Raw genomic sequence first — 72089 nt, 5'->3', positions numbered from 1 at the left:
CTTCAGATTGTCTGCTACCTGCTGATGAATAGAACGAAGATCTTTAGTCAAAGCATACAGATAATCTGTCAACAAAGGGTATGGCACTTCAGAAAAACATTTAGGCCTGGGCACTCCCCAAATATTGGCCGGTCGGCCGAATACCACCTCGTGGGGGGAGACGCCCATTTTCGCATTCACAGTGACTCTCGTTGAAAGCAAAGCTAAGGGAAGGGCGTCTGGCCAACGTAGACCTGTACTCTTACATATTTTGGCCATCTTTAGCTTGAGCGTGCCGTTAAACCGCTCCACAAGTCCTGCTGCCTGAGGGTGTAAGGCTGAATGAAACTTTTGAGAAATCTGTAAGCCTTTACATATTTGCTTCACTAGTTCTGCATTAAAGGACGTGCCATTATCACTCCAGATCACCCTAGGTAATCCGAAGTGAGAGAAATACTCCTTTATCAACATTTATGCGGTAGAAATGGCCGTACAGTCTTTCGTTGGATACGCCTCCACCCATCTACTAAAAGCGCATACGACTACAAGGACATACTTCAAGTTATTGACCCTTTCCATTTCGATGTAATCCATCTGAATCACTTCGAAAGGGAAAGAAGGGGGTGCAAAATTTCCAGTTGGGACAGGGGTACCCTTTCCAGGATTGTGTCTCAAACACACCATGCACTGACGAACCAAGTGAGTGGCCACTTTAGAGATATTCTTGTTGCTCCACACTGGGTCTAACAATTTACAGATACCCTTTGCACTAACATGAGCAGGCCCGTGCGCCATCGTTACCACTGGAAGAACATATGCATTCGGGAGTAACCATCGTCTCTTATCGGTCACATCTGTCCAACATTCATCCGCATCCAATCGTCCCTGCCCATCCTTCCATGCTCTCAATTCTTCTTCTGTCGCTTTGCCCTGTATGTTCTTGACACTCTGTACAGTGTCTGCAAACATATGAACATCTGGAACCCATCTAGCTGGTCCTGCCACAAACATCCGTGGTAATTTTTCTCTAGCACTTTCCTTTGCTGTCTCATCGGCGAAAGCATTGCCTCGTCCTACGTCATCCACTATTGTCTTGTGTGCGCTACACTTTATCACAGCCAATCGTTTGGGTAGTGTCAGTGCCGTTAGCAGTCGTAATATCAGTGGACCATGTTGTATGCGTTGTCCGTGAGAAGTCAGAAATCCCCGTTCTGCCCAAAGTCGCCCATAATTATGAGCCACGCCAAAGGCGTATTGGCTGTCAGTATAAATGTTCACGTCTAGCCCCTCACTCAATTCACAAGCTCTCAGTAAGGCAATAATCTCCGCAGCCTGGGCAGAATTGTAAGGTATCCTAGAAGTCTCCACCACCGTCTGTAATGTTGTTATTGCATATGCTGCCGTCGATGTACCGTCTGGTAATTTAAAACAGGACCCATCCACATACAACTCCCCGTCTGGTTCGTCCAAGGGCCTGTCTGTCAGATCCACCCTCCCCTTTGTCTCCTCTTCAGTCCTGAACAAACAATCATGTATGTCATCGCCTTTTGTATCTGTATCTGTATCTGTGGGGATAGGTAACAAGGTGGCAGGATTCAGTGTAGCACACCTTTTGATCGTAACATGGGGTGCAAAAAGAGTCATCTCATAACCCGTAAGACGAGCACTAGTTAAGTGCTGCGTCTGTGTCCTGTTCAGCAAAATGTCCACAGCATGCGGTACCATTACTGTGAGGTCTGATCCCAGTACGAGCCCTGCCGACTGTCTTATAGAGACCGCAGCAGCCGCCGTGGCTCTCAGACAGCTCGGCAGCGCTCTTGCCACATTATCGAGCATGGCAGAGAAGTAAGCACAAGGTCTCTGCTTCCCCCCAAAACACTGAGTTAAGACAGACAGCGCGCAACCTTCCGCCTCATGTACGTAAAGGACAAAAGGCTTCTGGTAATCAGGTGTCCCAAGAACTGGTGCAGAACATAAAGCCGTTTTTAGTGACTCAAACGCTTCTTGACATGCGGGGGTCCAGGGTAGGGGCTCGCGCACTTCCTTGGTAGTCAGATACAATAGGGGTTTTGTTAGTAACGCATAGTTAGGTATCCACTGGCGACAATACGATGTTATGCCCAAGAACGCGCGCACCTCTCGCTGCGTGTTAGGTACCTGCATGTTAGTGATCGCTTTTATGCGCTCTGGCGTCAATCTCCTCCCCACTTTCGAAAGGAGGTGACCGAGGTAGGTGACCTCCGTTCGACAGTATTGAAATTTCGGAAGGGACACTTTATGCCCCCTTTTAGCCAAATGGTGCAATAATTTCACAGTAGCATCCCGACAACCCTGCTCGTCGTCCGATGCTATTAGGATATCATCCACATACTGCAACATAACGTTGCCAGGTGGAAGCTCCAGTTCATCCAATTGTGCCTTTAGAGCCTGACTATATATGCTCGGGCTCTCAGTGTACCCCTGAGGAATTCTCTTGAAGCGGAAGCTTCGGCCAGCCAATGAGAATCCGAAGAGATAACGGCTTTCCTCATGTACTGGAATACTGAAGAAAGCATTTTTCAAGTCTAGGACAGAGAAATATTTGGCCGAAGGGGGTATCATGGTCAATATTGTAGTAATGTCCGAGACCACCGGGTACTGTGGCTCCACAACTCTATTTACGTGCCGCAAATCAATCACAAATCTATAAACATCAGGAGTATTATCAGTAGCTTCAGGTGACCGTCTTTTAAGGATAGGCAAAATAGGACTGTTACATATGTTCGAATCAGTCTCTTCCACTACTCCAGACCGTATTAAATCTTGTATTATTTGTAGCAGGGCCTTCTCTCCCTCCCTAGGAATCCTGTATTGTGGGACTCTGGGCAATTTCGCTCCCACCTTCACTCTGATTGTCACCGGGGCAATATCCATTTTACCTACATCTGTATCACTGACAGCCCACAAGCTGTCGGGTATGCCTTGGAATTCGGGTGGTAATGGGTCGTCTTTCGAAAAACACTGCAATGGGCGGGCAACATTCGGGCCCAGAGTAAGGTACACGCCATCCGGGGAACAATAAATGGTGGCGTGCAATCTTTTCAATAAATCTAAACCCAACAAATTTTCTCCACAATTTGATGTCAATAAAAACGGTGAATCAACAGTAAAAGGGCCAATCGTTAACGTGAGAGGTTTAGAAATGGGGCTAATCACCGGAGTTCCTGCGAAACCCACGGATATGTTATTCTTGCCAGACAGAGCAGCCCCTGGGACCCGAGAACGAGCCACTGAACTTTTCATTGCACCCGTACCCACTAGAAATTTTTGTTGAGACCCCATTAAGTCAGCTTCGACATAAGGTCCCCTCTGATCAACTTCCATAAGTACTGGTCCCAGGCTCTGTCCTACGCTGTCCTAGTTGTGGGAGAACCCTGTCAAATCGTCCACTGAGTAATCATCATTATAGTACTGACCACCGCCCCTCTGCAACTGTTGTCTGTCCGCCCCATTATCAAAGTAATTGCCTCCCGGTCTCCCGCCTCCTTCCGACCGCGCAGCCTGTCTCCCAAAATCACCACTACCTCGTCCTCGTCCTCTTCCTGGACCGCCGCCCGACTGAAGCAGTGGGCAATCTCGCCACCAATGCCCCTCCTGCTTACACTTTGCGCACTGATTCGGTCCCAGCCTTTCCCTACTCTCGCCTCTCCCAAAGCCGCCCCTCTGACTCGGCGCTGCACCCCTTCCTCTGCCTCTAGCCACTTGCTGCAGCAAAACTCTTGTCTTCAGATCCTTAGCCTTCTTCTCCTGCTTGTCCTTACTCTCATTTTCCCTGTGTTCATAATATTGCGCCATACTGAGTATTCCCGAAGGAGAGGACGTTGTCCACGTGCTCTCCGACGCTTGCAGTCTAGCTGAAATTTCAGGCAATAAGTTCGTGACAAACCTATTAACAAAAAGCCGCAATCCGCCATCTTGTGACACATCCTGCCCACTAAAATCCATAAACGTTTCCTCAAACCTCGTAAAGAAATCAGAGACCGCCTCATCCTTTTTCTGCTTACAAGCCGTTAACTTGTCCCAATCTACCTTTTTCGGGGGAATGAGAGAATGCATATACTTTATAATGCGCCCTGGCAAAGCTAATATCTCAGCCTTCGGCTTCTCCCCTGGCTTACGCTCCTTGTCCCAATCCTGCAACTCCTGCCACGTACCTCCTAACTCTTCCACGTGGTCAGTACCTTTCACTTGCCGCCACACATCAACCGGGACCAGAAGCCCGAAAAACAATTCAACATCAGCCAACGTCATCACAGTGGAAGACGCCGCTTCCGTAAGCTCTTTGTAATAGGCAGTCGGGTTTTTTCTAGAATCCGGTAATTGGGCCTTCAATGATAATACCTCACTTCTCTTCCATGGCGTATACACCCATTGCTACTGGAAATGTGCATCAATCCTGTTCCTAGTAACAGCCTTCGTTACTGGATCTAACAACTCGGGGACCTCGGGATGAAAAATAGGGTGCACCTCGCGCATTGGGTGGAGACCTGGGAAATGGGGTGTGCCGGCAGAGGGTAATTCATTCCTGTATTGCAATAGTGCACGCAAACTACTCATCACTTCTTTCACCCCTGTGTTCGTTCTATAGGCTCCAGCCTGTATATCTCGTAAAACCGCTGGAGCCACACCTCCATACCCCTGCTCCCAAAGCGGTATCAATACATTGGACATGTGCCACAAAGCGTGCTGCTGCATCAAAGGCTCAAAATCTTTCATGGTGGACCAAATATCTTCAAACGAATAAATGTTATTCCTGGCCCACTGACATGCCTGATTAGCCACCATACTCCTTTCATCTAAACCCACCGTAGAACGCGTGAGCAACTTCCGTACCTGCGAGAGTAATCCGCTACCTGCGCCTCGACTCGGCGTTAGCATCTCCTGACCGGGGGTAGTACTAGCTGAAACACTAGGGAGTGCCAAAGAAAATTGGGAGGGTGCGGGTGAGGTGGTCTGGAGTAAGGAAACGAGGGGTGTCGAGGGCGAGGACTGTTGGGGGGCACTGGTGAAGGACCCGGAACTCCACTAGCGGGGGCTGGAATTGGCAAGGAGGGATACAAGGGCTGTGGGGCATAAGGGGGAGGGGGTCGGGTATTCAAAATGTCTTCCATCTCGTCCGGGTCGTCCTCTCGCACCACATAACTTTTATTTTCTTTCAACCTACAAAGTCTATCTGAGCGCTCCATACGTAGCGCATTCTCATTTCCAACCTGCTCTCTCGCCTTCTGCGCCATAGTCTGGGTGGACTTTTTATACTCTTCTTTCTCCTCTCGCAGCTTGCGTTTCCTGGCCTCTTTCTGCCACACTCGCAAAGAGTCGAACATACTCTGACGACTACGCCTAGCAAACAGTTTGTCTTGCAAGTAGTCCAACTTAGCTTCATCGAAAGAACCCGTCAAAGGCCATTGTAAATCCACATTATCAGCAGTATACCGGTGCCACAAGGTACCAAACAAAATCGGGACCAGTCCATGTTTGACATACATATCAAAGCTCGGAGTCCCTTCAGGGGGTGCAGGTTGGCTCTCGGCCAGTCTAGTATCTGAGGGTCGACAACAGCATCCAAAACATCGTAACTTACTAAAACACGGCATCTTTACTTCGGTGTGAGAGAAAACACTTCACCACAGACCAGCTCGAGCTCGTTCATACACACATATAAACATATATTAGAAAACCACACACCCACATATACAATACCTCCAAACACGTGTTACCAAATGGGACAAGGCCCGTCGACCAAGTCCTGGGGAACCTGGACTCTACCGCAGACCGAACAGTACACTAACTGTTCTGAGGACGGGGAACAGATCCGTCACCCGTGCGGCACTATGGATCACTGCGCACTTTACCGCGGGAAACCCGGATCTCACCTCCACTGAACCACCACACTAGGAGTTCAGGGTAAGCACCAGAGTCTGCCCACAATGAGCCACGCCTTCACCACAGTACCACCCGGTCGGATCGCTACCAACAATTACATCTAAATACGTCCCCAACCTCGTCAAGTCTGTCAGAGCACCAACTCGTACTCTGAGTTCCCCGGAGCACACTAGCCCCAGGAGCACACCGGCTCCTCAAACCACTGGAGACACCCTAGTCTCCCGGAACACTCCCGTTCCTTAAACAATCACAGGTGGACCACTCACCTTCCGTAGGCGGCACCGACCTCTACCGTTCTCCACCTCCGGCTGCCAAGACCAACACGGTCAGCTTCAAGTTCCGCCTTCTGGACCCCGGCGTAAGATCCGAACGGGACCTCTCCCGATCAGCAGGGTGGGGCAGCGCTGCGAGAACCAAGCTCGGCATCAGATGGGTACCCGGGCCCACCGTGCCGACCAGCGGGTCCCCGGTCTTCTGCTACCCACTTACGGGTGAGAAAGATCCTTATCGCGGGGTCCCTATTCGGGCGCCATCTGATAAGCGTGGCTCAAATCCACCCGAGTGACTTACCGCACTCACCTATAGTCGCTATATAGGAAGTCAGCCGGACAGTGGAGAAGAATAAACAAAAGTCTTTATTAGGCCAAACAACACTCATATGGGAGGGCCCTGTCCGACCTCACTCCTAGGAGTGCGAACGAGAGGACTGACTCTCTGCATCACAGCAATACATTATAATGCAATACAGTAGCGAGGGGTACGCCCCTTGTGGAAAGTTACCGAGCCTCAGACCAGTGAACAATGCTCTCATAGAGCAGGCATCTGCACTTGCAAGGGATACATTATTATCTCTACTCAAGGCCATGGAGCTAGGCTTCAGCGTCTCGGGGTATGAGAACATTACTGATAAAGAGATTTGTTAGTTTCGGCCACAGTAAGCTGAGAAACGAAAACTGCTGTCTTAGTACATTTCTGTATTCCTGCGGGAGGGGCATATGAGCGAGCAGGGCCCGCAGGCACAGAGGGTTACACAAAATGGTGGCACACAGGCTAAGCTAAGAAACTAATATGATCACACGTACATTTGAACATAAGTAAAAAGCAAGAACAGTAATTCAGCATAGATGCATATACGAATTTCATTAGTTAGTCATATGATGCTAACTCGCACATCATCATAGGGTAATTAGGGCATCGAAAAGTGAATTCTATCACGGTGTTGAAAGCTCTGCTGAGAAGGCTACGGCAGCACTATTAAATTTCAGTGTGCCAAATATCAAGGCTGCATAGTTTTCAATCCACCTCAGGCCTCTTTAATCCATCACCAGACAGCCTCTTCCCCTTTATCTCACTCTTTTAAGTTCTTCTTTTGTGACAGTTTTTCTGTCTTCCTCTTTCTTTCCGATTTGTATTTTTTGTCTCCCTTGAGAAATGTCTGATCGGGTAAAATAAGTGCTGGTCTCCAAAAATGAGTGCCAGTTGCCCCCACGGGCAACCAGCATCTCAAATTAAGAGCTGCCTGTTTTTATCCAGTGCTTTGTTGTGTCATTCACATTTTTCTCCGGCCCACTGCACCATACTGCATTGTGTCAGCCAACTAAAGCGATTGGCTAACTTCATTGTGAGTGATGGCATTCTACACTTTCACAAGGAGCATATCCACCCACAAAGTATTTCTGAAAAGTCGATGCCGCACAGGAACTGGTGTGCATGCACAAAGGGGGGCACAAGTTGTGCTTCCCTGTATACATCCACACCGCGCAGAGGCACCAGGGGGCCCCCTCTGTTTCCTTTCCACCAGGGTTTACATGGAGTAAGAACCTACATGTGAACCCTAGAGGAGAGGAAACTCGTAATATGCTTGACGGGACCGCGGCGGTCCAACAAGCATATTGCAGCCTCCTGACCACAGCCAAGGAACGGGGGATCCTTGGGGACTTTGGCAGGGCTGTGGCAATCCAACAGCCCAACTCGTTATCGGGCGGCCTGGAGACTGCCACTGCTGTCAGTCTGTAGGTCCTCCGACTGCCAGATCCGTAATCGGGCCCTTACTGTTTAACAGTTTGGCGGTGCGGCAGTAGGACAGACCCGGTGCTGCACTGCCAAACTCATAATCCAGGCAGTGGTGTAGCATGGTGGGGGGCTGGGGGGGACAGCTCCCTAGCTCCTACCTGCAGTCTCGGGCGGGCATCATTCCCCCCACTCTAAAATCGGCCACCGATGTTCGGTAAACTCAACGGAGATCTCGCCAGCATCCCCCTCTTCACTCCGCCCGCCATGGAGCGGCAAACTCAGGGAACACCACAGGTGGCCAAACAGCTAGCTATGCCACTGAGTCCGGCCCTTAGAGTGTAGTAGGTATGCTGCAGCTAAGAGTGATAATCACTAAGAGCGCAGCAGGTGGGCAGTAGCCAGGAGTGATAATCATGAATTTACAGATAGGCTGTAGTCAGGGGTGATAATCACTAAGAACATAGTAGAAGGACTGCAGTTAGGAATGGTAAAAAGTTAGAGCCCAGCAGATTGAGTCTGGCGGTCCATGGCCTGCCAGTGGGGGTGCAGCGATGGCGGTCTCCCGACAGCCCTATTATGAGATGGGCAGTCGGACTGCCTCAGCCCTCCCACGGCTGCCATGGATCCCCGTTCTCTGGCGGTGTTGCGGCTGTGTAGAGGCATCTATATGCTTGATGGGACTGTAGCGGCCACGCCAAGCACATTAGGAGTTTTCTCTCCGCCAGAGTTTTCATGGAGGTACCTCCTCCATGAAAATCATGGCGGGGAAAAAATAAAGGAGGCCCTACAGGGCACTCTGTGGAGGCATACAGGGGGTACAACATATGCCCCCCTGTGCGCATGCACCCCAGTTCCTGCACCGCATGGACTTTCCAGCCCATGCCGTGCTGGCACTATTTTTGGCATTCCAATTGTGGTGCCTGTTTTTACAGGCACAGCAGTGGGAACGCCAAAGAAAGCCTGCCCGACAGGAGGAAACTCCAAAACTGGTGGGCGGCCGACCACCGCTTTGGCGGTCCGGCGGACCCGCCAAAGTCGTAATCAGGCCCTTAAAGTGCAGTAGGTGTGCTGCAGCTAGGAGAGATAATCACTAAGAGCCCAACACATTAGATGTAGTTAGAACTGATAATCTAAGAGTGCAGTAGGTCTGCTGCAGTGAGGAGTGACAATCCCTAAGAATGCCGTAGGTGTGCTGCAGCTAGGAGTGATAATCACTTAGAGCCTAGCTGATTGGCTGTAGTCATGAGTAGCAATCACTTACAGCCCTGTAGATTCAGGAGTGATAATTATTTAGAACAGTGAAACTCAAAGGGACGGCCCATGAACCACCTGCGGCCCTCCTGATCTTTACATGCGGCACACGGTGAACAGTAGCATTGAACTGCTGTTTAGTTGACAGAGCACAGTCAGTAAGATGTTAAATAAACAGGCAGACATTTATTTACAGGTTAACTGACATAAAAGAAAAGAAGGTGTTTTGCAACATTTAACTTTAAGAGCACCATCATTTTTAAAGGCATCATGCAACAAATGTGTAAAAGTATATTAGAGCCACTTCAACATAAAACAAGTCTTTTTCATTAACATTCAGAAACGTTTCACCTTAGTACATAAGATACATCAGTGCATTGAGGAGTATTTTTTTAAAGTAATAGTTAGTTTTCAAACATGAATGTAGAAACATTCATGCCTCCCCCCACCCTAACAGCAATGCCAATAGTCAAGTGAGAGGTAAGTCAGTTGTTCTGTGGGCAGCTCTCTGGGTGGCCTGAATTGTTAATATACCTGAACAACGTTATAGTTTATGAAATCAAACCGTTAAGAATGTTTTATACAGTGAACATCCTGCACACTTGTTTTTACGTGCTCTTATATGTCATAATGAAGAAATAGAGGCAAAGTGAAGTAAAACAATTGCCTGGAATCACACAGTGTGGTCAAAAGGGAACGCAGGATTGGTTCTAGATTTTCTGGTTTTGCATTGTGCGATTCTATTTTAACACTTGACTCAGCAAGGGTACCGCTAGCAAGCAGAGAAGGCTTGCCCCTAGGTGCGGAAGAGAGAAAGTGACTCATATACAAGTATTGCCAAATGTATGATTCTTATAGAAACTATGGGCTGAATGTAGAGGGCAGTAATGCATGAAACCATCAAAATACCTGCATGACTCACTGGCCACACAAAATACATACTTTGCTTCCCCTACACCCACTTTACACCCCCTCATGCTACATCCCATCAATGCGGCCCTCAATCACACCATAGGCCATTCTTTTTGGATCCTGGGTAAATGTTTGAGAGTACCCATGTTTTAGCATCAAGTCGATAGCCTATATCCAGGGGTGATAGTCCCCTAAAGCCCAGTACTAGCAATTCTCACATGCGGTTGTATATGAATGAACCCGGATATGCAAATCCCTAGAGTCCATTGGCATTTATCCCCTGGCGTTGTGAGTAGCTGCTTACCTGGTTGTCTGGAGGTAGAGAGGCAGAGGTCAGGCTCTAGTCCCTTTCCAGGCTAACAGGTAAGACCCTTAACCTGTCACCTTTTACATCGATGCCTGGGCTGGATACCCTGAAGGATCTGTCCGAGATGGAGGGAAAGACCTAGGGCCTTATTTAGAAGGAATTATCGCAGCACACTGCCGCAAGCTATTTGGCTGCTCTGCGAAGCAAAGGGATGCGTCATATCTGCAATAATATGACAGATCCGTTTGCTCTCCCCTGTGTTGGCGCACAATTAGCTGCCATGCGCAGACGCAGGAACCCTTGCACCATGGTGCAAGGGTGCCTTCCACAGGGGGATGATTGATTTTGTGCAGGAAAGGACATCTTCCTTCACAAAAACCATCACAAGAGGTGATTATCTCTTCCTATGTGTGCTGCAGAATGCAGCATGCGTAGAAAGAGGAAAGAAACTAGGAGAAATAAAAAAATGTCTCCTCGTTGCGCCTCCCTATGCCTCGCCTGGGGAGCAATAGCAGTCTGAGCATTTACAGGTTTACGATTTCTGGTAAATCTGGAAATGCGGCAGAAGCCATAGGTGTTGCGTGGGAACACCTACAGCAACACCCGTTGGCATGCTCCTTTCACGCAAAGTGCGGCGTGTAAAGGGGCCATATTTACAAGGACACGAAAAGCCATGTAAGATGGCTTTAAGTGTCCTTGCAAATATGGGGTAATTGTCATTCCATTGACATTGGAAGTCACAGCTGAGCGGTTGTGATTAAATCTGAAGGCGCCTCTCTTCTGTGGAAAGCACCCCTCAAGAGTGTATGGAGTGCCCTCTCTGCCTGTCCTGTGCTTCTGGTAAGATCTACATGTGTGTGTACTTACAGGCCATAAGGAACAAATATGAACCTCAGGAAGGTTATTGATAAGTTGGTTCCTCAGTGAATGGGACATGTGACAAACTCTACCTCTCCTGCTGCTTTTCCAGAGGCATGCTTCACATGTGACTGACTGCGTCCCTGTCCCGTTGATCTTTCGGTGAGAGTCTGGCATGTGACTAACTCTTTCCCAGCCCTTCTAGCATTTCAGCAGCACCAGTCTCACATATCCCTAAATCTGACAAGCAAGTGGTGACAGTTCTCTCACCGTTACCAAGTATTCGGACAAAATATCGAGTATAAAATATTGAGATGCAGAAATATTGAGGTTTTAATATTGTGATCCACAAATATCGTGATGCAGGAATATAGTTGACAAGTGGAGGTGAGAGGAACATTGGTAGCATTCTGGTATCCTAGGAGTGGGGCAGGAGCAGGACCACAACACCCACTATCCTTCGCATCCGGTGCCACCTCGCCATTTCTGTCCTCGGAGGCACTTTAAAACCAGTCAGGGCTCCCACAGTGCGGGACCCCATTTTGTTGTTGGAGTGGGGCAGGACCACAACACCCACCATCCTTCGCGGATTGTGCCTCCTTGCCATTTCTTCACCTGGAGGCGCTTTAAAAAAGAGTTGGGGCTCCTGCAGCTCGGGACCCCATTTTGTTGTTGCAGTGGGGCAGGAGCAGGGCCACTACACCCACCATCCTACGTGGCCGGTGGCACCTCTCCATTTCCGCACCCGGTCAGGTCTCCCACAGTGTCAGAGCCCTGACCAGGCCCCTCCCTAACGTCTGACTCCAAGAGCTCCTAGCTACTGGAACCCTCCTAAATGGGGAAGAAGAAGGTTACCGCGACAAATTCTGAAGGGTTAACTATGACAGCTCTTGACTATTTTCTGGCCTAAGCTACTACTGCCATTGCTAAGGAAATTGCACTAACTGAGCAAAGGCTTTCACTTGGCAGTGAAGGAACTTTGGACAATATTAACAAAGCGAGTGACACTATCCTTAGTTTATCTTCAGGGAATCTAGTCAGTAAAGGAGTCGGGGGAGGTGATTGTGTGTCCCATGGTGATTTAGTTCCCTATCCTATTCCCTCAGGTAGCGTTCTAACACCCTCAAAGCAAGATATACCTGGTAAAAGGAAAAGAGGCCCTGTTAAAGAACCCTTACTCAAGAAATCAAAGAGACCCAAAAAGACCTCATCTATTTCGACTAATCCTAATACTCTGTTAGAAATACAAGAGATTACACAGTCTCCGAAAAATTTAGATATTTTACTGGACAAGCTTATTTTAATTTTGCAACCTACAAGGCAATGGCTTGACTCTATTGAGTTAAAGATCCTAAATATAATGAAAAATGGCCTACTTGTTCTGAGAAATTTAGATGTAAATGCAAAACAAACGCTCACACGACAGAACGCATCTCTAAATGTACTAGCTACTGTATTTGAACCGGAATCTAGCATAATCAATCGGAAGAAACATGGGCCAAATACTACCAACAGTCAGTCTATTCCTGAGCCATTGCCTAGAGCATAGGGCACATATGTCCCAGCTGCAGCCCCAAATCGAAGTAATAATTGTTTAGGGACACAGGCCACACTGGAGGATAGTCATTGCATAACCCAAACATCAGTCGAAGGGACCGATGCTAGACCATCCTAGAAAATAAGAAACTCTCCTATCAGGGACCAATTGCCCTGCCCTATTTTTGAGCATATGAGGAGAGGTAACCGTCAGAGTTACATCTTCCACCAGCTGCCTGCCCGCTTGTCCTAATATTGGTTAATGCACCGGTCCTAAATTTGGCACAAGAAGAATCCTCTGCCCATCCGATAAACAAAGCAAGGCATTGGATTTCCAAGTATGACAGGATGGGGCCTTATATTCAAGATCATCTGATTATGGCTTGGAGAACACCATGGGTTGGCCAATCACCTACGAATTGTATTGGGGATTGTATTGCTCTTAATTTTGATAACGCTAAGGTGGTGGGAGAATTATTAGCACAACTTCCAGTAGCGCTACTGATGGAGCAGATTTCCTCTGCAGTCAGGCATTGTTTTATTTTTGTGCTTCAGACAGACTGCATTTAAATTGCCACGCACATTTTGGTGCAAGTTAAAAACATGGCACGTAAAATAAACATGAAAGTGAGGCCTATTTAGTCTGAAATGCTTCTGCTGAATTAACATGTGTTTTTGCAATGTAGAGAAAAGTGGCCTTTTTAGCTTTGAAGATTAATAGAATATGTTTCTCTCTTCCCAGCGCATCCCATGTAATCTAAATCCACTATTTCTGTCTAAAGAGACTTTGACTTGTTGCATATTTTGATAAATATTTTCAGTTAATAACATCTCTTTTTCTATGTTGCACATTGCACCTTTATTTTGCATGTTGTCATAAATAATAGAAAAGCTGCTTTACACTAGTAGCTTGGCTAGGTAAACATTTATACATGACATTAATATTATCTTTTTTGTTTGTTTTATTTTGGGGCCTACCATTAAATGGCTGCCTGTGAAACCATCAAAAGCTATGGCTTGCTTTGAATGAGAAGGGAGCATGCGCAGACTGTGGCAGCTTTCCTCATGCCAAGAAGTCAAGAACACCTTGAACTGTACATCCTTGTGATTCTGCCAAATTTACCAGTGTTAGTTAAAAGTGTCCATCTGACTGCGCTTTGGCAGGAAGGAAGGAAGACTATTGAAAATTTTCCCTAGCAATTGTTGCAAACTTATAAAATGTATTTATTATGTATGCTTCATTTGTTAAAAACTGGCATGGTCAGGTTTTTAGAATGCGTCAGGGTGATGAGAACTCATGCCACCATGACTAACCAATCAACATACAGGTTTTCCTGAAATGCAACATTTTGTGTAGTCTGCCAAAATTTTGTGTATAAAAACTGACAGGGGCTGGCTTTTTCTCAGCTCGGCTGGCTTCTAGGCTCATTAGGGGGGTGTGTGAGCTCTTGAAGAGAAGGAACAGATTAGGCCAGACAGCCTATGGGTTAGGTACGAGATCGTCACGGGTGCTGCAAGGGCGTCCGAGGAGTATCAGGGGGAGGTTTCTTGCTTCCACGTCATATCTTGGCCACATTCCTTTGAGGTCTCGTGAAGGGCGGGCTGTCTCCCTCCCTGCTTGCTCTTTAGACACAGACAGATGCAGAAGAACAGCTGATTAAATAGAATTAGATGCTAAACTTCAAGTTATGCTTAGACAAATTAATTAGGTCTGAAAAGATTTATTTGACTTATGCATTTATTTTTCTTAATGGGAGATTTTTGCAAACTATTTGATTTTTGATTAGCCTTGCAAGACTATATTTTTCTTAGAAACTCTTTGAGTCTTGAATGACATTTTGCGCCACATTCCTACATGTTATGACTATATGCAGACTGTAAAATGTTCTGTATTAATGCTATTTTTCCTGGTTTTCAAATTCTGTAACCTGATTGATATTTTATTAATGAATAAAGGGTCAGAGAAAATTAACTTTTTACTAGAAAATAAAACCCTTTAAATACTCAACAACTCTCTTTATTGGCTTAAAATAATAATTGCATTTTTGACTGTTCATGATTATTTAAAGTCTCCTGAAGGTATTACATGGTGTGAAGGGCCCAACACCTTTTGAGCGGTAAATTTAGAGGTAGCATGAGGGTTTTGCATTGAGAAATTACCAGAAGAAATTACCGCTCCATCAGTTTTTGGTAATCAGAGGATGGTCATTATTGATTAGTTTGGTGATTAATGATTATTGATTTCACCATCAACTACTCAACTAATGGATCATTGACCTTCAGAAGGGAAATAAAATAACTGCCCAAGTTAGATAAATGTCCAAGTCCTGATTCCTGACTCCAATGATCAGAACCTGAAGACTGGCAAAGCAGTACTGAAAGGTGATGCAAGAAGTGGTGTGAGTATCAATAGGGTTGTGAAATGTTATTATGCTAGCATGTTTTTTTTTAAGTGTTGAAAATAGTAAGGATTTTTACTGTTGGTGACATTTTGCTCATTTTGAATTGATGGTGTTATTGATTATATTGGTAATTTCATAGGACATAATTTTTGGTTATTGATTACATGTTTTAACTCTTTATGTTAAGTTAGTGTCTTGTTCTATGTTGTTTGAACACGCAGGTATGCACACCTGTGGAATCCCGGGAAGGAATAGCGGGTGGTAAATGGAAGCCACACTGCACTGAGGTTACTCATCTGTTGGAATAGCACTGAGAAGCTAGGTAGGGCTGGCAGTGTTAAATTAGGGACTATTTTCTGTGTGAGTGATTGTAGCAAAGAGTTCGCTGGTGAAACTTTGGTCTGATATCACCTAGAAAGGGTCACACTAAAGGAGTAGCAGGTTCTTCTGAGCTTGAGTGACAGCAAAAGGGTTCGCTGGTGAAACTTTGGACTAAGATATATCCTGAAGGATAAGTCCAAAGGAGTAGCAGGTTCTTCTGAGCTTGTGTGACAGGTAAGCGGAAGGGATTTACCTGTAGTATTTGAAGAGTAAACGGAAAGTCTTACTTTGTGAAGGGTAAGCGGGATGTGTTACTCGCAGTGAATATAAATCTATCCTTTATTTAGCACAACAGACAGAGTAGCGAATGTATTTATGTTGTTACTAACAGAGTTATTGATTAAGAGAAATATTGCAGTAAGATTTTGTGGAGGGTCAGTAGTAGGAGTAAAACTGACTGATATTGAGACTGACAGCTTTGGAAAAAAGACATTGCATTGAACTATTGCAAAAATGAAAATGTTTGAAGGTTTAAAGAAGCTGTTAGGAGGTAAAGTGAAAAATTCGTTTTTTATTGGTGATGCTCCTGAAGGAACACCTGTGCATTTTATGTCTACCAATTTGGGACAAAATACATGTATGTGGGTTCACCAATGGTACAAGATTACTGAAAAAGAGGGTGTTTTGAGGTTTCCAAAAGATGGTACTTTTGAATTGCAAATTATTGACAAATTAAGGGAAGTCTTATGTGAAATAAAGACACCATCTAAAGCTGCACAATTTGAGGCCTTAAGCATGTGGGAAAAGACAGCAAGAGAGAAAGCAAGCGAGGATAAAAAGGTAAAGCACCAAATGCAGGAGAAGAGAATTAATGATGATAAAGAGCTTCAAATAAATAATGATTCAGGGGATAAAATAATGGATGCATTGTTAACTGAGTGTCCACCACTTTATGTGGTTCCCATTAAAAATACTGAAAATAGTATACTAGTAAGCACTACAGTAGCTACTGCTTCTGTTGAGCAGAGAAAAACACAGATTGAGAAAACTGTGCAAACATTTTATATTGACCCATTACCTGTTGATTCAGCACTGACAGTGATACCTCCAGGTGTTACTGCTTCAAATGTGCCTGATTCAGTCCAAGAATTGCTAACTGCAGATACACAGATAATGCCTATAAAAATTATGACTGTCCCAATTAATATGGTCCCTACTGAAAAGGTTCAAAGAACTGCAGAAGGAGTGATTATGGCAGAGTTTATTTCAGAAACTCAGAATACACAGATTATTGAACAGAAATTACCCCAAGCACTGAAAGGTGAGGGAAACATGGTATTTACAACATCTGCAGCCCCAAATAAAATAAATGTAATTGAAAATGTTATTTTTCAAACCTGCTTAAAGGAAGCAGCAGTGATTAAAAATATTGAAAACATGGGAGAACATATTAACACAGGCACCGAAAAAGAGAGACAGCTTAGTGTTTTAAATTCAGCACTAGAACATGGAAAAAATAACAGTCCATGCTGTTTAAATCATGAAAATGTGAACCAGTGTCAGGAAAAAGAATTAAATTCCCTGAGTAAGGAAACAGTTGCATGTGCATTAACTACACATAATGGCCTGACAGATTTGGCTCAAAAATATGAAACTGATGTTTCAGGAAGTTTTCCACCTCAGAAACGTTTTAGGGTACATATGGATGATGAAGCAAATGAGAAAATATGTTCTTCAGAAATGCAATTGCACATTGCAGAAATAAAATATATTTTTAAATGCAATGGGTTTGAGAAATTAGGAGACAAATGGGCAAGAAAACATGAGAAGAAAAAGAAACCACCAGACCTTGCAAGGAGACTGGATAAGGAAAAGAAGCCACCAGATTTAGTTGAGAAAAATAATAAGCAGAATGAGGGAGAAACTTTTGCTTACTCATTGAGAGAAATGGTGGGAGAAGTGCATTTTCATATGCCACAGAATAAAAGTGAACTTGCAGCATTTCTGAACACAATGCCACAATTGAGAGACAGAATTATGCTGTGGTACCCAAATGTTGATGGATTTGTTGAGATTTTAAAAGAGCTGTGCATTAATTTGGAAATGTTCTTTTACATTGCCGTGCAGAATGAATTGTGGTTTGAATCTAAAGCTTTGCAAAGCTCAGGTGAGGAGACAATGAAAAGGGTTTGCATGAATGCACCATCATTTTCTGTTGTTATGGAGGAAAATATAGCAGTGATTATTTTCCTGAAGGGTGGAGTGCCAGCAAAGGATGTTGATTGGGTACAGATTAAAAGAACACAGGATGGAAGTAAAGTTGGTTTGGTTTGTGAAAATTCAGGTATGGATGTTGTACTGCTGGAAAATGTGTCCTTTTGCCATCTTTATGACAGATTTGACCATTGGAAGAAGAAATATACATTTAAACATGATGCACAAAAACATGGAGAAATGCAGATGCAAAATATGCAAGCTAAGCAAATGCAAATGTCAGTTCAGAAACAGGTACCTATGGCAGGAATTTTCCAAGCAAAGATGGTCCCACAAAATATGGAAAATGCTAAAATTAATTTAAATAAGATGTCCAGAGCAAATGTGAATTATTTCCAGAGGCAAAATCAGAACCCAGTCCAACAGGTTGCTGTGTTTGAAAATGAGAGTTTTAACACTCACAATTCTGAATTTACCAAGTCCATTGTGAAGGCAGTGGAAAGTCCAGATTTAAATGCAGGAGTTTTAAACAAAGAAATTACAAACCCAGTTTCAGAAAAATTTGCACCAAAATTAGGCCCATTTGAGGAAAATTGCAAAACTGTTGTCTGTGACTCAGGCCTAGCAGAAAAACAATTGTCTTGCAAATTAAGCAGCACAGATTTCTGTACCCCAGATAATGTTATTTTTCAGATTCCTGATGAGGATGTACATTTTAAAATGGCCCAACAAGAAACAGCTGTAGCATTATTTTCAGAAAAGTCAGTTGAAAAATTACCTTCTGATTTTGAAAAAAGAATAAACACAGAAATAAGAGAGTTCACAGAGAAGGATGCCAGATTAATAAAATGTGCAGAACATGTCTTATTAAAATTAGAACCAAATGACATGTATTCAAGAATACCATCAGTTGCAGGAATTTTACCAATAAAAGGATTTTTGATGGACTTGATTGGAAGTTTGTGTAACTTTCTGATCACAGGTTCACAGAAAATAAATGAAAAGAACAGAATAGTGCAGGAGATTAAAAGCATATTTTTTTCATGTTGTCCTGTGGTACCGAATCCAGCCAATATCTTTTTTCACATTCCAGGTGCTGAAGAATGGCTTACTTTTATTGATTTTTGCAAAGTCCATGTAACAGTTCCATTGCATGAGAATAGTCAGGAGTACTGTCAAAAAGCAGATGAATATCTGGGACACAAAATTGGAAAGGGAGATAGAAAGGTGTCACCAGAAAGGGTGGAAATGTTTTCCAAGAAAAATCCACCTCAAATTCAGAAAGAAGTCAGGACATTTTTGGGAGTGGTTAGCTGCTGTAGAGAGTGGTTACTAAACCTTTCCCTAGTGGCTAAGCCTTTACTGAGGCTGACACACAAAGGTGTGTCTGATCCGCTTCCATTGGACAACAATTACACAAAAACATTCCTAGAGTTGAAAAAGAAAGAATGTTGCGCCCCAGCACTAGGAATGAAAGTTTATTTAAAAGAAAATGCACCAATTTGCAGTGAGAGGGAGGGCTGCATTCTCTCATTGCCTATTCAAAAAGATGACTGTGTTCAAAGGTCTGTGATGTATTGCTCAATGACCTTTGACCCTAACGTCACAAAAATGTCAGCAAATGATTTGGTTTGTGATGATAACGAATATGAGTGTCTAAATATCATGAAAATATGCATAAAGCCAAAATCAGACTTAAATGATGAATGTCTGAGTCAGCCCAACAATGTCCATTTTGTAGATGGCCCATGTTTGAAAGGTGACACATCAAAAGCAGCTCATGCTGTGCTCCTTATGCATGATGTTGTCAAAGCTTCATGGCTTTTAGTAATTACCCCAGCCCAAAATTCGAAATTGATTGCCCTTACCATAACATGCAGTATATCTGCTCAAATGAGAGTCACTGTTGTCATGGGAGAGAGAAATGCTTATTCAGTTGCACAAATTTGTGTTCTGTTAGCATGTACATTCTATGGAATCTTCACAGGTGAATTAAAAGAGGCTCAAGAAAATGTTTTTGAAGCAGCACAACAGGGTTGTATCAGAACTGTTTTTGAGAAAAGTGATAACTGCAAAGTGGTAAAAGTCTTATTGCAAAGACTGATGCCCAGGTATAGATTGCCAGTTTCTCTGAAATCAGATCATAATGTGGTTTCAAAGATAATGAGTGCAGAACAACAGATTGGACAAGGAATGGATTGCAGCTATCTGCCTGAAGTGTCAAGCATAATAAAGCAACACAATGGCAGCACTGAGTTACCTTTTGCCAAAGACGGTGTCTCACCAACACCAAAGTGGCTTGAAAATGCATATGCAAATGCACTTGTGGAAAACACTGAGGAGAACACTAGCCATGGCTGTGTAGGTCAGATTGATGTACAGTGTGCAGTTTCTCACCAGATTGCAGCTGCTACACAAGATCTGCATAATGGATGGTGCAACGGCTTTGGTCTGAGAGATGAAGTGGTGAATCATCTGAATCTGATCAAAGTGAAGATAAGAGTGAAAGGCATTGGTTGAAAAAGTGCAAGAGATTGATGGTGCTCTGTCAGAGTTTCTCAGCACCTAAGTAGTCTAATTTGCATTGAAAAAGGTACAGAATGCCAATGAGCCATTCTGATGGCAAGCTGATGACAAAGAGCAAAGAAATGCTGACACTGTCCTGTTGAATTCCTTTTTTATTATTTTAGTTACTTATTTTAAAGAAGACTAACTGTTTCAAGAAGCTACTTACAGAACTCTGCACTAAAACATTTGAGCTTGGCTATATATGATCTGATTACAGATAGACTTGTGTTTGCCTTAGAAATAGATTTAAAATTGTTATATGCTCAGCTTTTGCAATTTAAAAAAAAAAAAGTCACTTGTGAAAATGAAATATGTGTGATTAATTATAAATCATTTTATTATGATTTGAATTATCAGAAGGGTGGATTGATGGAGCAGATTTCCTCTGCAGTCAGGCATTGTTTTATTTTTGTGCTTCAGACAGACTGCATTTAAATTGCCACGCACATTTTGGTGCAAGTTAAAAACATGGCACGTAAAATAAACATGAAAGTGAGGCCTATTTAGTCTGAAATGCTTCTGCTGAATTAACATGTGTTTTTGCAATGTAGAGAAAAGTGGCCTTTTTAGCTTTGAAGATTAATAGAATATGTTTCTCTCTTCCCAGCGCATCCCATGTAATCTAAATCCACTATTTCTGTCTAAAGAGACTTTGACTTGTTGCATATTTTGATAAATATTTTCAGTTAATAACATCTCTTTTTCTATGTTGCACATTGCACCTTTATTTTGCATGTTGTCATAAATAATAGAAAAGCTGCTTTACACTAGTAGCTTGGCTAGGTAAACATTTATACATGACATTAATATTATCTTTTTTGTTTGTTTTATTTTGGGGCCTACCATTAAATGGCTGCCTGTGAAACCATCAAAAGCTATGGCTTGCTTTGAATGAGAAGGGAGCATGCGCAGACTGTGGCAGCTTTCCTCATGCCAAGAAGTCAAGAACACCTTGAACTGTACATCCTTGTGATTCTGCCAAATTTACCAGTGTTAGTTAAAAGTGTCCATCTGACTGCGCTTTGGCAGGAAGGAAGGAAGACTATAGAAAATTTTCCCTAGCAATTGTTGCAAACTTATAAAATGTATTTATTATGTATGCTTCATTTGTTAAAAACTGGCATGGTCAGGTTTTTAGAATGCGTCAGGGTGATGAGAACTCATGCCACCATGACTAACCAATCAACATACAGGTTTTCCTGAAATGCAACATTTTGTGTAGTCTGCCAAAATTTTGTGTATAAAAACTGACAGGGGCTGGCTTTTTCTCAGCTCGGCTGGCTTCTAGGCTCATTAGGGGGGTGTGTGAGCTCTTGAAGAGAAGGAACAGATTAGGCCAGACAGCCTATGGGTTAGGTACGAGATCGTCACGGGTGCTGCAAGGGCGTCCGAGGAGTATCAGGGGGAGGTTTCTTGCTTCCACGTCATATCTTGGCCACATTCCTTTGAGGTCTCGTGAAGGGCGGGCTGTCTCCCTCCCTGCTTGCTCTTTAGACACAGACAGATGCAGAAGAACAGCTGATTAAATAGAATTAGATGCTAAACTTCAAGTTATGCTTAGACAAATTAATTAGGTCTGAAAAGATTTATTTGACTTATGCATTTATTTTTCTTAATGGGAGATTTTTGCAAACTATTTGATTTTTGATTAGCCTTGCAAGACTATATTTTTCTTAGAAACTCTTTGAGTCTTGAATGACATTTTGCGCCACATTCCTACATGTTATGACTATATGCAGACTGTAAAATGTTCTGTATTAATGCTATTTTTCCTGGTTTTCAAATTCTGTAACCTGATTGATATTTTATTAATGAATAAAGGGTCAGAGAAAATTAACTTTTTACTAGAAAATAAAACCCTTTAAATACTCAACAACTCTCTATATTGGCTTAAAATAATAATTGCATTTTTGACTGTTCATGATTATTTAAAGTCTCCTGAAGGTATTACATGGTGTGAAGGGCCCAACACCTTTTGAGCGGTAAATTTAGAGGTAGCATGAGGGTTTTGCATTGAGAAATTACCAGAAGAAATTACCACTCCATCACTACCACCAGGGTCTCGGATATATCCTGTCCTTCTTGGTTATTTTTACAGACCAGCTTAAAACTTGAAACACAGCATTATAGGACAGATATTGGTGCCGAGATTGATAGAAATCATTATTTCTTAAGAGAAAACTTGACAATCCCAACCATAAATAGATTTCTCCCACTAGGAAATCTGGACTACTGTGATTGACTTGTGACCCCCTTTCCCTCGCCTAGTCTAACTAGCTTACCAGGGCCTAATATAAAAAATGCAGATATCGATGATAATGGAGCAATCAGAAATGTAATTACTAAGGCCTCAGAGGCAGTGGGTTCTACTGGGGCACTAGAGCATGCATACTACAAGGGGACTGAGTTAGCTGTAATAGAGAGATCTGAGTTAAGGTACTCTTTTTATTGTGGAATATTGCAGGAATATAAAAATAAAAAGGATAATAATGAGTGGCTAAGAAAAATAATATATTTTCAGATGATATGTTTCCAAGGAATTGGAGCAGATCTATTTTAATGGCTAGCAGTCCTTTAATACCCCAGTTCTTCCATCTATACAAGGGAGAGTAAAGGGGGGTATTCTTACTATATTAGCAAATGCAACCACTCCTAAAGTTTTGACATTCTGGAATAATTCTCCTTACTTTCATATATTAATAATAAAACGGTATAACAACTGGGGTTTATTGTTAATAAATTATTAAAAAAATTATTTTGAGGATCCTGCATCAGTCACAGAGGGCCGAGATAAGATTATTGAAAACCTAATTCTTCGTCACCCGATTCCTTTACAAATTCTCTGGGCGAGCGACTTTAATACAAGAAAGTGCCCAAGAGATGAACCAAGACTGTGGGCTAGTGGACCAAAATGGTGATCAAATACCCCATTTTATGCACTCACCTTATGAAAGCTTGCTAAATTCCACCTTGATGACTTGGCAATTAGAACCTAGGAATGAGCAAACCTTAGATGCAACCCACACAGTTTCTATCCCACGATTTGCTCCTGTCTTTCAAAGATCAGATCACTGGTCTACGATTGATTATGTAATTACCTGTGATACGTTTAAAAACGGTATCACGAAAGTCAAAGTTAAAATGACAAAATTTAGTGACCATGGGATGCTTTCATGTAATATGGTTTGGAGGGTTGATGGTAAAAAGATCAGGAAATCTGCACCCAAACCCATTCCTGCAAGAAAAAAATGGGTATACAGTAAGGTGGGATAAAGTGGATAAGGTCTCTTTAATTACTAAGACCATAAATACCAATTACAATGATGTCCTGCTTTGCTTTTATCCCATGACAAATGACATGGAGGTTGTTGAATCATTTAAAAAGATCCTAGTAGAATTAAAACTACAAATTAACCCGCCCTAGGCCTACCCATATGGTTCGCAAATATCATTGGTTTGATAAAACCTGCTCTAAAACTTCAGCAAATTTACGCAAAGCTCTAAAAACTCAACCAAGAGAAAAAGATATTTTCCGAACCTTAAGGGCAAATTTTAAACTGGCTAGAGCAAATAGGTAGAAGCAATTGAAGGCGGAGGCATGGGATAATTTAAAGCAAGCTTCACTCCGAAATGATAGCAAAGCCTTTTGTTCTGTTATTAATTCCCCTTATGGCTGGAAAAGGAGGCACCAACCCTTGATGTGCACATAAGAGAAGACAACCTGGTAACCCATTTCAAAGCTATATTCCAAAAGGATAAACATCTTGCTCAGTTTGAGCCAGTCTGCCCTTTTAAGGAGATACATTTTATGCCCATTAATTTAGAAGAAATTGATCTTGCTCTTTCTCAGTCCTCATCTATGAAAGCATCAGGCCCAGATGGGACCCAGGTGGATGTTTTTTTTTGCGAATAGAGAATTATGGTCCCCCTACTGATAACTGTTTTTAATTCAATAGCCAAAAGAGGACTGCTACCTTCCTGGAAACATTCAATAATAATACCTGTTTATAAAAAGGGCTAACCATCCAATCACACTAATTATCGCCCTATATCACTGATAGACATCACAGCAAAACGTATGGGGTGGGTTCTATTGAACAGACTTGAGAACTGGGTAGACAAAACAAAACTTTTGGATAAAGTTCAGTATGGTTTCAGGAAGGGGGAGAACCCTCGATCAATTTCTGAACTTGAGCCTAATAGTGGCAAAATACATGATTGCAAAGAAAGGCTATCTTTACATGGCATTTATGGACCTGTCTACCGCTTTTGATTGTGTTGCACATAGAAAACTGTGGCCCATCATGAAGGCTATAGGGAGTATTGAAATCGATAATTGATTTCATAAGACAACCTTATACAGATGCAACAGCGACAGTTCGATATGGGATTGAAGTGGGGTGCACCAGATCTTTCATGATAGAGAAAGGAGTTAGACAGGGCAATGTACTGGCCCCTTTTTAATTTGCTCTTTATAGGAACTTTTTGAACTAGGCGCTGATGGGAAAGATCAAAGATAGTCCAAAATGACACAAAAATACCATTTCGATCTTAATAAATGAGGATGATGCTGTTTTATTGGCTCATACCCCATTTGCCCTCCAAATACTCATGGAACCATATACAGCCTTGATGGCCAATTAAGACCTGAAGGTTAATAAACTGAAATATTTTATAATGACCGTAGGTGGAACCCCAAAGAAGCTGCCCAGTTTATTTTAGATGGGAATAAGATTGAACAGGTAAATCATTTTAGCTATCTTGGTGTCCTTTTTTACTCTAAATTAATATGGAAAGAGATGATTCAAAATAGAACTAATCATCTAAGCAGGAATATGGCGGGATTTTTTTGATTTTCCCAAAAACTGGGAGCCAAACCCATTAAAGAAATGGCTAAAGTGTATCTTGCGAAAGCTAAACCGATATGTACATATAGGGCAGCAATTTGGGGTACAGCAGATGTGGGGGGATTACAAAAGATGGAAGACAAATTTGTGAAAAGACTACTGTCTCTCCCTGAAGCATGCTCAACTTTTATATCATACAAAGAATTAGATTTCCCTTTAATTTGTGATACTATTAAAATGGCTCTGCTTTTATTATGGCTATCAATTTGGAAATGTAAAACGGTTCTGTTAAACCAAATGCTTTTAAAAGATGTGATGAAGTTAGATTATGCTCTTAAAATAAATTCCATGGATATCATATGCTAGAGAATCCTTTATCTCGCTGGGTCTGGTGGATTTGTATGTTACTCCAACTTTGTGTGTTAGCTTTCCTAAAAGTAAGTGGAAAGAAATTTTCATGGCGAAATGTAAAAGGGACAGATGGGAGAGCCATATAGGGAAAAGTACAGTACTGATTTACCGAGCCTTACCGGAAGCACAGTATGGCTACTCATCATACATCCCTTTTGTAGAGAATACCCTACATCATTTTATTCTGACGAGATTTCGCTTGAACTATATATCACTTATGATGGGTTATCCTCTAAATGTATATTCATTATCCATCTCTCCCTCTGCCCCTGTGATGGAAAGTTGAAACAAACTAATCTGCACATATTATTATCTTGCTTTTTTTATGTCACAGAACAGAAGAAGTTTATTGCACCATTGGTGCAAAAATGTAACTTGCGATATTTTAAGGAGGCATTATTGGTTATTCAACACGTAGAAACCACATTTGTATGTTATACAATTGCCTGTTATTTATTGGCAGCTATAAAAACGTGAGGTGTCTTAAATACTTTAACAACCGAATAAGGGAATGAGCGCGATGGTTGCTTTAAAAAGACTGTGCATGTTTAGAACATTTTTAATGTCCCATATATAAGAAGTTGTCAAGAATATCGATTTTCTATGATATGTAATATTGATGTTAAAAATATCTGTTAATAATATCCTTTACAAAAAATGTTGTTAATATAATTTTTAATCATTTTTATGTATTTTAGTATATGTTTCAATTGTATATTATAAATTGATTGTATAATTATTGTTAATGCTTTTTAATATTTTTTTGTAAATTTGTATTTGTTTTTAAATGTAAAGTAAGTGTTTATTGTAATTCCTAGGGTCATAGCTGGTTGTGGGGTTTGTAGAGGTACAGGATGGGAAGTAAAGTAATTATAATTATTAAGAATTCATTTTTACATATCAATTATTTAATTGATAATTAATTATGTAAATTGTGTAGTTAAGATATTTTTAAGTTATATATCAGGTGTGGGTTGTTGAATTTGTAGGGGTTAAAGGTGGGAAGTTAAATAAATTAAATATAAATAATTGAAAGTTAGGAGTCCTAACTTTACTATTACTAAATTGAGAAAAATCCTAATTTTAAGACTTTCGGTATTCACAGAAGGCATTTAGGAGTCCTAAAGTTAGGAGGCCTAACTTTACTACTACTAAATTGAGAAAAATCCTAATTTTAAGACTTTCGATATTCACAGAAGGCATTTAGGAGTCCTAAAGTTAGTAGTCCTAACTTTACTCCTACTAAATTGAGAAAAATCATAAGTTTAGGACTTTGGTATTCACAGAAGGCATTTAGGAGTCCTAAAGTCAGGAGTCCTAACTTTACTGCTACTGAATTGAGAAAAATCCTAATTTTAAGACTTTCGGTATTCACAGAAGGCATTTAGGAGTCCTAAAGTTAGGAGTCCTAACTTCTGTGAATACCGAAATGAGTAAGTTCATTCTGTGAATACCAAAAGTAGTAAGTGCATTCTGTGAATGCCAAAAGTAGTAAGTTCATTCTGTGAATACCAAAAAGTAGTAAATGCAATCTGTGAATACCAAAACAGTAGTAAGTTTAGGATTGAGTCTTAAGTTCATTCTGTGAATCAGACCCATTTTTAGGAAAACGTGTTTGTATATATTGTTTACTTTTTATGTCAATGAAATTTGAAATATTTGAAATTTTTGCATTTGATTTGTTGCACTTTTATGTGTATATATATATATATATATATATATATATTATATATATAATCTGTATCATAAAGTTTGTGTTGTTGCTATTAATATATATATATATATATATATATATATATATATATATATATATATATATATATATATATATCCTCACAAATGTTCCCGTAGCAGAGGGAACTCCGTTGGTTGGTGCACGCGTTTGGAGACGGGGAGCGTGTCTCCTTCGTAATTCATGAACAAAGGCAAGAACGCGGCACTCTTCTTAAACACGATAGATTTATTTCAGGTCTCTTAGCATAGCATAGCTTAGTGCCTAATAATTGCCAAGTAAAGTGCATAAATAATGTCCCTATAGGTGAGAATCGATGGAAACTTCACCAGTTGTAATCACAGAATATGGGACAAATGTAAGGGACTTCTAATAGGGAACCTAACTAGAAGAACCAGAAATCAAAACACAGATACCAATAAGATCAGAAGCTGGCGAAGCCAAATATATCTACAAAAAGTGATGCATCTCCTCAATATTATTGAGCCTGTTAGGCCAACGGCTATCGAGCTCCAATATATATTTAGACTCCATTTTTCTGAGTTGAGACTCACGATCACCTCCTCGTCTAGATAATGGGACTGCCCCTATCACAAAATAACTTAGACAACTGAGATCTTTGTTGTGCACTCGTTTAAAGTGACGGGCGACAGGGTAAGCGGGGTCACTATGTAGAATAGCCCTGAGGTGCTGTAAAATTCGGGCGTGCACCTGGAGCTTAGTGCTTCCAACATATCTAAGCCGAGAGGGTTGAACGCAGACGAGGAGATGCATGTACATCTTTAAAAACTTTAATCACAGACTTTGATATAAATCTTGTGTGAAGGAATATTGTAAAGGCCTTAACGTTCAAATCATGGGGTCAAAGTGTGGGACATAGGGCACTCAGCCCGTCTAACAAATCATAACGTAAAACGTTATATGATTGCCAGGTGTTTATTGCGAAAGCACCACAAGGACCTTAAATTTAATTTAAATATGAACATATAATTTTATTTCATAAAAATATGTTATAATATTTCTTATATGAAATGTTACCCACACGCAACCCTTACACAAATGTACTTTTGTTTATTGTAAAACACACGTTTAATGGTAAAAACTACAAGGCCCACAATTCCTCATTTTTGATTAACTGAGTGAATAGTATAAATTGTGGAAAGTGAAAAGGGACTCTTGTAGAACACTGCCGTGACCAAGAACGTTAGTTCGAAACGCGTAGGAGTTTTTGCTAAGAGACCTGAAATAAATCTATCGTGTTTAAGAAGAGTGCCGCGTTCTTGCCTTTGTTCATGAATATATATATATATATATATATAACCTACAGGCGGTCGCCAGTAGGTAGTTATAGTTAGGACCAAGTTTCCATAGGAAGAGCATTTTTTGTTTTGCTTATAACTTTTGCGTTGTTTGATGAATCTTCATGAAATTTTCCAAACTAATTCTTTGTTCATATCGGCTCGTATATGTTGAAAGTTTAGGGGTCATTCGTCAAGGGGGGGCTGAGATAAAAGGGGGGTACCAAAACATGTTTTCTCCATGCAATTTCCATAGGAAACTTTAGACAAGGCTACAGGTCAACGGGTGAACGGAATTACTCCAAATTTGGCAGGGAGAAGGGTCTTGGTCTAGAAAGCACACTTTTGTTTATTTGGTATAAATCCGTTCAGTAGTTTTTCAGAAATATCGAGATTTACAGATATCGATATTTGGGAATTCTGCCATCTGATTGGCTGAGGCGTTACGAGCTTGCTGCTTATTGGTTGGGTTGCTGCGAGCGGTTGCAACTAGGAAGTGTTGGCTGCCATTTTGTGATTCTGTTGAAGCGAGTAAGGGGAAAAAAGGGCAAAAAAAGTAGGAAGGAGGAGGATAGGAGCACTGTAACCTCTGTGGGATGTTTAGGGTGTGCTATAGAGGGGGTGCGAAGCGAACTACTCGTACCTACCGGTCTGAAAGTGCTGGGCTATGGAAATTAAGTGAGGTATTGCCTAGAGTCTGATGCTTCTAAGGTGAGCTGCTGCGGGAGTTTGGGGAATTAAAGCGTGAGCCCAAACTGTGTGTCTTGTGGTGTGAAGTCATGTGCCCTGGCGCTGCAGCACACCTGTGGAAGTAGTGTCAGCATGTGTTTACACCTACTAGGATGAACTACTGACCCCTACTGGTCTGAAAGTCCTGGGGTACAGGTAATATGTGAGGTTTTGTCTAAAGTCTCATGCTGCTAAACTGAGGTGCTGCCAAACCTGGGGATGAAAGCGTGAGTCCAAACTGTGTGTCATATGCTGTGAAGTCATGTGCTCTGGCCGCTGTGCCACATCTGTCCAAGTAGTGTCAGCTTGTAGTTATACCTACTCGGAGGAGCTTTTGTTTCGAACTTTGTAACTTGTGTATGGTGCTTAGTGGGTGTTATACAGGGAGTGCAAAGGTAGATTTCTGCGTATCAAATCAATACGGTATTTGTGAAGGGCAAACTACTCACCCTTATGGGTCTGAAGGCCCTCGAGGCCGGCGTGGAAATTATGTGAGCTATTGCCCAGAGTCACATGGTGCTGAGCTGAGATGCTGCCGGCGTAGGGAATTAAATTGTGAGCCCTGTGCTTTGAACTCATGTTTTCTGGCCGCTGCGGCACACCTGTTCAAGTAGTGTCAGCATGTGTGCATACGTACTGAGAGAAACTTTTGTTTTAAACAGTGTGACCTCTGTAGGGTGATTGGGAGGTGCTACAGAGAGAATGTGAAGTTCAATTCTGCTGTTTCCAAACAATCCGGTATTTGTAAAGTGCAAACTTCCCACTCGTACAGGTTTGCAGGCGTTGGGGGCCGGCGTGGAAATTAAGTGAGCTATTGCACAGTCACATGGTGGTATCCTGAGCTGTCACTAGAGCCGGTGATCAAAGCAAGAGGTCTGTGCTGCAAAGTCGGATTGTCTGGTCGCTGCGCCACTGCTGTGTGGAGAATACATTTTGGTGAGGGTCCGGGAGTTGACGTTACCTGGCACTAAAATAGCGGGCCTGAGTTGTCAGTTATAGAGTGGCTCTAAAAAGAGCCCTTGTGTTTATTAGTTGGAGCTACATGTAGGTGTGGATGCACAACTTCAGGTTATTCAGAAAAGCTCTGTTTCCTTGATCTGTGATGAGATGCCCAGCACGTGGCACATTGGCGAGTTCACTGTGTGTTACGTTGCCAAACAGCTGCTCCTCCCTCTCACAAGCCCCCACACTTTTGTACAGTGCGCTGTTGTATCGCGTGCACTCTTACGGCACACTATTGTAATGCCTACACCATGACAGTGCCGTTTGGAGGTGGTGCATGCCATTTTACAACATCGACTTCAGCGGCCCTTGTGGCAGGCCACACCAGAACATAGAGACACACTTACTGCACTTCCTGTACACGGACATGTCGGAGACCCCCGTTCCTCTTGCCGGATAGGTACACCCCTGAGCTGACATGTGTACGCCGGACCAGCACACGCTGGTTGTGCATGCAGGAGGATACGTGCATAGCTACATGTCCAGGCTCACTGCCAACGCTGAGGTGACATCACACTGTGATGTTGCAGGGCCTGTGCCTATCATGCTAACACAATGACCACAGGTACACACTTGCTCAGATGCAGGGTTGGGGGTGTTGGTGGTCCTGGAGTTGTTGCGATGAGTGTTGTTGCCCTCATGGGTATTCCTGTATCATGCTCGTTGACTCTATGGCACCTTTGGGTGTTCTGGTGTAGCTCTTGGCTGTGTTCCCTTTCATGCTGCAGGTAGTCGTCCTGCTTAACACCAGCAGAAAGCAGGTGTAAAATCTCTGGTGCTAACGTGGCTTATCGTCAGAATTTGTTTCGCATTGCAGTTGGTGTGAAAGTTGTGATGTGATTTTTTTCCTGTGCAGAACAATATACAAACTGGGCAGTGGATCCCGTGAACATCCAGCACCTGGCGCACTATTCCCAATCAATATAAATACAATGAGATTTCTTAATTGATTTTGTGTGTACACTGTAAGTGCAGCCACTACCTCAGTGCAATTCAATACAGGATTTTAGTATTTAGAATAAATCGCAAAAGTGCACCTCGTGTCTTTTTGCATGGGAACGGCTAATCTGCATTTCATTATGAACACTTTAATGGAAGTAAAGTTGAGATAAACCTAACACAGTATTCAGAAATTGGTGCAAACTGCAGACATCGCCAGTATTCCCGCAATAAGTGTCCCAAACTTTAACACCATGGTGGACACCATCAAGTAACAGTAATAAGAACAAGAAAGGGTCACACAACAGTTAAGAAAACAACCAAAAACATTATAATTTTTTCCAACTTAATTTTTTTATGAACATATATGTAAATGATAAACTATTTTCAAAGTTAATTGTTTTATTAGCATATATATATATATATATATATATATATATATATATATATATATATATATATGAACGATGAACTAATAAACAACATTTAACAAAAATAATAGAAAACAATGCAGGAACACTCATGTGGGGACCATGGATGTGGACGACAGTACCTGGAAAACAAAGCACAAAATAAGGACGTGTGTAATACGCATATCGAAGGAGAGAGACACAGAAAAACAGAAGGAAAAAAAGCCAGAGAGAAAAAGAGAGGGAAGGAAAGAAAGGGAGAAGGAAGAGAAAGAGTTAGCGAGATAGAAGGAAAAGAAGGAAGAGAGAGAGAGTGAAGAGAGGGGAGTGAGAGAGAGAGAGCGAGAGAGAGAGAGAGAGAGAGAGAGAGAGAGAGAGAAACACTGCCGCCCCTGTCCATCCATGAGCAAATAATTACCCGGTGCCACCGGAGTGTGCAGCAGTGGACACTCCAAGTGCCCATCAAAACTCCACGCATATGTCCTTGAATCCTGAGTCATGAATGGCACCAGATCAGCTTATTCGCAGATCGTACAGATGTATCTGAGTCATGAATGGAGGAGACCACATCATCTTCTCCACGGCTCGGCAGATCTCACACATGTCGGTGAGTCCTGAGTCATCAATGGCGGAGACCACATCAGCTTCTCCGCGGCCCGGCAGATCTCACACGTGTCACTGAGTCCTGAGTCATTAATGGCAGAGACCATATCAGCTTTTGGTGCCGCTAAGCCTGTGGAACTCAAGTCCGTGCCACGTGGTGGTAGGCCCCTGATGGCCATATGAGCTTCGGGTGGCACTAACCCTGTGCATCTGAAGTCTACTCCAAGGGGATGGTAGGCCCCTGACGGCTATACAGATTAGGGTGCGACTACCCATCTGCGCAACTTTTCAAAGACTCTTTATGGTTAAGACCTGTGGAGCGTCCGCCATTTAGTCGGCACCGGCAATAAAGGATGTGACGTTGTCGATCTATTACATTTGCTTTGTCACATGGCCTGTGACGCCTCTGCCAGATGGGTGTGGTGTGTGTGCAAACCTGCCCTCAGGGAGTGGCCGTGAGGTGCTGAGAACTAGACCACTGACCTGCACACCAACAGCGAGTATGCCTGCGACAGGTAGCTATGTGGGGCCAACGTCGGAACATAATCGGAGTGGCGTGGCGCACGACGGAACAAGGCAGGGATAGCCACAATGAGTCGAGCGCCGCAGACGTCACTCTGCGAGCCTGGGTGCGAACTGTTAATAACTCACACTACATAAGTATTGAAAAATCATTTTGTGATTCAGTCCTTCAGCTGGCATCTGTCTGAGGCATTTGTGAAAACATATCAGAGTTCTTTCTTTGATAGATACCGCTTTGAGGCTGCCTCTCCCCACACCAGCAGGTAACGCACACTCTTCCCACATTACCATCATACCCCGAACAACCTTCTTGGGCCTGGAAGTGTCCCTGTGCAGTTGGACAAAGGAAAAATCTTAGTCATGTATAGATTTACATATAAAAAAATGTATTTAAAGAAAAGAATAACAAATAAGACTGAAGGGAGTCTGATGCTGTGGTCACTGCACGAGGTTGTGCTGACTGTCATTCAGGACTCAGGACACAGTTACAGATGTAGGATAGGCTTGTGTTAAAGAGGGTTTGTGGGACTACGTGTCGCCGGCCTTGCATATCGAAATATGCCTCACTGATCAAAAGGAGTGTGGTGCTGTGGTGGGTGCCACGGACTTGAGTCACTGCCATTCAGGATTCAAGACACAGTTACACATGTGGGATCAGCTTGTGTTAAAGAGAGTTAGTGGCACCACATGTCACCGCCGTTGCATATGGATATATGCCTGACTGATCAGAAGGAGTGTGGTGATGTGGTTGCTGCCACAGACTTGGGGTCACCGCCATTCAGGAATCAGGACACATGTGGGATCGGCTTGTGTTGAACAAAGTTAGTGGCAAGAGGTGTCACCGGCCTTGCATATGGAAATATGCCTCACTGATCGAAGGGAGTCCTGTTCTGTGGTTGCTGCCACGGACTTGGTGTCACTGCCATTCAGGACTTAGGACACAGTTACACATGTGGGATTGGCTTGTGTTAAACAGAGTTAGTGGCAGCATGTGTCGCCAGCCTTCCATATGAAATTATATGCCTCACTGATCAAAGGGGGTCTGGTGCTGTGGTTGGGTCACGGCCATTCAGGACTTGTGGGATCGTCTTGTGTTGAAGACAAGTTAAAGTTAGAAATTAGCATTTAAAAAACCTTTGAAATTCACAGAAAAAAACATAGGTTTCAGGGATGTTATAGTTAGTAGGTTATATTAGGGTGTGAGGAGGTGCATCAGATTGTCACTTGGAGGATGTCATCAGTGATGTCATTTGAGATGTCATCAGTGATCTCATCAGTGATGTCACTGACCATGTTATGAATGAATGATGTAATATGTGACGTTATCAGCAGTGCATTGTGGGGGCGTGAGTTATAGTTAGCTGAACTAACTATAACAGGGGAATTTCTATGGTTTTCTATGAGTGAAATGTCCAATCAACTATAACATCCCTGAAACCTATGGTTTTTTCAATGAATTTCACAGGTTTTTTAAATGCTAATTTCTAACTATAACGTGCCTGAAACCTATGGGTTTTTCTGTGAATATATATATAAAGGGCCTGATTACGATGTCGGGCAGATCGCCGTGGTCTCGGGACTGTCTGACCTCCGGTAGTCGGTTCCGACACAGTCATTACAACGCAATTGCACACAGGGTGCAGTCGCATACTCGCATTTTCCTATAGGAGCTTGTGCTGTGGCCGTAAACCTACTGAAGCACAAGTTCCCATGGCGAAATGGGAGCCTGTGTAAATCCCTACACCGTGGCAGGCACCTCCCGGTGCCAATCTGTGCAGGGATTTACTAGGGCGCACCATAGGTGCCCGCCAGCCGGAACCTGTGGAGACATGGAGCACTGCAGGCTTTTTACATCGGAAAGTCTGGCATGAAAAGCCTGTTAAAAACCAGCATCATAATCCCCACAGCGTAAACGCCATACATAGGGAAATATGAGAGGTCTCTGACTGGCCAACGGGCTCCTTGAGCCTGTCAGAAGCCAGTCGGTCCAATCGTCCGGTTTCAAATCTGGCAGCCTTTAGCATAATAAGGATGTTAGATTTGAAACCTATGATGTGACATCATAATAGGCTTCATAGGAGTACATTCATAAACATTATCAAAATATAAGTTAAAATGTATATTTTTTAAATAATTTTATATTATATATGTCTATATAAAGGTACACACTTTCATACATATGTGTGTGTATTTAAATTAGTAAACAATTATATATTTTTAAATATTATTTAAATATATTTAATTTACATTCTAATAATGCTATATGTTAAAATATTTAAGTTTTAATTATTTAAACTACATTTATAGTAAAAAATATATTTTTGTATATATTTTCAAAATATTTTTATACTTCCCATTATATGTATAGGAAAACGATATTTTTTTAGTGATCGATGTTTTTGACATGATTTTTGGTATCACAATATTTATCGTTTCAATATTGTGTCACAAAGGGCAACTGGAGGCTCACAAAAATACAGAAAGAAAGATTATTTCAGAGATTCTCAACCTAATTTATTTCTTTAAAATTGCAATTCATCCATTCCAACAAATCTTTTGAATGGTCAATTCTTAAATAACTATTTAATGTACTCCCATACAAGATAACAGGGCTGGAGCTGACATGGGTTAATGGGAGGGCCGTTCAACTAGAGGTCTCCCTGAGCGACCTCGAAGAATAAGTCATTATATGACTGTCACAGGGGCTAAGATGTAGGATAACAAGATCCATCCACCCAATGCAACACCATGCTAGGGAGTACCCTCTTCCTACCAACCACATCACCAACACTTCCTTGGATCAGTGGAATTTAGAACATGCCCTCCTCAGATAAACCTAAAACTGTAGACAAAAACTGTGCAACAACTGTAGACAAACGTCTGTGTACACGAAAGTAAAGCGCCGTGAGGCCAAAGAATTAATGAATAAGCAGCATAACATTCATTATTTAGGGGCCACTCCAATTCTAATATTTCATTCGGTGTACGACATACAAGATCAAAATGGATTCCTTTCAAATCTTGTTTTGGAACATCTCTTCACACTGCTTGTGTTACCCCATTGCATTCACTGCTCAATTACATATGGCACTATATGAAAACCATGGAACAAAACATAACACATATACACCTACAGCTACTGGTATTCTGAACCCCTCACCACCGCAGCAAAAAAGTGCATTAAAGGATACAGCAGAATTCACAGGATCATCAAATGTCAAAAGCAAATATTGGAGAATCCAGAATGTCTAGCTTTTTCATACTGAAACCTCCTGGTAATAGTTGGACGGCTGCCTGTTTGTGGTCCCTGCTCCCAACTCTGATAGAAAGAAAATCCCATAATGAGGCAACTTCGTGGGCTACAACTATATGGAAGCAGGAAGGAGGGCCCATTAGCTGACCAGACTGCATTAGAAGAGTTAAGATACACCCTCACAGAAGATTCACACGAAAAGGAGGCAGAAGATGAATTTTGCTTTGCAAGTGGTGAACATAAAAGGCAAGAAGGCATAATCTACCTCAGTAAATACTTTTGTTTGGACTACCATCGAATCTGAGATAATGTGTATTAGAAATGGAAGGATTTCTGTGCTGTTGTTGAAACAATGTAAAGTTTAAATGTGGCAGCAATATCAGTAAATGAAATAGTGGAGCAATTAAATATTGTTACCACAATGTTGACTTTATGTGCTAGGCTATTTGTCCCAAGCGTTATTTGTATTTCTGGATGTTTGAATAGAAACTGAACTTAAACGACACAGTGCGGTGGCTAAACATTGAAGGGTGTTGCTGGTTATAGGTGGCAAGGCGTAAATTCTGAAAAAATCAAGTGTCAATGTAAGCAAGCAAAACAGAGGTAAATGGGATACACCTCTCAGGTTCCTCTGTAAAAAAGGGAGGAAAGGAAATTTTGCAAGATTGTTATTTGTTATTCAAATGTTGGAGTAGAAGAGTGCATCATAAACATGTATGTTATTAATAGCGGCGGCCGCTGCAGCAGAGGGGAGGAGCGCCACCACCACCACCACCCACAGATAAAATGATAGTAAAATGGGTTTTAAACCCGTTTTAGTTTAATCCCCTGGACCTGCCCCCAGGACTATGGTGAGTTTTGGGCGCGGATCCAGGGGAATGACACTGTGGGGGGGGGGGTGTCATGTCGTGGCAGCAATAACGACTGACAAAGTATATATTTAGAAGAGCTTTATTTCTGCTTCTTGTCTTGACCCTGTCCCTACTCTAACTGCCCCTTTCCTGTCGTTGCCCCTCCTCGTCCCTCAACCCCGAAGCTCCTCCCATCACAACTACTAGACTGCATACAACATTACATCTCCCCCCTTGTTAACAAAGAAACAACGAAATTGGAGTTATTCCTAGTCCATTTCCTCAATTAGTCTTTTTGGCTTGAGTATGTCTCGTCGTGGTCTGAGACATGGCCCAGAGTCTATGGGCGCACTCTCCGGTGGCCTTTCACATCTCGGAATGGGACTGGATTGACTTAGTCCGCTACCATCACGTGGTGCCGCGTCCTTTTCAAGTGCTTCTTTCAGGCCTGGTGTGCACTTCTGAAAATGAGACACGTTTCGAGTAATCCTTCTTTGCCCGGTTTCGGCAGTGATCATGGTACCTTTCTGCTGAGTGATAGACAGGGGCTCATTCTTGAATCGACAGTCTGTCTTCCTGGTCTGCTCCTGTTTCACTAGTACCCAATGCCCGGTCTGGAGAGAGGGAGACTTTGCGCGCCTTTTTGCATCTGCATATGTCTTCATCCTGCTTTTCTCCGCTTGATCAGTTCTCGCTGTCTCTTGATGGGTGCGAGCTGGGGACACCGGTGCTAGAGCTCCTTCCCAACTCGGGATCCTTGTCCTGATAGGTCGCCCGAGCATGAGGGTGGCAGGACACTTCCCAGTGGTGCCATGTGGGGTGGTCCTGTATGCTCTTAGCACTTCATTTAGAGCTGTTTGCAAGTCCCTTTTCTCGAGCGTGGCCTGCTGGAAAGTTTTCTTGAGTGTGGCCATAAATCTTTCAATGGTGCCATTGGCTTGGGGTCACAACGGCGTAAACTTTCGGTGTCGAAAGTTTAGATGCTTCGCAAATTCATGGAACTCATGACTGCTGAACGGCGGACCATTGTCTGTTTTGAGTTCTTTGGGGACACCCCACGCAGCAAACACCTCATCCAGCACGGCAATTGTGCTGGACGCATTTGTGGAGGGTCCAAACCGAGCTATCGGGAATCTTGAATACTCATCGATGATGGCCACCACATACCGGCCTGATTGGAGGGGTCCATAGTAGTCCATGGCCAGTTCCTGCCATACCCCTTCTGGTAATGGAGTCATTTGAAGAGGAGCTGAAGGTTCTCCAGATCTTACCAGCTGACATTGAGGACAGTCTTTCAAGGGGAGCTCAACCATTTGATCTAGTTGCGGGAACCACACTCTCTCTCTCAAAGCTCTCTTGATGGCAACTACTCCACGATGGCCCTCATGTGCGAGGTTGATTACCCCTTGCCGTAGCTGTCTCGGAATTACGATCCGATGGTCCCTCAGTAGTGAAGGACTGGGTTCTTTGGACCCAGCGGTGCCAGGGCACAACACCTGAAACCTTCGTGGGTAACCTGCTCCGGCGTACAAGTCACAGAGACACGGGACACTTCCTTCGGCGTCAAAGAGTCAAGGTTTATTTACTGCAGGGAACACAGAAGTCACAGGAAGTACATCGAGTGTAGTTCGGGGAGACTGCTTCAAATTGTATTTGTGGATCGCTCCTTTTATACAGTTTCTACCCATAGGATAACATGATACACAATAGTTTACAACCTGGTTCCCACAAGTCGCTCTCAGAGGGGTCGCTTAGATCACTTTGAAACACACAAGATCCGGAACATAAGTGCGGAAACATTTGGCGGTTCCCAACTGTAAAAACCCATCTTCCCACCATTAGCAAATTCCAATCAGCAGTAAAGTAGATCGAAACAGGAACGAAGACAGGTGCAGAGGAAGACGGAGACAGTGGGGAGATCGGAAAGGGTGTAAAAAGGGGAGTGTCGAGAAGCACGAGATACAGGCATCAAAGGGACGTGCCTAATGAGATGCACAACTGAGACAATAAGCCCGTGCGGCAAGATGAGCCTCGAGCGGCGCCATCTGCCTTACAGTAGCATCCCCCTCGTCATAAAGACACTTTCAAAGAACATGTGTCTTCCGCAAATATCTTGGGAGTCCCAGGGTCGCGAAGCGGACAGCGTCCGTTCGCTGGCTACTTGAGGGCAAGAGACAAAATGGATGCCGTATCTAAGATGGAACCCGTGGGTACAGATGACAAACCCACATAACAAACGAACGGTTTAAGTTAGCACAGCGAAACTGCGCACACTTGCTAAACTCGTCATTTGCGGTTCATAGATACTAGACTCGACCATATTCGTGTGAGTCGAAAACACCACTTACAATTGTCACGGAACCTCAGACGCTCCTTTTGCCCTCATGTAGGCAAGCACTAGTCGGAATCATACTCGATATTCATCAGACCATCAAGATGTCGTTGTAGCATAGCTCTGTCCAACCGAGTCCCCTTGGTAACAGATGGTTGTCTCATACACGTTGTAGCACAGAGGCCACATAAGGCAGGACCACACTGCACACAAAGGCAACACGTGAACAGGAACACTACCACAACCCCGATGATCATCAGAATCTTCCAACCCCAAGTCGACACCAGGCCCCAAAACCAACCAAGTAGCGTCCAATCCCCTACATCCACGTGTATGGATTCGGAGATCTTGTGCAACTTCGAGATGACTTGATAGACAGTAGGAGCATTATCTGGAATGAAAATGCAACAGCTCGAATGGATCACTTTACATACCCCACCGCGATCTGCTAAGACAACATCTAAAACCATTCGGTTTTGTAATGTCATAAGTCTCTCCGCCTGAAGTTCTGTGGTGATATTACCAAGGGCACTGGCAGTAATGTTAGCTGTCGATTCTACCACTCGAGTCAAATGTCTCAGGTTCCTACTATTAACCATAGGTCCCCAAAACGGGAGGAAACCCTTGAAAAAGTCTCCTGCCTCTTGACCGGCAGTATCCTCTTCACTAATTACGCCTCGTACAACTCTAGTCTTATGATAATCGGCATCTACAGTAAACGTCGGAGGCAACAGATTTGCAACAAAACATGAGCCCATGAAGTCTGCGGGCAACCATGTGTATGCACGATCATGACAGATGAAGTACGTACCCTTGGCAGCCAGAAGCACAGGGATCGGGGACATTGACAGAACGTAACTTTCAGTGCAAGCACTTACTCCAAGTGAGGCTTGCGAGCCACGACCCACAAGACAAAGATTACCAGTGTGGGGTACGACCCATATTGGAGACGAGCTTTTAAGCTGCTTTTCATTAGTGAACGTACTATATTCCCCTTTATTCGGTGCCCTATAGGCTTGTACCTCTGCCTTAGGGATGAGATAAGCATCATGGATCTCATCTTCCAAATCCTGTATTATCATCGATACCACCCACTGCCATGAGGTAGGACCCGGTTTGGGGGAACGTTCTGGAGAGGGGTGGAAACCTAGTGCGCTTCGAAGCATTGTTTGGTATGCTCGAGCTGACCCTTGGGAACTATACGGTAACACCAGATATGGAATTCCCTTACCCGTAGTATGTGGCATCAACCCACACACCCAACAATTAGTAGTGTTAACCACTAACTGATGCTGATGGAGGAGCTGGATAAAGGAATTGTTGCGGAATTCTACACGTCTAGCCTGTTCGTGTTCTGGTAACATATGAAAGGAATGAGGAGAAGCAGTAGAAGTAATGTTAGGGTAAGGAGTAGGAGTAGGGGTAGGAGGCAAGAAGTAAGACATAGTGTAATACACCCCACCCGCCAAAAATGCGGAAGCAGTTAAAAACAGTACAAACAATTGGAATACAAAACATTTCGTACGACTAAGTTTCTGCAGTTTGACTCTATACGCCTGCGTTCCTTCCAAATCGTTCAGCTTTGAAAATGCCATTTCCCTATGACCGTCCGCAACGTTTCTTGACGCACTTCGTTCTGTGCAGCAATAGTCAATTCCCAGGAGTTCCTAGGAACCGACGGCCTTTAACCTAGCGTCAAGACCTACTGTCCAGAAGGAAGTACGCGCGCGGCCCTACGGCCCTCAATACACAATATGTATTTATTTAGCACAATAATTCAGCTGTGGAAGGAAAAAGATACAAGGAAGAAGCTTGATATATATATATATATACAAAACAATTTTCAATGATACGAATGTTCAAAGTTGATCATGGGAAACGAAGATATTGCAGTTATCAATTTCAGCAAAGCAAGCAAAAAAATTTATTTGTCCTTAGTATGAGAACGCAAAGAATATCGATGTTTCCCAGGACGTGTCTGCTCGTCAAACAAAGGATCTGTCGAAGAGACAGCGTCCTGTTGATCAGTTTGCTGATTTGGTCTTGAGTCTTTTGCTGACAATGTTCCAACAATGGCTTTCTGCTGCACTGAGTGTTCATCAACAAGTTGTGCGTCACTGAAAGGTACAAACGCCGGCAATGTCGCTGCTTCTGTTGACGCAATGCCTTTCCTCACCCACGGGTCTGCCGGCAAAGGAATAGGGACTCGCTTACAATGGGTAGCATGTACCCAGTTCTTCCGTCCCTCAAGACGAACGGCAGTCCTCGTGGCCAAAAGCACCTGGTGAGGTCCAACAAAGCGGGGGTCCAGATTCTTCTTGCGCGAAAAATTTCGGGTGACAACCCAATCACCAGGCTGGAGCTGGTGGCCTGGACCCTCCGTCTGCGTCGGCAAGGCGTCGTAAACCTGTTGATGAATTAACCTCAGTTTAGCAGTCAAGTCATGTAAGTAGTCAATCAACATCGGGTACTCAAGATCAACAAACATACCTGGCCTAGGAACCCCCCACACATTCGCAGGACGGCCGAACACTATTTCATAGGGACTAAGCCCTATTCGGGAGTGTACAGTCGCCCTAGTTGACAGTAATGCTAGAGGCAAAGCGTCAGGCCACGAAAGTCCAGTCGTAGCCTGGATCTTCGCTAATTTCAGTTTAAGGGTGCCATTGTACCCTTCAACCAATCCAGCTGACTGGGGATGATTGGCGCTATGGAATTTCTGATTAATTCCAAGGCCCTTACACACACTCCTCATCACACTTCCAACAAACTCACTTCCGTTATCTGACCACACGACTCTAGGCATTCCATACCGAGGAAAGTATTCCTTCAGTAGGATTTTCGCAGTAGACAAGGCAGTATTATCTTTGAGGGGATAGGCCTCGATCCATCGGGAGAATGCGCAAACCACAACCAAAACGTATTTCAGGTTATTGCATCGCTCCATATGGATGAAGTCCAATTGGATCACCTCAAAGGGATACGAAGGAGGAGCAAAACTGCCAGGGGGAGTTGGGGTTCCTTTGCCAGGATTGTACATTATACACACCATACAATTCTTCACCAAACGTTCAGCACACTTAGTAATTCCATCATTCTTCCACACATCAGCCAACAACTTGCAAATACCTTTCGCGCTAATATGTGCTAACCCATGTGCCATTTGCACAACGGCCAGTACATACGCATCAGGCAACATCCATCTTTTCTGATCTGACAAATCAATCCAGCAACCATTCACATCCAACCTTCCCGTACTTTCTTTCCACTTCATCTTTTCAGTGTCGGTGGCCTCATTCTGAATTGCTTTCACACTCTCTATAGTATTCTCACACATACTTGATTCTGTAGGCCACCTAACCGAATTCGTCACATACATTCGAGTGCTAAGGTTCCGGGCAGTCTCCTTAGCAATCTCATCTGCAAACGCATTACCACGACCAACATCATCCGTCACCTTACGATGCGCACTACATTTAACAATTGCAACTTGAGCAGGCAAAGTCAATGCATCCAAAAGATCGTTCACAAGCTGGCCATGCTGTATTTTCGTGCCATGTGACGTCAAGAAACCACGTTCTCGCCACAATCGTCCGAAACTATGCGCTACACCGAAAGCATACTGACTATCGGTGTACACATTCACACGTTTACCTTTTGCTAATACACATGCTCTAGTAAGAGCGATCAGCTCTGCAGCTTGGGCAGAATTCTGATTCAATCTCGCAGTCTCAACAACAGTATTCAATGTCACCACAGCATAAGCAGTAGTCACATCACCATTCGGCAATTTAAAACATGACCCATCCACATACAGGATGCCATCCGGGTCTTCCAATGGGGTGTTTTTAAGGTCCACACGACCTTTTGTTTCCTCCTCTGTCCGCAAGTAACAGTCATGTTCTGTTACTGCATCTGACTCTGCACTAATTGGTAACAAAGTTGCCGGATTTAGGACATTACAACGTTTTATCTGAATGTGGCTTGCCAAGAGCGTCAATTCGTACCCAGATAACCTCGCACTCGTCAAGTGCTGAGTTTTCGTACGGTTCAAAAGAGTATCGACTGCATGCGGAACCATCACCGTAAGCATATTATCCATGACCAATCCTGCTGATTGTCGGATGGAGACCGCAGCTGCCGCAGTTGCTCTCAAACAACTCGGCAATGCTCTAGCTACTGGGTCTAAGGTCGAGGAAAAATATGCACATGGACGTTGCTTACCACCAAAAGGTTGCGTTAAGACGCTTAAAGCACAACCTTCCCTCTCGTGAACATATAACGTGAACGGCTTGCTGTAATCAGGGGTACCTAACACAGGGGCCGAACACAATGAATCACGTAATTCAGAAAAACTTTTCTGACATTCTTCCGTCCATGGTAAAGGAGTCGAAACATCCTTGCACGTAAGAGCCACCAATGGTTTCGCTAGCAATGAAAAATTAGGAATCCACTGCCTGCAGTACGATGTGATACCTAGAAAGGCACGCACATCTCTTTGGGTTTGTGGCACAGCCATGCGCGCAATCGCTGCAATTCTCTCTGGGGTCAATCTCCTTCCCTCCTTTGACAATAAGTGACCTAGATAGGTTACTTCTTGACAACAATATTGGAGTTTAGAAGGTGACACCTTGTGATTTAACTCACAGAGATGTTGCAGCAACGACACTGTAGCAATTTTGCAAATGTCCTGAGTATCAGCAGCCACCAATAAGTCGTCGACGTATTGGATTAAAGCCGCACCAACCGGCAACCTAAACGCATCTAGTTGACCCTTCAAAGCTTGACTGTAAATCGATGGACTTTCACAGTAGCCCTGAGGAGCGCGTTTGAACCGGAAGCTACGTCCACCAAGAGAGAAACCGAAAAGGTCCCTGCTCTCTTCGGCAATCGGGATGCTGAAAAACGCATTTTTCAAATCAATCACCGAAAACCATGAAGCCGTAGCTGGAATCAGAGTCAGTAGCGCCGTAATGTCAGGCACAACAGGGAATTGAGGAACCACAATTTTATTCACCTCCCGTAAATCAATAACAAAACGATAAACAGGCGGTTTGGTAGGATCAGTACGTTTAAGAATGGGCAGTACAGGACTATTGCACACGTTTCCCCGAGTTTCTTCAATGACATCTTTCTCGATCAAATCATAGATGATCGCTAACAAAGCTCGTTCACCATCCAGGGAGATACGATATTGGGGAATACGTGGCAATCGCACATTCGATTTCAACCGAACAACATAAGGGGAGATATCAAGTAGGCCCACGTCGTTTGGACCCGTCGCCCACAAAGATGCAGGAAGAGAACTCAATTCCGGTGGAAGCTTATCGAGGGACAAGTACATGGGAGAGACTACCCTCTCTCCTAACGTAAGCTTTACACCCGCAGGAGAACAATACAAAGTCGCATACAAGCGTTTAAGCAAATCCAGACCCAAAAGATTTTCGCCACAACCAGTAGACAAAATCAATGGAGCTTCGAGCTCACGTGGCCCAATTTTAAGGGGCAAAGGGCGCGAAACTGGATTGCTAACGGGGGCGCCAGAGAATCCAACGGAAACATTTGTTAAGCCAGACAAAGGTGCGCCAGGGAGTTTCGAATGCATGATAGAACTTTTCGCTGCACCAGTGTCCAACAGAAAAGGCTCAACGACGCCCGATGTAGCAACTGCGACGTAAGGCCCTCTCTGATCAACCGGAACTGATACCACTCCCTCTCCTTGTCTTTGGCTGTCCTAGTAATTACTATCGTCAGTTCCCTGATCGACGTAATAATCGTCTACATTGTACTGCGCAGATCGTCCTCGCGATGATCCACGTTGGTCGAAACAATTATTAGAATTTGACGAGTTATCAGAACGGTCGTTCTGAGCACCACGACCTCTACCACGTGATGCGTGCTGTGCACCCCCACGACCTCCTCTAGACGAATTACCACCACTGCGGTCATTTAAAGCAGGACAATCAAATTTAATGTGTCCCTCCTGTCTACAATAAGCACATTGGTTGTACCCCAACGAAGATCTCTGAAAAGATGAATCATTACGCGGCTGCGATCGATTTGATTGCGACTGCGATCTATTCTGCTGAGGCGCATTCTGATTAGAACGCGGCGGATATGCTTGTTGTAACAACACTTTAGTTTTCAGCTCTTTCGTCTTTTTATCGGCACGGTCATTTTCCTCTTTTTCTCTATTTTCGTAATATTGTGCCGTAGCCAGAATCTGAGCTGAGGTAGAAACGGCCCACGCACTTTCTGAATTCTTCAATTTATTGCACAAGTCGGGCAATAAGTTCGATACAAATTTATCCACAAACAGCCTTTGTCCACCCTCAGTACCCATATCCTGCCCACTATGATCGACGAATGTTTCCTCGAACCTCGTAAAGAAGTCTGAAACACTCTCATCTTTCTTCTGCTTACAGGCTGACAATTTGTCCCAATTTACCCTCATAGCTGGCATAAGCGTTTTCATTAACGTAATGATTCGCTGGGGAAGAAGTTCAATCAACTGATCGGGTTTAGTAGCAGCCACTTGTCCAGCGTCTGCCGCTGTAATGGCAGCCCAATCACCACCTAATTCATTCGCATGATCTTGGTGACGAATCTTGGCCCATACCGGTTGCGGTACGACATTGCCAAACAACATGTCGATATCGGCCAGATTCATTATCGTAGCGTCTACGAGCTGCGATAATTCTTTGTAATACCCCGCAGGATTTTTGCGAGGATCAGGCAAAGTTTGTTTCACCTGAAGCACTTCCGATCGTTTCCAAGGGAGGTGTATCCACACTCTCTGGAAATGTGCTGGTATTGGAGCATTAGCATTGGTATTATCAGCGGGTACCCAAACTGGCGGAACTTCTCGCATAGGATATTGGCCAGACCCATCTCGTTGTTCAATGTCCTCAACGAACAATGCATGAGGAATAGGAGCGGGACGAAGAGATAGCAACCGTTCAATAGCACGTCGGACATTAGTATCGACTATCAGTCCAGTTGCGAACTGAAGCCGAAGTTCAGACAGGGCGGTCAGCACCTCGTCAGGCGCATTGTCCGCTATCTGATCATGTAAGAACTTGCACATTTCATCAAACACATATCTCTGAGTAGGTATGTTGAATTGATCAAACGTTTCGAGGACAACACGAGGTGGATTTCTAACAGGGTTTATCATCCAACCCATCGCCATATTGTATAGCGCAACACGTTCTCTATTACCAGGAAGCTGGCTACGTCTCTGTGGACCATCAGAACCAGCAGACCCAAAAACAGGTCCGAGCGACTGAAAGAAGTTTGTCGCAAGGGGAGAATCACGATTACGAGTAGAGGGAGAAGAGTAAGACACAGGACTAACAAGAGAAGGAGTAGAGACGTTAGCAGCAACAGGGGTTAACAACACAGGAGCAGTAGCGTGAGCAGTAGCGGGAACAGGAGTATGTGGAAGCGGAGGAGCAGTAGGAATAGAAAGAGGCAAAGGAGCAGGAACAGTCGGAAGAGCAAGTGCAGGTTGAGGAACTGGTGGAACAGGTACGGCAGGGACCACAGGAGCTGCGGTACCCTGTACGTACGGAGGTGGCGACTTCATAAGATAGGACATTAAAGAATCCTCAACTGCCTCTTCCTTCTTATCCGACTCCGTAGACAAAACAGGATAGCATTTGTCTATGGACATACGCTGTAATCTCTCAAACACTTCCTTATCCTTATCCTCCTTATCACGCTGAAACTGTTCAGCTTTCTTCACTATAGTAGCAACAGTATCTCGCTGACTACGTTTATTTTGTCTGATCTCTTTCTGTCGGGCTTCTTTGCGCCAGAACCGAAAGGCATCAAACATGGCCGGCCTAGATTTACGTTCGAACAACTTTATTTCCAAATTATCTAAGATCGACGCTTCGAAGCTACCGTGAGGTGGCCAACGAAGATCGCCGTCTTTCTTTGTATATTTGATCCAATAATCGTTAAAAGCAATCGGGCCTAGCCCATGTTTGCTATATAAGTCATATGTAGGAGTTCCAACCGGAGGTATCGGACACGAGTCCTCCAGCAGGGAATCCGCACCACAAGGTCTAAAGCAACTAAACAACGTACTGCGACCAGGCATCTTGCACACTAGCCGAGTTTCACAAACTTCAAGGGTTACGGGATTTACCAAGTCCCAGCAAAGAACTAAACCCTCGGTCTTTGGCGGCTGCAGTCGTCAAACAAATACAACAACAACAAAGTACGCTAGCAAAGTGTCACCGACAAAAACACTCACACAGCGTGTACAACAAAGACACCCGCTAAAGTGTCTACAACAAAAACACTCGCTAAAGTGTTTACAACAAAGACACTCGCTAAAGTGTCTACAACAAAGACACTCGCTAAAGTGTCTACAACCAAGAACTCTGGGAGCGACCCACAAATACTTAACTCAAAGATCAATGGCGTCCTCAGGAAGGCCCGTCAATCGTCTCGCTATACCAAGGTCTACGCCAGGCGCCAAAACAGGTCTACAGTCAGGGTAGCAGTCCGTCGCAGCCGTTAGGAGGCGGGAATCCTCGCGGGAAAAGTCTTCGGGCCACTTATTTCGACAACAGGATCGATGAAGCGGGGTGCACCTTCCCTCGGAGATTTCACACGAAGTTCCTCACGATCGTCAGGCTTGGACCGGTACCACTGATGCAGCCCCACGTTGGGCGCCAACTGAAGGACTGGGTTCTTTGGACCCAGCGGTGCCAGGGCACAACACCTGAAACCTTCGTGGGTAACCTGCTCCGGCGTACAAGTCACAGAGACACGGGACACTTCCTTCGGCGTCAAAGAGTCAAGGTTTATTTACTGCAGGGAACACAGAAGTCACAGGAAGTACATCGAGTGTAGTTCGGGGAGACTGCTTCAAATTGTATTTGTGGATCGCTCCTTTTATACAGTTTCTACCCATAGGATAACATGATACACAATAGTTTACAACCTGGTTCCCACAAGTCGCTCTCAGAGGGGTCGCTTAGATCACTTTGAAACACACAAGATCCGGAACATAAGTGCGGAAACATTTGGCGGTTCCCAACTGTAAAAACCCATCTTCCCACCATTAGCAAATTCCAATCAGCAGTAAAGTAGATCGAAACAGGAACGAAGACAGGTGCAGAGGAAGACGGAGACAGTGGGGAGATCGGAAAGGGTGTAAAAAGGGGAGTGTCGAGAAGCACGAGATACAGGCATCAAAGGGACGTGCCTAATGAGATGCACAACTGAGACAATAAGCCCGTGCGGCAAGATGAGCCTCGAGCGGCGCCATCTGCCTTACAGTAGCATCCCCCTCGTCATAAAGACACTTTCAAAGAACATGTGTCTTCCGCAAATATCTTGGGAGTCCCAGGGTCGCGAAGCGGACAGCGTCCGTTCGCTGGCTACTTGAGGGCAAGAGACAAAATGGATGCCGTATCTAAGATGGAACCCGTGGGTACAGATGACAAACCCACATAACAAACGAACGGTTTAAGTTAGCACAGCGAAACTGCGCACACTTGCTAAACTCGTCATTTGCGGTTCATAGATACTAGACTCGACCATATTCGTGTGAGTCGAAAACACCACTTACAATTGTCACGGAACCTCAGTAGGAGCCCCTCTGAGGTGGTTGACAGCTCGCCACTGACGTGTCAGAAGGCTTGCATTTCTTGGCGTATTTGAGGATCGCTTGCTTTGTCCCCACTCTCATGTCTCCAACGGTGCATGCGCAACCGGCGCATTACCTTTTGCAGGATATTGTCTTGCACCGTTGCATCTTTGATGGCGTCTATGGGGACTGCCGGTGGTCGGGCTACGTCTACCACGAAGTGGATATATTCCTCAGCTATCGAGGGACGTGACTCATGAGATGCCTGCGGGTATCTGGACATATAGTCCGCTGGATTCTCACCCTTCCCGGGTTTGTGAATGATGGTGAATGTGTACTCTTGCAGTCTCAGACCCCATCTTTCAATGCGGGGCGGCATCTTGGCTTTGGGGTTGCCAAAGATGGTGACCAGGGCCTGGTGGTCGGTGATCATGGTGAAGTGCTTGCCGAAGATAAACACATGAAAATGTTCCACAGGCCCACACTACCGCCAGGCTTTCCTTTTCGGGCTGGGAGTAGGCCTTTTCGGTGTCAGACAGGCTGCGGCTGGCATAAGCCACAATGTGGCGCTGTTCCGTGTCATTATCATATTGGGCTAGAATGGCTCCCAGACCCACAGGACTGGCATCTACTGTTATTTCTGTTTTCCGCTTGGTGTTGAAATAGGCCAAATTGTCTGCTGATTCTACTGCCTGTTTGATCTCTTGGAAGGCTCTCTCACACTGAGGGCTCCACTCGAATGGTTGTCCTTGTTTCGTGAGGGCACGAAGTGGATGGCTAATGGTTGCGTAGTCCTTGATGTACCTGGAGCAGTAGCTGGCCATTCCTAAGAATGATCGAATATCGCTGACATCTTGAGGACTTTTGGTGGTGTTGAGAGCGGTGACTTTCTCGGGGTCGGGCTTCATTCCTGCCCCTGAAAATACATGACCAAAGAACTTAAGAGTGGATTGGTGAAATTCACACTTGTCTTTGTTCAATGTTAAGTTCGCCTCCAGGAGAGCATGGCACACTCGATCTAGGGCTTGGTCATGTTCTTGGGTGTTGGAGCCATAAACCAGTATGTCATCACTGTAATTTAGTGAGTTTGGGATGTGCCTGATGGTTTGGCGTATGACTTCCTGGAATATTTCGGCTGCTGAGGAGATTCCGAAGTTTAGTCTTTTGTAGCGGAAGAGGCCCAGGTGGGTTGCAAACGTTGTGATGTATCTTGATTTCTTGTGCAACTCGAGCTGATGGTAACCCTTGTTGAGGTCTAGTTTTGAGAATACTCGGGTCCCATTTAGTGCCGCTATCATGTCGCTCAGGTGTGGCCCTGGATGTCTTTCTCGTTCTATGGCTGTGTTGGGAAGCCTCATGTCCACGCATAGCCTTACTTTCTCAGAGGTGTCTTTCTTGGGAACGATCACGACTGGTGATACCCATGGTGTAGGGCCATCTGTTTTTTTCTCAATGATATCTGCCTGGAGCAGTTCCTGAATCTCGTCCTCTACTGCTTGCTGGAGGTGGAACGGTACTCTCCTTGGGTGTTGAGCAATGGGGCGCACCTGATCATTTATGTGTAATCGAATTAGACACTTATTCATCTTGCCAAGCCCGCTGAACAGTTTTGGGAATTTTCGGACAATGTCTGGGTTATCATGCACTCGATATAGTATTTCTACTAGTCTAAGTTTCTCTGCTGTGGGCAGGCTGAGGAGGCAGTCAGCCTCTGGTCCTTCAATGACATGAATGTATGCCGGTACTGCCGTGGATTCATGTTTGAGTGTTGTTGCAAACTTGCCGAGACAGGGGAGTGGTTTTCTCGCCATCCAGGTGAACACCCTGACATATGCGGGGCTCAAGGCCGGCGGCGGCTTCATCTTCCTGTATTCAGTCACGGGCATGTAGTTTAGTGATGGCCCACTGTCAAGTACAAATTTGGTGGCATGAGTCCCCACTTTAATCTCTAACGGAGGGTATTTCTTTAATTGATCTGGGTCGGCTAGCATGCATATGTATTCATCCGTGTACGTTGTTTCTCTCGAGTTTGACCTCGACTCCCTCGACGATGACCTTCTGGTCCATTGGGATCTGTGGGATTCTTTGCTGGAGTGTGATGACCCGGACGACGACGGTGCTCGGTCTTGCACGGCTTTCGCGTAGTGTCGCTTTCCTTCCGGTCGGGATCTGGTTGTCTCACTCCTTTTCTCCTTGTTGAAGACTCCGCACATTACTTCAAAATGATTCATGGGCCCACATTTTCGACACTGTTGGCCCATCGCGGGACAGGAGTCTGTGTGTGGGAAATCATACCCACATCTATAACATTTCGAAGGACGTTCAGGTTTTATGTTGTAGTCCGTTTTCCTTCTCTTCTTCTGGATTCGTGTCGTCGGTGACTTTGATGACCACGTCGGAACGCTGGACGAGACCTTCTCTGGTGGTCACCTGATCTTCTCCGACTGCTGGAGCTTTGCGTCCAGTATGCCTGTTCCTTCCGATCGCCCCGGCCTGTCTCCATATTCTTGGCGTGTTCTTCCGCCTGGTCATATACTCTTGTCATCTCCTCAATTTCGTCGAGGTTATGACTCTTCCGTAATAGGCGCCTGCGAAGGGTCTCTGAATGACAGCCCTCAATGACTCTCAGTCGGATGGCATCTTCCGTTGAAAAGGAGTCAAAGTTGCAATACTGCGACAGGCGGCCCAGACGCGCGATGAACGTGTTCATCATTTCGTCTTTGTCCAGACTCGCTTGATGAAACACGTACCTTTCATAGTCCACATTTCTTTTGTGCACAAACTTTCTGTTGAGCGCATCGCGCACTTTATCATAGGTCCCTTTGATGACCTTCCCGATCTCTTTGCCGACCAAATTGCGGAGTGCAATTAGCTTGTCTCTGTCTCCTGTAACTTTCGACCCCTCTAGGTAGTCTTCAAAGTCTTCCAGCCATTCCTGCCATCGGGGTCCCATGCTTCCACCCGCCACCAAAGTCAGTGGTTCCGGGGAACGTAGATGTGAGATGATGGGTACGACCGGGGTAGCCGCAGCCGCTGCTGAATCACCTCCATTCCTGATGGGTTTCGGCGCCATGGCTGGATTGGCGTGTCAATGTCGCACTTTTACTTTGGCTAGTGTGTGTTCTTGTAATGTTCAATGCTTGTTTTCGCCTTTCAACGCTTGTTTGCTTTTGCACTTGCACTCGCCAATGCTTGTTTTTGTCTTTTCAATGCTTGTTTTTGTCTTATTCTGGGTTGCCTGAGTCCAAAAGGCCGCCCATTCACTTCACAGGGATGTCCTTTGCAATCGCCTGACTTCAAGATGGCCGCCCCCAGTCACCCACGAGGCTTGGGTTTCTAAACAGCATCGATCACACTCAGTCTCTTGGGCACTCACCGAGGGTCTCTTCTTCCAGCAGCAAGGATGTGGCAGCTTCGTTTTCCACTTCTAGGCCACTTTCCACCATTCAGGTAGGCCAGGGGCGAGCTCCAGCGTCTCGCGCTTGCCGCGTGCCGTTCCTCACGCATCGGGGGTGAGACCCGATGCCGGCGAATCTGGCGCTTTTATCCTGGCGCCTCCGCAGCCCTCACTTGCTTCTCGCTGCGCTCCTTACTCAGGCAGGTCACTTCAGAAAGGCTGGAGTGGGCTCCCAGTTCCTTCCTTCTGGGCTCAGTCTTCGAGATGCACTCCCGATTTTGGCGCGAAAATCGCATCGGACACCGGAGGGGCAGCGCTTTACTTTCCGCTGCTCCAAATTGATTCCACACGATCTCCTGGTCGTGGGACAACTCCTCCACCGCTGGCCTCGAACTGTACGCGGCAGCGACTTCAAGGCACAGACGTCGCGACAGCGATCCCGTCTTGCTGGTGCCCGGGACAGGGCAGTTCTTGTTCCTGTTCTTCAGCAGGACTGGCAGGTTGCTTGGATCCCACCCTCGTCGCCAGTTGTCATGTCGTGGCAGCAATAACGACTGACAAAGTATGTATTTAGAAGAGCTTTATTTCTGCTTCGTGTCTTGACCCTGTCCCTACTCTAACTGCCCCTTTCCTGTCGTTGCCCCTCCTCTTCCCTCAACCCCGAAACTCCTCCCATCCCAACTACTAGACTGCATACAACATTACAGGGTGGTTGTGCACTCCCCTCACTACGCATGAGGGTTTGGCCAGAACTCTTAGGACGGCCAAACCCTCATGCGCAGTAAAGCTTTCTCCAGCCCCAGCTGCATTGCTGGGGCTGGAGAAAGCAGGCAGAGACTTCCAGTCTGTCTGGGAGCGCAAGTTGCTGGGGCTCCGGCCAATCCCAATGTTGCTTTAGCATCAGGATTGGCAGCTATGCTTTCTGGGAGCCTGTCCCAGAAGCAGGAAGAGCGTGATGCAGTGGGAGACGGCGGCGTTGGCATGAAGGTAAGTTTTCTTTGTAATTTTTTGTGTCTCCCTTGAGCCCTACCCACCTCCCTCCTCCAGCCGGGCCTGCCCTCCCACTTTGGCAGACTGCTACTGGTTATTAGGGAATTCTGTTAGTTTACTTTGCTGCAGTCACCAGTACTGTGAATGAAATGCAGACGAACAGAAGTGCTTTTCTTGCACAGGTAACACGTAATGTGAGAATGGCAGCAATATAACTGAAATAAAAAATAACTGACTAAAAAGCTAATAGTATTGGTAATTTATTTTGTTCTAGCAGATCTTAACTTGCCATTCGGAGGTTTTAAAAGGAAGCATGATGCTTTATTATGTTTTTATTTTGGCATCATTACAAAATTTGGTATTTAAATGTGTGTGCATTGTTTCTTGAGTACAATTTTTTTTTTCAAAGAGAAATGGAATGTTTCTGAAAAGTAATCAAACGGTGTTCTGAATAAAAAGATGATTAGATATACTAGTATTTTACACTAAGATGAATATGTATGCATATTTGTATACTATTAAAATATGAGTTTTTGACAATTTGTAAGTAGATATTTGATGGGAAAGCCAAAGCGAGTTCCTACACAGCATGGACTTGTAAGTCCATGTCGTGCCGGAACTGGGTGTGCGTGTAGACAGGGGCCAATGCATGTGCCCCTTGCATGCAATCCATGGCCTATGGCGAATTTGGAAAAAGGGGGTGGTGATGGACAGAGTTTCTGAATGATGCAGAATACTCTTACCCAGTCAAGAGATCAGGGTTTTATCCATGACCGTTTTTTAGCTCACTGCACCATCCCAGCTCAGAACCTGGCTATATGCAAATTAGTCTGTTCCTGTCCCAGTGCATGATGGGAACAGGACAAACCAAACTACCAAGCCAATTCTTATACTGGGAAGGAAACAAGCTTCCGGGGACCTGTTTCTGGCATTTCAGCCGTCGTCGGCCCGGCTTGCTTGAATCCTGATGGTGCAATGAGCAAGGGACTCACGTCTGAGTATACCCTCCCACACATAGTGTGGACAAACCGAATTTGGAAAAAGGGGGTGGTGATGGACAGAGTTTCTGAATGATGCAGAATACTCTTACCCAGTCAAGAGATCAGGGCTTTATCCATCACCGTTTTTTAGCTCACTGCACCATCCCAGCTAAGAACCTGGCTATATGCAAATTAGTCTGTTCCTGTCCCAGTGCATGATGGGAACAGGACAAACCAAAATACCAAGCCAATTCTTATACTGGGAAGGAAACAAGCTTCCGGGGACTGGTTTCTGGCATTTCAGCCGTCGTCGGCCCGGCTTGCTTGAATCCTGATGGTGCAATGAGCAAGGGACTCACGTCTGAGTATACCCTCCCACACATAGTGTGGACAAACCGAATTTGGAAAAAGGGGGTGGTGATGGACATAGTTTCTGAATGATGCAGAATACTCTTACCCAGTCAAGAGATCAGGGCTTTATCCATCACAGTTTTTTAGCTCACTTCACCATCCCAGCTCAGAACCTGGCTATATGCAAATTAGTCTGTTCCTGTCCCACTGCATGATGGGAACAGGACAAACCAAACTACCAAGCCAATTCTTATACTGGGAAGGAAACAAGCTTCCGGGGACCGGTTTCTGGCATTTCAGCCGTCGTCGGCCCGGCTTGCTTGAATCCTGATGGTGCAATGAGCAAGAGACTCACGTCTGAGTATACCCTCCCACACATAGTGTGGACAAACCGAATTTGGAAAAAGGGGGTGGTGATGGACAGAGTTTCTGAATGATGCAGAATACTCTTACCCAGTCAAGAGATCAGGGCTTTATCCATCACCGTTTTTTAGCTCACTGCACCATCCCAGCTTAGAACCTGGCTATATGCAAATTAGTCTGTTCCATTCCCAGTGCATGATGGGAACAGGACAAACCAAACTACCAAGCCAATTCTTATACTGGGAAGGAAACAAGCTTCCGGGGACCGGTTTCTGGCATTTCAGCCGTTGTCGGCCCGGCTTGCTTGAATCCTGATGGTGCAATGAGCAAGGGACTCACGTCTGAGTATACCCTCCCACACATAGTGTGTGTGAGAAGTTGGCCTGGTATATAATGCTCACTAATTCTTAGTGATCACTTTGTACCATGCCAAGCAACCCTTATGATGATGGTTGTAATTCAACCTTGTAGACCAGTTATCCTAGTGGTAACGTGGACAAAGCAGTCTTAGGCTAAACTCTGAAAGGCATGTGAAGCCAGCTGTTATACCATACACAACCCCCTTGAATACCAAATGAAAGGGACACCACACAGATATATATTGAAAATATATATTGATTTATTAACTATAAAACCCCCTGGACTCTTTATGAGCACAGAAGCACAAGCGTTAAATCACAAGACAGTTTAAAATACACAAAAGTTGCACAATATGGATGAGCCCTAGGGGCCACCTAAACCATATACTAAGAAAGTGGTATAAGAGATACCAATAGGAAAGTGAAGAGGCCTAGGGCCTTGGGAATCGCTGGAGCTATTCAAGACTAGCAGTGACTAAGTCGGGAGAGGCCCACGGGACTCGGGTGCAGTGTTCAAAGTGCACGCACTTTCCAATGTAAAGTCTATGGTGCGTAAAAATTACAAAGTTAGAAAGTTAGGAACCTTCCGAGTGACCTAGGGAGCTGAAACTTAAGACACAGGCCCTTGAGATGTGTACCAGTGCAGGAGCACCGGCGGAGCTGAGTTACCTCACCCACAGGAAGCGGGTGCACAGGGTCGAAGTAGTGTCGGGTTTCGTCACGCTGGTCGATGGTGCTTGGAGCTGAAGATGCTGCAGGCGGCTCGATGTGAAGAGTTCCGGTGGATCCAAGGGTGGATCTGAAGTTGTGAAGACCTGAAAGCAGAGGGGACAGTGTTCAAAGTCACTAGCCAGTAACTACCGTGGAACCACATTGGAACCAGGCGATGTCGGGTGCAAACAGGCGTTGTCGGGTAGCTTCTTTCTGCAGCCACATGGATACCCGGGGTCGAGGACGTCCAGGAGTCAGTCACGAGCTGTCCCACGCAGGCTTCTCGCTGTTGGCGGTGTCGGCAACTTGATCGGAGCAAACAGGCCTTGGCAAAGGCAAGCCAGGCAGAAGTTGAAAGATGCTTAACACTCGGACCAGCAAGGTCAGAGCGGGTGCTCCTTTTTACAGAAGCTTGGGTAGGTCTGGAGCAACCAGACCTGCTGTGTAAATCGTCGGTTTTGTCACCAAGATGGCCGTTGACCACGTGGCTAGTGGCCGGGATGGCGTGTTGAGTGGCACAATGCAAAAGGGCCCCACGCAGATCGTGGAGATGCTGGAGGGCTGATCTTCGGTGCAAGGGCTGCTCGGTGGTGGGGGTTCTCAGTCCCCAAAGCACAACGTCGAGAATGCCTCAGAAGCTGCGCAGTCAGCTTTTCGAGTGTCTTCCAAGAGGTCCGGTCCCACGTCACTCGGTGCCTCCACGGGTCCCTTCTTTGCAGGGACTGTGGATCGGGCTCTGAGAGGTCTGGGAGTCTGGTTCTTGTCGGGCTCTGGGCTCGGGCTCCAGCGGGAGGCGGCGGCAAAGCAGACGTCGAGTTGCTGGTTGGTACTTGTGTTCACAGGGTGGCCACTCCTAGGCCACAAGGGAGATTCTCTTCAGTCTTCTGTGCAGCAGAATGTCGAAGTCCAGTCTTCTTCTTCGTGTAAAGTTGATTCAGGATGATCTGCTGTGCAATGGCACTGCTCCCACTCTTATTCCCAATCTGAGGGGTGGATCACCTACTAGGTCCCTCCTCTGGGAGGAACCAGGAAGGGGGGCGGTTACACCCCCTTTCCTTTGTCCAGTTCCGCGCCAAGCCTGGGTCTGGAAAGTCCCAGGACCAGTTTGGACTGGCCTATGCACGGGGACACCTTGTGTGCCCCGGGCATGTCTGATTCTATTCAGCCCTGTCCTACCCAATACACAAAACCCTGTCTGGGGTGGTGCTCGCACCTCCCAAGGCAGGAAACCCTTTGTCCAGGCCACCATCTGCCGAGTTTCGGTCAGCAGCAGGAGGCCAGACTCGTGTCTGTGGTGGCAGCATCCATTTTGTGATGCTGAGGCTCTGTTTAACTTTAACCGGGGTTTAAGGCTACACACATGTCGTGTCCCTCTAGAAGGGTGGAATGCTATCCCCGTCGCCAGAATTGGCGAGGGGATAGTATTCCAATTCGTATGACACCTTACTCGACATGTTTTGATAGAGCCAAACCAAAGATAGCATTTAACCGCGAGGATTATAATGCACTTAAGAGTATATGGTATGGCAATATCCCGGAACAGCTTAGGGAGTGGTTCCCGACAGCTGCAGACAGGCTCAGCTCATGCTAGAGCACCATCTCACATATTTCCAAGCACTCTGCCTCCCGGATTGATGAGGCCTTCCATAGGAGTGGCTGATAGGAACATATGTGTCCAGTTTAGGGTTAGGCACAGACATACTGTACCTAAGTAAGAGGTGATTACACCAACTTACCCCAGCTGAGTGATCAGCCAGTTGTGTCAAATGTGGAGGCCAGGGGTGGCACAATACATGCTGCAGCCCCTGGTAGGCCTTGGATATACCTATGCCCTGGGCACCGATGGTGCACTGATACAGGGGCTCACAAGGTGACCCAGTTCCAATTCGTAATGCACCTAGAGTGCATTGGCAGTAATTTAGAGAGAGAACAGCAGGCTGTGGGTCTGATTAGCAGGCCCACAGCCACATTAAGTCAGAAACCAGTGAAGCAAAAAGCAAAAATTTGGGGTGACCATAGGATAGCAGACCCTACTCTCCTACATAACCCCCCCCCCAAACGCAGGGACATTAGACTAACCTTGACCAGTTGTGTCTTCATGTTCTAAGTGGAAGTACCTGGAGAGACCATCTGCGTTGCCATGGTCAGTCCCTGGGCGGTGCTCCACTGTAAAGTCCATCCCCTGTAGGGAAATGGACCACCTGAGTAGTTTGGGGTTTTCACCCTTCATCTGATTAAGCCATAGGAGGGGCTTATGGTCGGTCTGAATCTTGAAGTGAGTACCAAACAAGTATGGCCTCAACTTCTTCAGGGCCCACACCACAGCAAAGGCCTCCCTCTCTATAGCTGAACAACGTTTCTCTCTGGGGGTCAGCCTTCTGCTAATGAAAGCAATGGGCTGGTCCTGGCCATCTACATTAAGCTGTGAAAGCACTGCTCCCACTCCCAACTCAGAAGCATCTGTTTGGACAATGAACTCTCTTGAGTAGTCAGGACTCTTCAGGATAGGTGCAGAGCACATGGCCTTCTTCAGGTCATCAAATGCCTTTTGACAGATTTCTGTCCACTGAACCTTTTTGGGCATCTTCTTGGATGTCAGATCATTAAGAGGAGTCACATTGGACCCATAGTTCTTAACAAACTTCCTGTAGTACCCAGTCAGGCCAAAGAAAGCTCTGACCTGAGTCTGGGTGGTTGGAGGGGACCAGTCCTTGATGGTCTGGATCTTACTCTCCAGTGGTTGAACTTGGCCTCCACCTACAAGGTGGCCCAGGTATACAACCTTACTCTGCCCTATCTGGCACTTGGTTGCCTTGATAGTGAGGCCTGCCTTCTGCAGAGCCTCAAGCACTTCCTTCAGGTGGACCAGGTGATCCTCCCAGGTGGAGCTAAAGACAGCAATATCATCCAGATAAGCTGCACAAAAGTCATCAAACCCAGTGAGGACTTGATTCACCAACCTTTGGAAGGTGGCAGGTGCATTTTTCAAACCAAAGGGCATCACCACAAACTGATAATGCCCACTAGGGGTAGAAAATGCTGTCTTGGCTTTAGACTCCTCAGCTAACCTGATTTGCCAGTAGCCAGCTGTCAAGTCAAATGTGCTCAAATATTTGGCAGAAGCCAACTTGTCGATGAGCTCATCTGCCCTTGGAATAGGGTGTGCATCTGTCCTGGTGACAGCATTGAGTCCTCTGTAATCCACACAGAACCTCATCTCTCTCTTGCCATCTTTGGTGTGAGGTTTGGGGACCAGAACCACTGGGCTAGCCCAGGGGCTCTCTGAAGGCTCAATGACACCTAATTCCAGCATCTTTTGCACCTCAGTCTTTATACAGTCCCTGACGTGGTCAGGCTGCCTGTAAATCTTGCTCTTTACAGGAAGACTGTCACCAGTGTCCACCACATGGGTACACCAGTTAGTCTGACTGGGTGTCAATGAGAACATATGCCTGTATGCCTGCAGAACTCGTCTGCAGTCATGTTGCTGATGCTCAGTGAGGCTGCCACCTACGGCCACACCATCAACTGAACCATCCTCAGGGTTCTGAGTGAGCAGGTCTGGGAGAGGGTCACTCTCTTCCTCCTGTCCCTCATCTGTAGCCATGAGCAAGCCCATGTCTGCCCTGCTGACATATGCCTTTAATCTGTTCACATGGAGCACCCTGTGGGGGCTCCTGGGAGTTCCTAGGTCCACCAAGTAGGTAACCTCTCCCTTCTTCTCCAGAATTGTATGGGGTCCAGACCACTTGTCTTGGAGTGCTGCTGGGGCCACTGGCTCCAACACCCATACCTTCTGTCCAGGCTGAAATTCAACAAGGACAGCCTTTTGGTCATGCCAAGCTTTCTGTAATTCTTGGCTAGCCTCAAGGTTTTTGGATGCCTTTTCCATGTACTCTGCCATCCTGGAGCGGAGACCAAGTACATAGTCCACTATGTCTTGCTTAGGCTTTTTGAGAGGTAACTCCCATCCTTCCTTCACTAGACACAAGGGTCCTCTTACAGGGTGCCCAAACAACAATTCAAAGGGGCTGAAGCCAACCCCCTTTTGAGGGACCTCTCTGTAAGCGAACAAAAGGCAGGGCAGTAGGATGTCCCATCTTCGCCTGAGCTTTTCAGGTAATCCTTTAATCATGCCCTTTAGGGTCTTGTTGAACCTTTCAACAAGCCCATTGCATTGTGGGTGATAAGGAGTGGTGAATTTGTAGTTAACACCACATTCCTTCCACATAGCTGTCAAATATCCTGACATGAAGTTGGCACCTCTATCAGATATTACCTCCTTAGGAAACCCCACTCTGGAGAAAACTCCAAGTAAGGCCCTGGCCACAACAGGAGCTGTTGTGGTCCTAAGTGGAATTGCCTCTGGGTACCTGGTGGCATGATCCACTACCACCAGTATGAATCTGTGCCCAGATGCTGTAGGGGATCCATTGGACCAACAATACCAATCCCCACTCTTTCAAAGGGAACCCCCACCACAGGTAGTGGTATCAGGGGGGCCTTTGTTGTTCCACCTGCTTTACCACTGGCTTGGCAGGCTTCACAGGAGCGACAAAACTCCTTGGTGTCTTCAGACATGTGAGGCCAGTGAAAGTGAGGGACAAGCCTGTCCCAGGTCTTGTTCTGGCCTAAGTGTCCTGCTAGAGGAATATCATGGGCTAAGGTGAGAAGGAAACCCCTAAATTGCATAGGTATAACCAACCTCCTGGTTGCACCAGGCTTGGGGTCTCTACTCTCTGTGTAAAGGAGTCCTTCGTCCCAATAAACTTTATGGGCACCTTCAGCATTCCCAGCAGCCTCAGCAGCAGCCTGCTGTCTGAGGGGTTCAAGAGAAGGACAGGTTAACTGAGCCTGCCCCAAGTCTGCCCTAGAAGGTCCCCCTGTCCCCAGAAACTCAACCTGATCAGGTTCAAGTTCTTCAGAGACAGTTCCTTCAGGGGTCTCAAGATCAGTTTCCTGTGAAGCCTGATCCTCACCTGTAGGCAGTTGGGAAGGCGCAGCCTTAACCCTCCTGTTCTTCTTCTTGGAAGGTACTTGGTCCATTGTTCCAGGATCCAAGACCTGAGGTTCAGAGAGGCACTTTTTGGCCTGTGACCTGGTCACAGCAAGGACATGTGATGATATCCCTAACATCTCTGCATGAGTCCTGTACTCAACTTCTGACCATAGAGAGTTCTCCAGGTCATTGCCCAACAAACATTCTACTGGGAGATCAGCACTAACCACAACTTTCTTTAGGCCAGTTACCCCTCCCCAGGAAAAGTTAACAAGTGCCACACTATGTGTAGTAGTGACATTGCTGGCATTGGTCACCAGGTAATCATCGCCTGGCATGTATTGTCCAGGGTCCACAAAGTTAGGTGTCACCATAGTGACACTGGCACATGTGTCCCTGTAAGCTTGAGCCACTTTATTGTTGATCAAAGGCGTCTGTCTGTATTTGCCCAGATTACTGGGACTTATGTCAGGGGTCAAATCTATGTCCCCTTCACAAATCAGAACAGCCTGTGTAAGGGTTCTGACTAGGTCAGAATCTCCTTCAGTTCCCAAAGTGATACCCACTAATCCCTTGGTTTGAGGACCAGCACTGCTAACTGTACTAGTGGGTGCAGGTGCCTTAGGGGCTGCAGTGCTGGGGGCTCCACCCTTTTTACACTCACTTGTCCAGTGAGAGGTGTTCTTACAAGTTTTACACCAGGGTTTCTTCTGACCTTCTTTCTTCTTCTTCTTGGAAGTTTGGGACCCACCCTCTGTCTCAGTTTGGGGCCCTGTTGAAGACTTCTGGTCTTTAGATTTCTGCTCCCCACCCTTCTGGTCTGTTTTCTTCTGGTCACCACCCTGGTTCTGGTTCTTTTGCTTAACTCTGGGTCTTACCCATTTATCTGCCCTCTTTCCCAATTCTTGGGGAGAGGTCAAATCTGAGTCAACCAAATGTTGATGCAACTGCTGGTTCTGACAATTATTTAAAATTTGTTCTCTCATCAGCAAATTATACAATCCTTCATAGTCTGTAACCTTGCTTCCCAGCAACCATCCCTCCAGAGCCTTAGTGGCACACTCAACAAATTCAGACCAGTCCTGAGTCTGTGTCTTCTGGGTATCTCTGAACATTAACCTGTACTGTTCAGTGGTTAAGCCTAACCCATCAATCAGAGCACTCTTCAGGACCAGGTAGTTTCTAGAATCCCCATCACTAACTGTGAGGAGTCTGTCTCGGCCTCTACCTTCAAAGGAGAGCCACAAGATTGCTGCCCACTGCTCCTGAGGGATCTGCTGTACTCTGCAGGCTCTCTCCATTGCAGTAATCCATTTATGGATATCATCCCCAGCTTTGTAGGGGGGCACAATCTTACTCAGGTTTCTGTTATCAAAAGACCTGTCTTTATCCTTGTGGATATTGCTGCCACCAGTGGGTTCTATTACCCCACTCTCTCTAGGCTGTCTTGCTCTAGCAAGTTTCTCTTGGGCCAGGGCAATCTCTAACTCTTGTCTCTGGACTCTCAATTCAGCCTCTCTAATTTGAGATTCTCTCAATTTGGCCTCATGTTCCCTTCTCTGAGGGCTAGTCATCCTCCTTCTGGAGTGACCATGAGAACCTCTAGAAGCATGGGAGTCGTCAGAGTCACCTGAGTGAGTCCTTCTCCTCCTAGGCTCCTGGTTAAGTCCACCTGGGGGTCTGAATGGGTTGTTACCTGATTCATTCCCAAGTAAGCTTAAGTTAGCCTGGTTCAGTCTACTGACCAGCACCTGACTATTTCTGTCATCATCTGACTCACTGCTTTCCTCCTCCTCCTCTTCCTCTTCCTCTTCCTCCTCATCTACCTGAGGAGCTCCAGTGGTGGAGGCTTCCTCATCTACCAGGATGATAGGGGCAGGGGTGTCTACAGTGTCATCCTCTGAGGGATGGCCTCCTTCAGCATTCCCTGTGGGGTTTGCTTTAGAGGGCTTTAGAGTCTCAGACTGGTCTAAGAGCTCTCTTAGGTGGTCTGTAGTAGGGGAAGGCCCTGTCTTCAGACCCCTTAAGACACAAAGCTGTCTTAATTCCTTAAAGGAAAAAATAGCAAATTTGGATGGTGCCCTTGGAGGGTCACTCTCAACAGGAGTAAGTCCACTGGACCCCTCTGCTCCAGACATTGCTCTAGTGTGGGTGGATGTGTTTCAATCTACCTACACTGGTGTTTACCTACTAAACCTATCTAGTAGTTGTAGCTAGGGTGTGCTACTCCCTTTGCTCTACAACAACTAAGTTCAGTAGAACTTATGTATACTAGTCTTGTTTTATATGTACCTAGCAGGTACCTGTATGATCTTTCAAATGATAATCTCAAAGATTGTAATGGTAAAACAACAGCAAGCTCAGATCCCAATCCGCTGCTCACCAATGTGAGAAGTTGGCCTGGTATATAATGCTCACTAATTCTTAGTGATCACTTTGTACCATGCCAAGCAACCCTTATGATGATGGTTGTAATTCAACCTTGTAGACCAGTTATCCTAGTGGTAACGTGGACAAAGCCGTCTTAGGCTAAACTCTGAAAGGCATGTGAAGCCAGCTGTTATACCATACACAACCCCCTTGAATACCAAATGAAAGGGACACCACACAGATATATATTGAAAATATATATTGATTTATTAACTATAAAATCCCCTGGACTCTTTATGAGCACAGAAGCACAAGCGTTAAATCACAAGACAGTTTAAAATACACAAAAGTTGCACAATATGGATGAGCCCTAGGGGCCACCTAAACCATATACTAAGAAAGTGGTATAAGAGATACCAATAGGAAAGTGAAGAGGCCTAGGGCCTTGGGAATCGCTGGAGCTATTCGAGACTAGCAGTGACTAAGTCGGGAGAGGCCCACGGGACTCGGGTGCAGTGTTCAAAGTGCACGCACTTTCCAATGTAAAGTCTATGGTGCGTAAAAAGTACAAAGTTAGAAAGTTAGGAACCTTCCGAGTGACCTAGGGAGCTGAAACTTAAGACACAGGCCCTTGAGATGTGTACCAGTGCAGGAGCACCGGCGGAGCTGAGTTACCTCACCCACAGGAAGCGGGTGCACAGGGTCGAAGTAGTGTCGGGTTTCGTCACGCTGGTCGATGGTGCTTGGAGCTGAAGATGCTGCAGGCGGCTCGATGTGAAGAGTTCCGGTGGATCCAAGGGTGGATCTGAAGTTGTGAAGACCTGAAAGCAGAGGGGACAGTGTTCAAAGTCACTAGCCAGTGACTACCGTGGAACCAGATTGGAACCAGGCGATGTCGGGTGCAAACAGGCATTGTCGGGTAGCTTCTTTCTGCAGCCACGTGGATACCCGGGGTCGAGGACGTCCAGGAGTCGGTCACGAGCTGTCCCACGCAGGCTTCTCGCTGTTGGCGGTGTCGGCAACTTGATCGGAGCAAACAGGCCTTGGCAAAGGCAAGCCAGGCAGAAGTTGAAAGATGCTTAACACTCGGACCAGCAAGGTCAGAGCGGGTGCTCCTTTTTACAGGAGCTTGGGTAGGTCTGGAGCAACCAGACCTGCTGTGTAAATTGTCGGTTTTGTTGCCAAGATGGCCGCTGACCACGTGGCTAGTGGCCGGGATGGCGCGTCGAGTAGCACAATGCAAAAGGGCCCCACGCAGATCGTGGAGATGCTGGAGGGCTGATCTTTGGTGCAAGGGCTGCTCGGTGGTGGGGGTTCTCAGTCCCCAAAGCACAACGTCGAGGATGCCTCAGAAGCTGCGCAGTCAGCTTTTCGAGTGTCTTCCAAGAGGTCCGGTCCCACGTCACTCGGTGCCTCCACGGGTCCCTTCTTTGCAGGGACTGTGGATCGGGCTCTGAGAGGTCTGGGAGTCTGGTTCTTGTCGGGCTCTGGGCTCGGGCTCCGGCGGGAGGCGGCGGCGGCAAAGCAGACGTCGAGTTGCTGGTTGGTACCTGTGTTCACAGGGTGGCCACTCCTAGGCCACAAGGGAGATTCTCTTCAGTCTTCTGTGCAGCAGAATGTCGAAGTCCAGTCTTCTTCTTCGTGTAAAGTTGATTCAGGATGATCTGCTGTGCAATGGCACTGCTCCCACTCTTATTCCCAATCTGAGGGGTGGATCACCTACTAGGTCCCTCCTCTGGGAGGAACCAGGAAGGGGGGCGGTTACACCCCGTTTCCTTTGTCCAGTTCCGCGCCAAGCCTGGGTCTGGAAAGTCCCAGGACCGGTTTGGACTGGCCTATGCACGGGGACATCTTGTGTGCCCCGGGCATGTCTGATTCTATTCAGCCCTGTCCTACCCAATACACAAAACCCTGTCTGGGGTGGTGCTCGCACCTCCCAAGGCAGGAAACCCTTTGTCCAGGCCACCATCTGCCGAGTTTCGGTCAGCAGCAGGAGGCCAGACTCGTGTCTGTGGTGGCAGCATCCATTTTGTGATGCTGAGGCTCTGTTTAACTTTAACCGGGGTTTAAGGCTACACACATGTCGTGTCCCTCTAGAAGGGTGGAATGCTATCCCCGTCGCCAGAATTGGCGAGGGGATAGTATTCCAATTCGTATGACACCTTACTCGACATGTTTTGATAGAGCCAAACCAAAGATAGCATTTAACCGCGAGGATTATAATGCACTTAAGAGTATATGGTATGGCAATATCCCGGAACAGCTTAGGGAGTGGTTCCCGACAGCTGCAGACAGGCTCAGCTCATGCTAGAGCACCATCTCACATATTTCCAAGCACTCTGCCTCCCGGATTGATGAGGCCTTCCATAGGAGTGGCTGATAGGAACATATGTGTCCAGTTTAGGGTTAGGCACAGACATACTGTACCTAAGTAAGAGGTGATTACACCAACTTACCCCAGCTGAGTGATCAGCCAGTTGTGTCAAATGTGGAGGCCAGGCCAGGGGTGGCACAATACATGCTGCAGCCCCTGGTAGGCCTTGGATATACCTATGCCCTGGGCACCTATGGTGCACTGATACAGGGGCTCACAAGGTGACCCAGTTCCAATTCGTAATGCACCTAGAGTGCATTGGCAGTAATTTAGAGAGAGAACAGCAGGATGTGGGTCTGATTAGCAGGCCCACAGCCACATTAAGTCAGAAACCAGTGAAGCAAAAAGCAAAAATTTGGGGTGACCATAGGATAGCAGACCCTACTCTCCTACAGTGTGGACAAACCGAATTTGGAAAAAGGGGTTGGTGATGGACAGAGTTTCTGAATGATGCAGAATACTCTTACCCAGTCAAGATACTCAGACGTGAGTCCCTTGCTCATTGCACCATCAGGATTCAAGCAAGCCGGGCCGACGACGGCTGAAATGCCAGAAACCGGTCCCCGGAAGCTTGTTTCCTTCCCAGTATAAGAATTGGCTTGGTAGTTTGGTTTGCCCTATTCCCATCATGCACTGGGACAGGAACAGACTAATTTGCATATAGCCAGGTTCTGAGCTGGGATGGTGCAGTGAGCTAAAAAACGGTGATGGATAAAGCCCTGATCTCTTGACTGGGTAAGAGTATTCTGCATCATTCAGAAACTCTGTCCATCACCACCCCCTTTTCCAAATTCGCTTTGTCCACACTATGTGTGGGAGGGTATACTCAGACGCGAGTCCCTTGCTCATTGCACCATCAGGATTCAAGCAAGCCGGGCCGACGACGGCTGAAATGCCAGAAACCGGTCCCCGGAAGCTTGTTTCCTTCCCAGTATTAGAATTGGCTTGTTAGTTTGGTTTGCCCTGTTCCCATCATGCACTGGGACAGGAACAGACAATTTGCATATAGCCAGGTTCTGAGCTGGGATGGTGCATTGAGCTAAGAAACGGTGATGGATATAGCCCTGATCTCTTGACTGGGTAAGAGTATTCTGCATCATTCAGAAACTCTGTCCATTACCACCCCCTTTTCCAAATTCGCTTTGTCCACACTATGTGTGGGAGGGTATACTCAGACGTGAGTCCCTTGCTCATTGCACCATCAGGATTCAAGCAAGCCGGGCCGACGACGGCTGAAATGCCAGAAACCGGTCCCCGGAAGCTTGTTTCCTTCCCAGTAAAAGAATTGGCTTGGTAGTTTGGTTTGCCCTGTTCCCAACATGCTCTGGGACAGGAACAGACTAATTTGCATATAGCCAGGTTCTGAGCTGGGATGCTGCAGTGAGCTAAGAAACAGTGATGGATATAGCCCTGATCTCTTGACTGGGTAAGAGTATTCTGCATCATTCAGAAACTCTGTCCATCACCACCCCCTTTTCCAAATTCGCTTTGTCCACACTATCTGTGGGAGGGTATACTCAGACATGAGTCCCTTGCTCATTGCACCATCAGGATTCAAGCAAGCCGGGCCGACGACGGCTGAAATGCCAGAAACCGGTCCCCGGAAGCTTGTTTCCTTTCCAGTATAAGAATTGGCTTGGTAGTTTGGTTTGCTCTGTTCCCATCATGCACTGGGACAGGAACAGACTAATTTGCATATAGCCAGGTTCTGAGCTGGGATGGTGCAGTGAGCTAAAAAACGGTGATGGATATAGCCCTGATCTCTTGACTGGGTAAGAGTATTCTGCATCATTCAGAAACTCTGTCCATCACCACTCCCCTTTTCCATATTCGCTTTTTCCACACTATGTGTGGGAGGGTATACTCAGACGTGAGTCCCTTGCTCATTGCACCGTCAGGATTCAAGCAAGCCGGGCCGACGACGGCTGAAATGCCAGAAACCGGTCCCCGGAAGCTTGTTTCCTTCCCAGTATAAGAATTGGCTTGGTAGTTTGGTCTGCCCTGTTCCCATCATGCACTGGGACAGGAACAGACTAATTTGCATATAGCCAGGTACTGAGCTGGGATGGTGCAGTGAGCTAAAAAACGGTGATGGATATAGCCCTGATCTCTTGACTGAGTAAGAGTATTCTGCATCATTCAGAAACTCTGTCCATCACCACCCCCTTTTCCAAATTCGCTTTGTCCACACTATGTGTGGGAGGGTATACTCAGACGTGAGTCCCTTGCTCATTGCACCATCAGGATTCAAGCAAGCCGGGCCGACGGCGGCTGAAATGCCAGAAACCGGTCCCCGGAAGCTTGTTTCCTTCCCAGTATAAGAATTGGCTTGGTAGTTTGGTTTGCCCTGTTCCCATCATGCACTGGGACAGGAACAGACTAATTTGCATATAGCCAGGTTCTGAGCTGGGATGGTGCAGTGAGCTAAAAAACGGTGATGGATATAGCCCTGATCTCTTGACTGGGTAAGAGTATTCTGCATCATTCAGAAACTCTGTCCATCACCACCCCCTTTTCCAAATTCGCTTTGTCCACACTATGTGTGGGAGGGTATACTCAGACGTGAGTCCCTTGCTCATTGCACCATCAGGATTCAAGCAAGCCGGGCCGACGACGGCTGAAATGCCAGAAACCGGTCCCCGGAAGCTTGTTTCCTTCCCAGTATAAGAATTGGCTTGGTAGTTTTGTTTGCCCTGTTCCCATCATGCACTGGGACAGGAACAGACTAATTTGCATATAGCCAGGTTCTGAGCTGGGATGGTGCAGTGAGCTAAAAAACTGTGATGGATATAGCCCTGATCTCTTGACTGGGTAAGAGTATTCTGCATCATTCAGAAACTCTGTCCATCATCACCCCCTTTTCCAAATTCGCTTTGTCCACACTATGTGTGGGAGGGTATACTCAGACGTGAGTCCCTTGCTCATTGCACCATCAGGATTCAAGCAAGCCAGGCCGACGACGGCGGAAATGCCAGAAACCGGTCCCCGGAAGTTTGTTTCCTTCCCAGTATAAGAATTGGCTTGGTAGTTTGGTTTGCGCTGTTCCCATCATGCACTGGGACAGGAACAGACTAATTTGCATATAGCCAGGTTCTGAGCTGGGATGGTGCAGTGAGCTAAAAAACGGTGATGGATATAGCCCTGATCTCTTGACTGGGTAAGAGTATTCTGCATCATTCAGAAACTCTGTCCATCACCACCCCCTTTTCCAAATTCGCTTTGTCCACACTATGTGTGGGAGGGTATACTCAGACGTGAGTCCCTTGCTCATTGCACCATCAGGATTCAAGCAAGCCGGGCCGACGACGGCTGAAATGCCAGAAACCGGTCCCCGGAAGCTTGTTTCCTTCCCAGTAAAAGAATTGGCTTGGTAGTTTGGTTTGCCCTGTTCCCAACATGCTCTGGGACAGGAACAGACTAATTTGCATATAGCCAGGTTCTGAGCTGGGATGCTGCAGTGAGCTAAGAAACAGTGATGGATATAGCCCTGATCTCTTGACTGGGTAAGAGTATTCTGCATCATTCAGAAACTCTGTCCATCACCACCCCCTTTTCCAAATTCGCTTTGTCCACACTATCTGTGGGAGGGTATACTCAGACATGAGTCCCTTGCTCATTGCACCATCAGGATTCAAGCAAGCCGGGCCGACGACGGCTGAAATGCCAGAAACCGGTCCCCGGAAGCTTGTTTCCTTTCCAGTATAAGAATTGGCTTGGTAGTTTGGTTTGCTCTGTTCCCATCATGCACTGGGACAGGAACAGACTAATTTGCATATAGCCAGGTTCTGAGCTGGGATGGTGCAGTGAGCTAAAAAACGGTGATGGATATAGCCCTGATCTCTTGACTGGGTAAGAGTATTCTGCATCATTCAGAAACTCTGTCCATCACCACTCCCCTTTTCCATATTCGCTTTTTCCACACTATGTGTGGGAGGGTATACTCAGACGTGAGTCCCTTGCTCATTGCACCGTCAGGATTCAAGCAAGCCGGGCCGACGACGGCTGAAATGCCAGAAACCGGTCCCCGGAAGCTTGTTTCCTTCCCAGTATAAGAATTGGCTTGGTAGTTTGGTCTGCCCTGTTCCCATCATGCACTGGGACAGGAACAGACTAATTTGCATATAGCCAGGTACTGAGCTGGGATGGTGCAGTGAGCTAAAAAACGGTGATGGATATAGCCCTGATCTCTTGACTGAGTAAGAGTATTCTGCATCATTCAGAAACTCTGTCCATCACCACCCCCTTTTCCAAATTCGCTTTGTCCACACTATGTGTGGGAGGGTATACTCAGACGTGAGTCCCTTGCTCATTGCACCATCAGGATTCAAGCAAGCCGGGCCGACGGCGGCTGAAATGCCAGAAACCGGTCCCCGGAAGCTTGTTTCCTTCCCAGTATAAGAATTGGCTTGGTAGTTTGGTTTGCCGTGTTCCCATCATGCACTGGGACAGGAACAGACTAATTTGCATATAGCCAGGTTCTGAGCTGGGATGGTGCAGTGAGCTAAAAAACGGTGATGGATATAGCCCTGATCTCTTGACTGGGTAAGAGTATTCTGCATCATTCAGAAACTCTGTCCATCACCACCCCCTTTTCCAAATTCGCTTTGTCCACACTATGTGTGGGAGGGTATACTCAGACGTGAGTCCCTTGCTCATTGCACCATCAGGATTCAAGCAAGCCGGGCCGACGACGGCTGAAATGCCAGAAACCGGTCCCCGGAAGCTTGTTTCCTTCCCAGTATAAGAATTGGCTTGGTAGTTTTGTTTGCCCTGTTCCCATCATGCACTGGGACAGGAACAGACTAATTTGCATATAGCCAGGTTCTGAGCTGGGATGGTGCAGTGAGCTAAAAAACTGTGATGGATATAGCCCTGATCTCTTGACTGGGTAAGAGTATTCTGCATCATTCAGAAACTCTGTCCATCATCACCCCCTTTTCCAAATTCGCTTTGTCCACACTATGTGTGGGAGGGTATACTCAGACGTGAGTCCCTTGCTCATTGCACCATCAGGATTCAAGCAAGCCAGGCCGACGACGGCGGAAATGCCAGAAACCGGTCCCCGGAAGTTTGTTTCCTTCCCAGTATAAGAATTGGCTTGGTAGTTTGGTTTGCGCTGTTCCCATCATGCACTGGGACAGGAACAGACTAATTTGCATATAGCCAGGTTCTGAGCTGGGATGGTGCAGTGAGCTAAAAAACGGTGATGGATATAGCCCTGATCTCTTGACTGGGTAAGAGTATTCTGCATCATTCAGAAACTCTGTCCATCACCACCCCCTTTTCCAAATTCGCTTTGTCCACACTATGTGTGGGAGGGTATACTCAGACGTGAGTCCCTTGCTCATTGCACCATCAGGATTCAAGCAAGCCGGGCCGACGACGGCTGAAATGCCAGAAACCGGTCCCCGGAAGCTTGTTTCCTTCCCAGTATAAGTATTGGCTTGGTAGTTTTGTTTGCCCTGTTCCCATCATGCACTGGGACAGGAACAGACTAATTTGCATATAGCCAGGTGCTGAGCTGGGATGGTGCAGTGAGCTAAAAACCGGTGATGGATATAGCCCTGATCTCTTGACTGGGTAAGAGTATTCTGCATCATTCAGAAACTCTGTCCATCACCACCCCCTTTTCCAAATTCGGTTTGTCGACACTATGTGTGGGAGGGTATACTCAGACTTGAGTCCCTTGCTCATTGCACCATCAGGATTCAAGCAAGCCGGGCCGACGACGGCTGAAATGCCAGAAACCGGTCCCCGGAAGCTTGTCTCCTTCCCAGTATAAGAATTGGCTTGGTTGTTTGGTTTGCCCTGTTCCCATCATGCACTCTGACAGGAACAGACTAATTTGCATATAGCCAGGTTCTGAGCTGGGATGGTGCAGTGAGCTAAAAAACGGTGATGGATATAGCCCTGATCTCTTGACTGGGTAAGAGTATTCTGCATCATTCAGAAACACTGTCCATCACCACCCCCTTTTCCAAATTTGCTTTGTCCACACTATGTGTGGGAGGGTATACTCAGACGTGAGTCCCTTGCTCATTGCACCATCAGGATTCAAGCAAGCCCGGCCGACGACGGCTGAAATGCCAGAAACCGGTCCCCGGAAGCTTGTTTCCGTCCCAGTATAAGAATTGGCTTGGTAGTTTGGTTTGCCCTGTTCCCATCATGCACTGGGACAGGAACAGACTAATTTGCATATAGCCAGGTTCTGAGCTGGGATGGTGCAGTGAGCTAAAAAACGGTGATGGATATAGCCCTGATCTCTTGACTGGGAAGAGTATTCTGCATCATTCAGAAACTCTGTCCATCACCACCCCCTTTTCCAAATTCGCTTTTGCACACTATGTGTGGAAGGGGATACTCAGACGTGAGTCCC

Source organism: Lissotriton vulgaris, chromosome 5 (genome assembly GCF_964263255.1).
Source record: "Lissotriton vulgaris chromosome 5, aLisVul1.2, whole genome shotgun sequence".
Taxonomy (NCBI): Eukaryota; Metazoa; Chordata; class Amphibia; order Caudata; family Salamandridae; genus Lissotriton; species Lissotriton vulgaris.
Note: the sequence above shows the minus strand (reverse complement) of the source record.